Here is a 72089-nt window from a genome sequence, read left to right as displayed (position 1 = left end):
TGTTGCTTTAATTTGGTCATTACTTCTAAAGTTTCCAGGGAAAAAGCCCAAAGGGTAGTTTTCCCCTTACATATAATGTGTTTCATTCTTTTAAACATTTATTACTACTAGCCCTGGAATCTGGCTTCTCTATTATTTGGGGGATGTTGGCTGTTTCCCAAGAAGGCAGTTTGATGACTCCAGGACACCAAGTACCCAAAATGGTTCTACTGGGTAATTCAGTAAGTGCCAGGCATTCTCCCTGAAGACTATTAAATATGAACCTTGCATTCTAATATAAATGGACAGAAGCTATTTTAATAGTAGGCATTTAATAGTGAAAACTGCAGCCACACAAATGGAAGAGACTGACAATCCAATAACCAATTACATTTAGTTTTGAAACAAGTTATATATTCATTTCAAGTAAATTGGCCTCTCTGATTATGATTGCTTGGGAATTGGGGCCATAGAGGGGCAGAAAGTAAAAGATCTCAGGAGGATTCCAGGGAATGAAATCAGATTCCAATCCACTTAATTGTGCTGTTAGGAGAAGGGAGCACAAATGCAGTAACATTACATTCCCAGATATTTCAAGCCTTATGTGAAGGGATGTTCAGCCACTATTTCCAGTACTTTTGCCCACCAACTCACCATGAAAGGTTTCTGCTAAGGAATAATACTGGTTGATTACATTTCACTGCTTTTCCAATTGTCAATCCATCCTACAAAGTGAGGAAGCTACTAAAGAGTGATAAGCCCACCCAAAGAAAGTCAAGACAGCCATGTTGCCTTAATGAAGTTCTGGGACCTTGAAATATCTCATCTGAAAAATTCAGAACTTAGTATACAAACTTCACCACAGCTTCCTTAAGACTCTTGGGTAAATTATCTCAAGCTTCAAGTTAAAATTTAAAAAATGTAAAACGTATTTCATAATGCATATATCCAACTTTCATTTCTACATCAGCTCAAGGTCGTAAAGAAGATTTGTCTTTATAACCAGTTCTATAAGGCAAACAGCACTCATAATTTTATAAATAATGAATATGAATCAACTAAGAGTCAAAGACATTAAATAATTTGTTCAATATCATATGGCTAATTAGGAGCAGTCTGGAATCTGATTCACCACTGGAAGGAGAACCATTACTGTTGACCCTTGAATAACACAGGGGTTTGGGCTACCAATTCCCCATGCAGTCAAAACCTCATGTACAACTTTTGACTCACCAAAAATCTAACTACTTATAGTCCACTGAAGCCTTTAACATAAACAGTCAATTAACACATTTTTATTTAAATGTATTATCTATTATATTTACCCTGCAGTAAGCTAGAGAAAAGAAAATATTATTAACAAAATCATAAGGAAGAGAAAATACATTTATAGTACTGTTTTTATCCAAAAAAAAAAAGGCACCTATAAGTGGACCCGCACAGTTCAAACTTGTGTTGTTCAAGGATTCACTGCATATCCCCAACATTTTAGGGTTCCTTTTGAAAAACAATGGCCAAAGTCAACCACATTTGAGTGCCCCTGACAATAATTAACAATATTTCAATTATTTTTCAGATATTTATTGAGTGCCTGCGACATTTAAGACACTGTTCTACATATGGAGTGTTGTGTAGTACACTCCCTAGACTTTAGAACTTAAAGAAACTGTGAAAATTATAAATATAAACATTACATTTTTACATTAGAATTTTTCATTTTTTTTAATATTCATTTATTTTGAGAGCAAGAGTGTGAGCAGGGGAGGAGCAGAGAGAGAGGAAGAGAGAGAATCCCAAGCAGGCTTCATGCTATCAGCAGAGCCCACCCAATCCAGGACTAGAGTCCACCAATGATGAGATCATGGCTCAAGCTGAAATCAAGAGTCAGGTGCATAACTGAGCCACCCAGGTACCCCTATATTCTTGAGAATTTTTAAAACTCAAGACATTAAATTTCTGGCTTGTAGTCATAAAGCCAGTTAGCTCTCAAATTGAGACTAGAACTCCGGTTCCTGAAATTTAGAACAGTGATTCTTCCATGATACAATTCTGAGAGGTACAAGATAAGTCACTGTATTGAAGGAACTTATAGTCTAACTGGGAAGACAGAATGCAAAAAAACAAAACAAAACAAAAAAAAAAACAGGAAATGATAAATAATGGCACAAAATTCAAATTCCAACAAAGACAGCAAGGCAAGTTGCCACAAGAATACATTATGACTAAACAAAGGTTACAATTCAGGGATGAGAGCTTAGAGCAGCCTGGATAGTCATCCTCAAGATTAACTTGGCCATATGGAAAGTCACTGACAGAAGATACAGGGGGAATTGCTTGGCTGGTGGGAATTAAAGTATAGCAGCAGGATACAATAGGGATCCAAGTAGGGCTTCTATGAGCCTCCTGTCCTTGATAATAACATGTATCACTCTGATTTACCTGTGTTTCGATAAGCTTCATCCATCAATGAACTTTAAATCACTGTAATACCTAGTACATACCAAAAGTTCTACAATATCTCAGGTGAATGACCGAATGAATGAAGCTGTGATCAGAATTAAAGATTTGGAGGCACCTGAGTGGCTCAGTCTGTTAAGCATCTGACTCAAGATTTTGAGCCAAGCTGCTGGGGACTCTCTCTGTCTGCCCCTCTCCCCACCCACCCTGCCCATTCTTTCTCTCTCCAAATAAACAAACATTAAAAAAGAAAAAAAGAATTACAGATTAAATAGGAGCACCTGGGTGGTTCAGTTGGTTGAGTATCCAACTCTTGATTTCAGCTCAGGGTCCAGGGTCATGGGATCAAGCCCCAAGTTGGGCTTCTCACTAAGCATGGAGGCTGCTTCAAATTCTTTCTCTTCCTCTGCCCCTCTCCCCAACTCACACATACACACTCTCTCTAAAATAAAAAAAACCAAATTTTTAAATAAAATAATTATAGATTAACTAGCACCAGAAAAGAATAGTTGCTTCAGGACTAAAAACAACAACATGAGATACTTCACTCATTCTCTGCTCATAACCAAAGTTATCAACAGTCCCAAAAAGGCAGAGCTAAAGCCTGCTATCAGCCAAGTACTAATAACAGCCTACTTATCAGCCTACTGACATTGTCTAGTGATGGTAAATTGCTTCAGATTGTGGAGAGCATTCACCAGCTAAAGGGTCCTTTCCAATTTGAGGGAGGGAAGAGGTGTTTAAGAGAAAAGAAAGAGGAAGCAGTTTGAGGATGTGTGTTAATGAGCAATTTTTCAAACATCCATACACACTTTGTGATAAAATTCTTCTAAGTAAGGGTCATTTCCTATACAGACAATGTAGCTTTTCTTAGACCCATACCAAATTGCTGCCTGGCTGAATATCTAAACTAATCTAAGGCTATGTCCCCTCAGCACATGAGGGACAAGCTGAACACTAGTTAACGCATGATTAACCATTTGGGGGCAGCATGCCAAGGTCATGGTGCTAGTAATGTAGCTCCTTCTCCATACTCAATGCAAATACAATTCATTCATAGGTACTTAATGCTAAACTATGCTGAAAAGGCAGACTTGGTGCTGAGCCATGCTGAAAAGTTTCATATTAAATGGTTACCTTACATGGAAGGACCAAAACAATCACTTTCCTTTTAATAGGGATATGGGATAAGATCAAATTCTTCAGTTCAAATGCTGATGGTTTGAGAAATTTTTACGTCAATGCTAGATCAAGTGGGGATGGGACAAAGACAACCACTCTGAGACTTTTGTTTAATAGACATTAGGGGCAGCAATACCTAGTTATTCCATGGGGAGACACTTATTCAGATGGGGGACCAAAGTGTCTAACAAATCCTGGTACCTCTGACCTGTAGTCCAGCAGTGATGTGGAATGTGTTTCAAAGCATTTCCCGGTGAATACCATCAGTAGCCCAGGGGATCAGAGAGCAAAGTGCAGACACTGACTACAAATGTCGAATACGTCAAGACAATCATAAAGTGGAGAGTGAACCAATCAAAGGTAGTGGGAATAACTGTGCAAGAAGAGAACTGTGATTTTTTTTCCTGGAAGTAAATTTATGGACTCCAGATGGATGAAACAGGCCAAAATAGCGACTCCAAATCTGGCTAAATCCAGCAATGCCCTGGAAATTTAGGAGTATTTGCTGGACACTTTTGAAATTGCTTTCTTAACAAAATTCTTACAAAGATGTGTGGGGAAGAGTAATTTATTTTTAGGAGGGTAATGCCTTTCATCCACATATAAAAAATTTGGTGTTTTTCTCCAATAGTGGCCAGGGATTTTTGTTATATGGATAGAGTTTCTCTAGAGAAATACTGATCAGCCCCTTGAGAGTTCTATGTAGAACCAGCCAGCACATATGAAAAGAAAATACATGTGGCCTTAGTTGCAGAGCACCAGTACAATGGACACACAGATCTGTCCCAACTTACTGACTGCTAGTTCTTTGTTCCAGGAACTTCCTTCTCCTACTATTCCCCAACTTAATTTGCACAGAAATTGCCTGTATCTTCAAACTGGATACAGTCACCAACCCCTAACTCAGGAAACAAATACCTCTTCAGCTACAGAGACCCTCCCTCCTCTCCCATATTCTCAGAAGGCAGAAGAGATTTTTTAAAAATTAAAACTCTTTGTCTCCTCTTTTCAAAATTATTTAACCTGAGTACCTGCTAAGGGTACCTGCTCAGGTTGTGATGTTGCCCTGGTGTCCTCATAGGAGGTCGGATTTTGTGCACAGTCAGGGAAGAGGCATGTCCATAAGGCATTTTAGCAGTCCACAGGCAACAAACCTCTGAATGAGGGCACTTATTAGAATAAACTCTTGTGTACATCATCAGGATACCTTACACGTAATTAACACCAACCATTCCTCTCTTTCTGGGGTGACTTTCTCTGGTATGACACACATCCATAGCCACCATCAGAGGGGCTCTATACCAGCCTCATGCATGGAGCAAAATCCCATAAAGATTTTTTTTAAGTCAACATCAGAAAAGTTTTCAACAAATAGCACTGGTATCTAAGAGATTACTTAAAAGGCTTCCTTTTTTTTTTTTTTTATTTTTTTAAATTTTAAACCCAAAGCAGAGAACCGTTTATCCTCAGTAATTTTTCACAGGTCTTTGACTATCAGAAGTAGTTCCTGGTCATCTAATACATTTCCAGGTTCATAATGGCCTTAACAGTCAGGTAAGAAATGCACTGTTTTTTGGGAGGGAGGGCCCAGTAATATATATTTCTATGCTTTTCTTTTTTTCAATTTTTTATTTAAAATGATTTCAAATTTACAGAAAAACTGCAAAAACAGTACCAAGAAGGTCCATATACCTTTTACTGAGATACAGGATTATTAATACTTTGCTACATTTGTTTTATAATTCTGTCAACACATAAACACAAACAATCTTTTTTTTTTTTCTGAACTGTTTGACAGTAAGTTGCAGGCATCATACACGTTTACCCATAAACACGTCAGTGTTCCTAAGAACAGGGACATGCTCTTACATAACCACCATGTAATTATCAGTTAGGACATTTAACACTGATAACATCATCTAATTCATAACCCATATTCAAATTTTACCAACTAACATAATAATGTCCTATATAGCAATCTCCACCACCCCCCAATACAGAATCAGTTCAGGATTACTTATGGCATTTAGTTGTCACTTCATTTTAATTGCCTTTTAAGACATAAACACAGAGTTCTTCAGTCTTTGTCTACATGATAGCAACATCTTGGATGAGTGGAGGACTGTCATTTTATAGCTTGTCTCTTAGTTTGAGTTGATCTAATATTTCCTAGGGTTAGATCAGCTTATGAAAATTTGGGAAGATCACTACACACAATGTGTTCTTCTCATTAGATCCCATCAAGACATTGCTAATGTTAGTCTATTCCATTGCTAATGATGTCAACTTTGATAACTTAGTTACCATAGTGTCTACTAGGTTTTGCCACTGATAAGTTACTATGTATCCTTTTGTATTAATATGTAAACTCCAGGGAAATCATTTGAGACTATGTAATTATCCTCTTTCTCACCAAATTTTCACTTTTTTAAGCAACCACTGAGGAATTGCATAAAATTGTGATTGTCAAATTCTTTCATTCTGCATAAGAGAAAGCTCTTTCTCACAAAAGAACACCAACTAGCAAATTCACTTTTAAGTGTTAGGGTTGGCAAACAATCTGGCATCAACTTTCGTGGCTAACCTATTACATCAGGATTTTCTGGCTGGCCTCTGTTATTTGTCTACAATCATAAGCGGGCCTTTTGTTGAGGATTTTCCAGGGTACAGCAGATTTCTTTTGTATAGCAGGGTGAGCCAGAATGGTGATACCAATATATTTACCTATTTATTTATTTATTTATTTATTTATTTAAACAACTTTTAATGCAGCATATACTATATGTTGAGCATTCTACTTAAATGCTTTATAAATAATAATGATTTTTTTTTTTATTTTAAGTAGGCTCCCTGCCCAACGTGGGGCTCAAACTCAAAACCCTGAGATCAAGAGTCACATGCTCCACCGATTGAGCTAGCCATGCATCCCCAAAATAGTAGCCATTTTAAGACTATTATAAAAAGGTACTATTATTATTCCAATTTTAGAGAAGAGAAAATGGAGGCAGGGGACTTTGAGTAACGTGCTCAAGTGCAAGCAACTTATAAGATCAGTGTATTGAGGGGCGCCTGGGTGGCTCAGTAAGTTGGGCATCTGACTTTGGCTTTGGTCATGATCTCACAGCCCATGAGTTTGAGCCCACCCCTCAGGCTCTGTGCTGACAGCTCACAGCCTGGAGCCTGCTTTGGATTCTGTGTCTCCCTCTCTGCCCCTCCCCCACTCATATGCTGTCTCTCTCTCTCCTTCAAAAATAAACAAACATTAAAATTTTTTTTTAAAAAGGTCAATGTATTGAACCAAATCACTACCAGAGATGTGTACTCTTAAACCATTATAATATGCTACCTCAGCGCAGATGTACAAATTCTTTCTTCTCTAATTCTAAGATGCTTTAACTTTATATCAGTTTGAGGAAACTACCTATTTTCAACAGCAAACCAGTGGCTTGGCATTTTTTTAATTAAATGATACCAAATGATATTGTTGCTAATGTCCCCTCAAAAGGAAAAGGATCATAAAGACAGAGCTAATCTAGAATATCCAGGTAAGAGGACGAGTTAAGGACTGATAATAGAGCCAGGTCAAGAAGGTGGAAGCAAAGCTGCCCTGGAGATGTGGGGATGAACAGCTTCCACATGGACTTGAGCCCCTGCCTTGATCACTACAGAAGTAGAAGGAGAATTAGAGTTTCTAGAGGAGTTCATTGGTGTGCTAAGGCCTGGGGAAGAGACGATGCCAATTTGGGCAGCTTGTCTTAAGAGATGTTTTCAAGGACATTAAGAACACATAGCAGGGGGGTGCCTGGGTGGCTCAGTCGGTTAAGCGTCTGACTTCACCTCGGGTCACGATCTCACGGTCCGTGAGTTCGAGCCCCGCGTCGGGCTCTGGGCTGATGGCTCAGAGCCTGGAGCCTGCTTCCGATTCTGTGTCTCCCTCTCTCTCTGCCCCTCCCCTGTTCATGCTCTGTCTCTCTCTGTCTCAAAAATAAATAAAAACGTTAAAAAAAAAAAAAAGAACACATAGTAGGGAAAGGTGGCAATGGATGGGGTGAGGTGGGACCTGAAGAATGTCAGCAAGAGTACCGGTATGCTGTCTGGGTCACTGGTAAGCTGGTCAGCCACAAGTGACTGCCAGAGGCAGCTGAGATTCCAACAATTTTGCTAATAGGGACTCAAGGAGAAATTAAACCTCTCCTAGCCTATAGGGAGGGATGCATATGTACACCCTCCCATTGCCTTTCTCCAAGCAACTGTTGTAAAAGCTATTATAACCAAATCAGACAGCATATATTCATTCAGAAAAAGTGGTTTAAAATGTTTTAGGTCACAGGTTTGCAAAATGTGCTCTGTGATCCCACCAGGCATTGTCATTTTGGAGGTTTAGGAGGGCAAGGAACCATCCCCACTTGACCACTCCAGCTCAACGTTTGATTGCTTTATATTCTGGGCTTCTGTAGAGATTTTTATTTGAAAAAATAAAAAGTGGGGGGTGTAGTGGACTTAAAAAAAAATACTGTTAAGCAACTAAAATATCACCATGATTATTGCATTGGTACCTATTTAAGAAAGAGTAAAGCACAATGTGCAAAGAAGAACTTGAGAACATTTTCTGTTCCAGTTATTAGTGGCCTCTCTCAAGGTGAAAGATGACAGATAAATGGAAAACTCCCTCTGGGATTCTACCATATGCAGCCATATCTCCAAGATGTAAATGTTTGGTGTCATAGATACAGTAATATTCACCAAATTGTCCATATGCTCACTAATATTCTCCAGTCCCCTTGCAGTGGAGAAAGGCCATGTGACTAGATCCCATCATGGTCTACAGATGTAAGAGAGCTGTATCTCTTCTGGCCAAAGCATATAAGACCTGGTGTGAGTTCTGTGTTTTCTTACTATGTCTCCACAATCATAGAGGCCTGGTGTTGTGATAATGGAACCCAAATCAAGCATCCTGTGCCATTCAATCACCACATGGAGGACAGGTGCCTTGGAACAATAAAAATTTGTTCCATTAAGCTTATGACATGTGGAATTTGTTAATGCAACCCTGCCTATCCTATCCTAATACAACTGAAAAATACATTGATTTGAAGCAGAGAAAATCATTCCATTCAAATTACCATATACATATGCCTAAAGTAGTACTCAACCAGGGGGTATATTTATCTCCCTCCTGCCCTCACCTCCAAAGGGACATTTGCCAATGTCTGGAGACATTTTTGGTTGTCACAACTAGGGAGATGTGCCACTACAATGTACAAGACAGCATAGCATCCACAACAAAAATTATCTGCCCCAAAATGTCAACAGTGTCTAATTTGAGAAATCCTAGCCTAAAGAAAAGGGCTGCCATCTTCATTTTATGCAGGAAATTATTTATTTGCTATACAAAATCCACCAGAAAAAAAGACACACTTATGTCTATTATGTTTTAAAGGTTAGCCAAGTATCAGATACTTCATATAATTAAAATTTTTTTCCAGTTAAAAGTTTCCATTTGTTTAAATAATTCATTATACTGACTTTTTTCTCCATTTTCAAAAAACAATGAAACACAAAATGGCAGTTTAAATAGATCTATACTGTATATTTAGCATATTTTCACTTCTTTCTTTTCATAGGTTCAGAAGTTCAAGGAAGATTTCTTCATCTAATCCCTTTTTTTTAGGAAAATGTAATGTTAAAAAACGTCTATACCAGAACTAGAAACTACATTTCTCAGTTCTAATCTCACTGTTCTTTCCACTACATCACACTGTTCTCCTTCATTAAAAAAATGCTAAATAGAGGTCTGAGGAAGGTAAACAGCTGTTCCAACTATAGGTAAGATTGGAAGGGTGGTGAAGCATCATGTTCAAGGACGATGCATAGTTTCCAGGTGAGAGTGTTTGGTTTCGACGGGAAGGGCAGAATAGAAAAGGCAGAAAGAAAACCTCCATGATGAGCTCACCGACACAGCATGTCCCCATTCAACCACTGCTCCACAGACCCATTTGGCCACGTCTGTCTGCATTATCTTGTCTCCCAGGTAAGCATAGAAGTGTGTAAGGCAGAACTGAACCACAGCTTGGCAAGAGCTGTGAGAAATTTCACAAAGTAATTGAATGAAAGCTGGATTCACAGTTGGGATATCTAATGCCAGATCTGGTTCTAGCTAATTAACTATGTGCCCTTTATCAAGGCACCATGGGCCTGAATTTCCTTACCTTGAAATGGTAATAATTGTGATAATAACAATTACATTATCAATAATTAAAAAAAAAATAACAGCTACTATTGTTGAGTGCTTCTATAAACCAGGAACTATACCAAATGCATTTCATTACATTCTCAAGACCAATCTGGGCATTATTACCCCCCATTACAGATGAAAAAACTGGTACTCAAGAAGTGAAGCAACATGATGAACACAGTTAATAACCAGGAATTGAACCAAAATCTACCTTAGTACAAAACAAGCATCCTTAATGATCATACTAGCTGTCCCTGTCTCCCCAGTTCTCCAAACCTGCATCTCCAGAATACTTTCCTAAACGATTCAAGTTTCTCTGAATGAATTGTGGGGTCTCAATCAATTGGAAGCATAAGTCAGGGTCCTTCAGTTGGGATTAACCAGCTCAGACATTTTTATTACTCATTCATAAACCCCACAGGTGAAAAAAGTTGTTCATAAACCTCACTGGGTTTGGTTCTCAAGCTACCTAAGAAACAACATGCAAATAAAAGCTTTAGAAGCCAGAAGCCCACAAGATTCAAACCTAAACTGAAGTTTTGCAGAATATCCAGAGAGATGGAAATACATAGGGTAATTGAATTGCCAAAAATAGTTCTATTAGATTCTATTAGATTCAAAGTTCTATTAGAACTTTGTTTGCAGACATAGCAAATAGGTTTATTTGCTGTTGTGCTATATGTGTGCTATATGTATCTTTAAAAATGAAGAAAGTGATGGTTCAGCACAAAAATAAAGCAGATATCACCTCCCAGACATCCTCTAACTTTCCCAGACAGAAGTCACCCTGTAGCACACTTAAAAAGGATGTCCAAACTCAAATTCCTTTACCCCCATCTTCCATATATTTGGGGAGTCCTCTATGGGGGTGCAATGGGGAGAAAGTGATGCAGGTTATTTTTCTCCTAATAATCTTTTGTTCCAATGTTCATTCTTAAACTCTCTTATCTCATAGCCCCTGGCTGGCATTCATTTCCCTCCATTCCATGTTAACTCAAATGTTAATCTACTTAATCAGTTTTCTCAATATGTCATTTATGTTAGGCAGATTTATATAGAATTGTATTACAGAGTGAGGATAATGATAGGAGAGAAGGAAACACTAAACAGAAAACATCTTAACATTAGTATAAGCCAGCAGTGTTCTCAAAAACACATAAACCACACTAATATCCTAGAATTGGCCACTGTTTGTCCTTGGGCTCCAATCCCCTCTAATTACCTTACCTTTCCCTCATTTCATAAACCCTTCCTCCCTTCCCTATTGGGCTACCTGTGAAAACTATAAACATTCCTTTTATTTTATTATATGGTGCAATTTTGTTCTTTCAGTCTCAATCTAGCCCTTCTTAAGGAAGTTTGAGGTTGTGAACTTTGTTTAGAAGGTTCAAGGTTGTGAAATAGGTCACCAGACCAGGTTGGCACACCCCAGAGAATCACCTTCCCTGGAAAAAGTTGGGCTTCTTGACTGAGGGATGTTTGTGGTTAAAGTGACAGATGTTATTACAAAGCCTTCCAGAGATAAGTGTGACAGAGGGACTATGTGGGAAACCAGGCAGCCTCTCACTGCTTTGGAAATTCTCTGTTTTCATCTAATGCTTTCAGCACTTCCCTGGTGTTCAAATACCATAAAGTATCTCTCAGTATTAGATTCTTGTGGGAGAGATTCAAGTTCAGCAAGTAAGAGAAATCCAGTAATAGGAATATACAAGATCTATACCAAAGATTGGCTCACTTTCATCATTTAGTAGAGACTGTACAATTTGGCTTTTACTCACTGAACCATAAATATAATTTGAAGTAAATGAGAAGAAAAGCAATGTAATGAGACAAAGCAATCATTGGAATTATTTTATTCTGAATTAAGGTAAACTAAAAAGTAAATACACAGACATGCATATACAAAGATGCAATTTGCGCCCAAGTCAGGCAAGTTTCAGCCAAAAACTGTTTGGCTGGGAAAAATGATCATGTGCACCACACCCTTTCATCCATTCTACTTCTGATGTTTTCCAACCTTTGTCATCTTACTGTCTGAGCAAAAATAGGGGAGAAAGAAACTAGATTTCTGGTGAGAGGCCAAATTTTTTAGAGGCATGGAAAAGAGGCCCTGAGAGACATTAGATCACCTGGTGCCATTCTCCTTTAGGGACGTTCTCTGCAACTCTCTTCATCTACTCCTCCCACCCCACACCCCAACACTTTCAGCCAGTTTCTGACATACAAGCTTACTGATAAACAGAGGGGAAGCCAGCCAATTTTCTTTTTAACCAAGCCTAGTGACCATGAGCCACTCATCATTTACAGCAGTTCTCTTGAGACCTGAGAGCTGACCTCATGCTTGTAATCAGTTGGGAGGCTCCTGACGTCACCTTGTTCTCATTCCAGCATGGTATCCCCCAAGATAACTAGCAGTGGCGAGATAACTCTTTTCTTCTATAACTGATAAAGTCTGAGTTGTAAAGTCAATGGCTTCCCCTTCTCTATCTTCTCTCCTCAACCCCAAACTATCCAGCTTCTCTTAGTTAGGGGTCCCAACCAGGCACTAGTGTAAACAGCCCTCATGGCCCATTTGGAGATCACTTGCATAAGGTGTTTTGGGAACCAAGAGCAAGAATGACCCACATTCTCCTTTTGTTCTGGTTCCAAGCAAACACACAGTCCAGTGTGTGTCAAGGGTCCTCTAATGGGGCTTGGATTCCAGATCAGACTCTGACATTTATTTGCTGTGTAGCTGTGACCTGGTCACTTAACTTCTCTAGACTTTAGATTCTTAATTTTAAAAACAACAAGAGTAGAAAACTCAGAAAGGACTGACCAGGGCCATAAGTATATATAATAAGAGCATCTGTACCTATTACTTAACTACTTTCACAGTGACTCAGTTTCATGCCTTATCATGGGCAGTGAAAAGTGCCTAGACAGTCTCAAGTCTAAATTAGAATAAACTATGACTTATCAGAAAAATCCACTAAACCCTTCAAAGCCTTTATCCATCCACAACTGGAAAGACTGCTGGACTGCTGATATGAAATGCAATGATTTATGGATTCTCTGTGACCTTACTCGCACTGTGATTCACTGAGCCATGCTTTACTTGGGCTGGGGAGTTTGGCAAAGAATGGCAGGGCAAGGAAGGATGTTTTTTCCTCTGTGCCTCAGGATTCTGAATCATCAGGTGTCTTTCCAGGCCTTTTTGTTTCCTGGGAATGACTGTGCTCTCTGATGTATGAAGCCCTGTTGTTTGGAGTATGTTAATAAAATTAGTCTTTCAGGGACCAATTATTGGACCCATCTGAAAAGTTCAGGATGAGCTAAGTTATGCTGCAGTAACAAAAACAAAGAAAATTCAGTGGCCTAAAACATCAAAGGCTTCATTTATTGTTCAGGCTACATGGCCATCATGGGTCATCTGGGGGCTATGTTCAGCACTGTCCTCATGCTGGGAACTAGGCTGACAAAAGAGCCTCTATTTGAATATTTCTGGTCCCTATAACAAATGAAAGAGTATGGTGAATTATGTACTGACTCTTAAAGCTTTCCCTAAGTAGTAATATGCAATCACTTCTGCTTCTATCATTGGCTAAAAAGAATCGCAGAACTATACCTGACATCAAGACCTAGAAAGAAAACAAGGAATATTTAGAAATAGTACCAATGATGACCTCAGGAACTTTTTCTGTTTCATCATACGCAGGATCCTTGATCTCATGGTGACAAGCCTATGTTGACAGTATCCACATAAGTCCATATTACCCAGGTAAAAAATCCAAGAGATCTTCCATATCCCTGCTTATTCCTCCAAGCCCTCAGTAGGCCTAAAGACCATGTCTCCTGACAAATGAGGAAAAAAAGCTAAGAGATCATTCTTGCATTCCTAAAAAGGTATACCTGGAAACAGACCAGGGAAAATGAAGCTGAAAAAATTGCTTTAACAAAAAGGCACATCACAAATCCCGATAAAATTCTCCACTGCCTTTGAAAATCAAGTTTCTAGAAGCCTATACTCAAAGAGGCAGATTTCACCTATTAAAAATACATCAGAAACTAACTGGCTCTATTTTTATTATTTAGCAGTGTGCAGATTTGTGGGGGGGGGGTTACTTACTAAACCATAAATATAACTGGAAGTATGTGGGAAGAATGTAATAAATAAAAATTGGAATTATTCTATTCTGAATCAAAGCAAATTTAAAAGTGCATACACATGCACAAAGGAAAACTAACAAGGCATTTGTAACAGAAATTTATGAGAGTTCCAACAGCTTCACATCGTTAGCACCACTTGATGTTATCATTGTTTTATATTTTGGTCATTTTAATTTTTACTTGCATTTCCCTGGTGGCTGAAAAAGTTCAGTAATCTTGTTGAATGAACTAAAGAATACAGCAGGAGATTCCTGAAGGATGAAAGGGTCAGCAAAATCTTCTTAAAGATGGGATATGACATTTCAAATTTGACTCTCAAGAGTTGCCTTCAGATTTGACTTTAGAGCAAGGCAATTCTTTCTGATACTTGTGCTAAGGCTTTTCCTAATCCAGAAGGAGGAGGAGAGCAGTGGGGAGTGTATAACTGTCCCAAGTACCATATATAGATTCGTAGGAATCTATTTCCTGACACCATCAGGAAAGCATAGGAAGCTTGATAAGAAGTAAAGGCAATGTCATTAGCTGAAAAAAGAGCCAATGGTACCAGCATCTTCCTCTTTAGCCTCTCACCCCTGGTCTACCTTTCTACCTGGTCTTTGCTGAAGCAGGCTGGTCCAAACAGAGGACCAAAATTTATTTAAGAAGCATGGGGTATAAAAAGATGATGATTTTCAAATATGACCAATATTTTGAAGTCAAAGGAGCTTTCATAAAACAATAGCAGAGGATCTTCTGTTTTCAGAGTAATGATTCCTCCTGGCAAAGAGAGTTGGGGCAAGTTCACTAACAAAATTGACACTCAATTTTTCTAAGTAATAGGTATGGAATTTTAAAACAAATACTGAAATATATGTAGATATTTTATTACCATGAATATTTGGAGCATAGCAAATTAAATGTGATTCAAAGAAAACTATAGATATCTAGATATCTTTTATTTCTGGTTTTAAAAAATATTTTTGAGATATAATTGATATATAACATTATATTAGTTTTAGGTGTACAACAATGATTCTATTTATGTACATATTACACACTGTAGATGTCATCTTATAGATGTTCTAATGGTTGCCTGTTCACTTCCACTGTGAGAACTCTCAAAATTTGTAGAATTCAGGCAACTTAAAGAAAGAATTGCCTTGTTATGCAAATATCAAAGATCCCTCTGAAGAAGTTCTTCTTTTGTAATTTTGAGTGACAAGGCTAACATAAAAAAGTAGCCACATCTCTGTAAACTTAACTTAGGGAAAAGTTACCCCTTTCATCTTGAAACAAATGCAAAGTTGTCATTCCTGTGAGGTTAGGCTTTGGGGAAATTTTTTAGAGTGTTTTTGCTGTCTACAGTAAGCTAGAACAGCTTTAAACATTTCCAAAAGTCAAGGCTAGCTCATCCTGCAGTTGACTGCTAAAGAATTCTCCAAGATAGATCTAAACCACTCACCTAAAATATCAACTATTCAAAAAAAGGAGATTGTATTATAGGACTAATAAATTAACACGTATTTCCATTTTTAAAAACTAATCTAAAGCAAATCTAGACAGACATAACTATGGCTATGGTTACAAATGTACTACTGCTTCATTAAAACATAAGAAAATACCAACTGAGTAAACTATCTATTAAATGAAGATGCACTACATTTAAGAAATTAGAAAACTGTCCAATAACAAGATATATTAAGGGATGCCTGGGTGGTTCAGTCGATTAAGCATCCGATTCTTGATTTTGGCTCTAGTCATGATCTTATGGTCGTGAGAACACCCCCACACTGGGCTCCGCACTGAGCATGGAGCCTGCTTAAGATTTTCTCTCTCCCTTTCCTTCTGCCCCTCCTCTGCTCATGAACTCTCATAAATAAATAAACCTTTAAAAATATTTAATGTAAAAGCTACTACTAAATGAGACTTACTTCAGTTAAGAGCTTTTTAATTCAAATTGATAAATAATTTTTTGAATGTTATAAAAAAGTAATCATAAACAAAAATTATAATTAGGTCAAATTTATATATCATGCCCCCCATTCACTCTTGCCTGTGGTTAAGTTCCAAAATATTTTATGAGTTTCATGTTTTTCAATGTTGCTTACTGTATTAATAATTATTGGTGGACCAGATGTCCCATTATTTCATGATCCACAAATGTAAAAGGTAGTAAGACAAATACTAAGGTCAACTAAAACCAAAATGGATAATAATGGTGAAAGAAGGCAGAGGGTAGAAGAGGACAATGGGCCGTTGAGAAGGTCAGGCGCCTCTGCCCATATCCAAGAGCACCTCCCAGAGGGCAGAGAAAGGCCAAGTGGTCCTTCAAACACTCTTTAAAGTGCCATTTTCTAGGCTGACCCATCCATCCAAAGGGCAAGGCACTGCTGAGCATTATCTGCTCTGATGCCCTCCTCAATGAGCTGTGTGTCAGAAAACATCATCAGACAGTTTCTAAACTAGTACATAATCATTATTCCCGTGAACTCTGAGGCCCAAGCAATCTAAATAATTGAACAATGTTAAGCATCACCATAAAATACTGAGCAAACACAACAATGCCTTTTGAGACATCCCAACTCATCTTGCGTCAGTGAGTAGCTTCTGGAATTGGGACTTTGTAGGCAAGGGCTAGTGGTGAATTAATTCTCTTGGCTTGGACCCTGATGGCTGGAAAAAGATGTTTTAACATTTGGGAAACTTTAGGATACAGAGATTCAGGTTTCAGAGATGATTTATCACTAGAAGTAAGGGATGGAGCAGAGGCAAAGGCAAGGAAACAGGATGAAATGGGGTCTCAGGTGAGCAAAGTGAGGGTTCAAGCTATAAACACTTAGAGAAGTGAGTAAATCCAACTTTTTTTCACCATTCTGTAGAGTATGGAAAAATAAAGAGCAGGTGTTCTTGGTGAGAAGCAAGAGACTGTGGGAACAATAAAACCTATCTTCCTAACAACTGGCTTAGCATCACATAATAAGGCGATGATTGGTTACACTTATGCTATCTTCAATTATTTTAAATGTTCTACAGTACCAGGGAATTTCTGGAGCTGATATCCATAATGGAGAAGTAAAGATGCAGAAGGACATAATGACAGGTCTGGCCAAAGTTCTTTCTGAGATCAAAAGTTTTATGTGTGTATATACAGGGATCCAGACGAGAGGCTGAAAACAATCACCTCAAGGAATGAAAGTTTGAGGTACAAGTAGATGAAGGGGATCTTGAGCATACGGCTCAAGTGAAATGCATTATAAAACTGTTAAGAGTCTCTTCTAGGGACTTAACTAAATATTCTGTGTTACTGGAGTTATATTAAGCTTTAAACACATTTGGAACTCTATCTTTGTCACTTAACAATATTACCTTGGGTAAGTCTCCTGGCCTTTGTAAGCCTCCATTTCATTACCTGTAAGTTAAGAGTAATAATAGAGTCAACTCCATGAGGTTTTTCTGAGGATTATATGTGAGAATATATTAATATCTGTGGTTCTTTAAATTATTTCTAATTCTTCACCCCTTTCTGTATCTGCATCTACTTGCATGTGAGTTGGCAAATCTTCCCACTAAAATCAGACTTTATTTCCATACCATTGAAACTGGGGTTGACCATGTTTTTTTTTTTTTTTTTTTTTTTTGAGCAATGTAATGTGGGTGGAAGTTTCCAACATACACCATCAGAGGAATCCCATATAAGAGCTTCCAACCTTTATCATGAGAAGACTATGCCCCCAGCAGCTGCTGCCACTTTGGTCTGGGTCTCAAAATGAATATGCATGGAGCATTTCTGAGCCAAACATGCATAACTTTGAGTGTCTGAATAAATGTTCATCGTGTGCTATTGAGTTTTTTGGTTGTTTTGTTATATAGCAATAGGTGACAGATACAACACAGTCCTAGAATACGGTCTGGGAATCCACATTTCCCAGATAACACACAAGAATAAAACTTGTGTATCACCGCAACGTGTGCTCACTGTTCCAAAGCCATGCCACTTTAAAGGGAACAACCTGAAATGAGAAAATTATCCTTTCTTTGAAATTCTTGAATTTCCTCTCCTATGCTTTTACTCAGATGATTCTACCCCCACTTTCTCCACAGGCCTCTTCTAAATAGACTTCCCTTCTTTCCCCTCACCTAGATTCCCCTGTATCCCTCAACAGTAGCCATAAACATGACTTCTTCATAAGCCTTACTTGACTACTCCAGCCCACATCAATCACCCCTTTCTCTGCACACTTACTGCTCTTGTCATCAACCCTGCATAGTTAAGACTAACTCAACAATGATTTCATGAGTTTCTTTCCTCCTCTGGGCTAAAATGACAACTCCTCCAGGCAGGGGCTGTCTTCACTCCTGTATCTTCCATAATCTTCAACATAAAAAGGGATATACAGTGAAGGTTTCACATCAAGTCAATAGATATTACTCTACCGACTCCTTGAATTTTTAAAAGCTAGCACCGATGAAACTGAAGTTTCATTTACAAGAGAAGTCAAGATTTCTTCCTTGGGACAGGAGACATGAAATTGCTTCTCAAGAAAACCAGAACAGCACCTTTCCTCTTCCTTTTTTTAAGGTGTTCCAACACCCAGTTTTGTACTCTTCTCATTTGGAGGCAGGATCTATTAGTTTCACAGAAAGATGATACTTACTCCCAAATTGGAGAAAGGCTTCTGTTTCCAAAGTCTCACTTATCCCAAATAAATCTGTTTCACCCTCATTTTCTTTACCTTGAAAGATGCAGAGATACACAATCCTTAGGATTTCAACCTGCAGTTTCTGAGAGTAGTGGTATGTCATGCCTTTGGCCACAGCTTAAAATGCATGGAGATAATTAAGTCAAAATATGTGCCACTGATTCTGATTAATAAACAACTTTTATCTCTTTTGCCATCTTTCTCTGAATCAGATGGACAACTATATGTGAAAAATGGCACTCAGTCATTATCTAATTTGCTAACCACAATTTTTGAGATTGGGAATAAATCGTGACCCAGAGTGGAATTTTTATCTAGTCTAATAGTGTAGCTAATCTAAATGTTTTAAACCTATCATTTCTTATGTCTAGATTGAATTTACATTAATAACTTAAAAGAATATAAACTAATAGGCAATATTTCCTAAAGCTAAACACTGGTGTCCATCCTACAAGTCAGCACTTCTCATCTTCTGGGTATATTCAACAGATGTGATTATATATAAACCTAAAGACTTATATAAGAATTCTCATTGAAGCTCCGAACTGAAAACAATCCAGTATCCAGCAGTAACAGAATGGATAAATTGTAGTATATTTACACAACAAAACATTAAACTATGAAAAAGAATACAACAGCAAGGATGTACCTCATAGACATAAACAGAAGAAACCAGATGCAAAGGAATAAATTCTGTATTACTCTATCTACATGAAGTTGGAGAATAGGCAAAATTTATCTATGGGAATAGAAGTCAGAATAGTTTCCTGGAGTGGAGATGGGTATTGACTGGGAAGTGGTAGATGGAAGCCTTTGAGGCTACTAGAAATGTTCTACATCTTACTCTAGATGGTGGTTACATGACTGTATAGATTATAAAAATTTTCATCAAGCTATAGACTATAGATTCACTATATATATACCTCAATAAAAAAAGAAGATAAAAAAGAAAGTCTCACCTGGAATTGGGGAAAAAATAGATATTTTAAATACCAGTGTTCATAACTTAGCAAGTTTTAGTTGTCAAGCCTTTAGTTTTCAGCATAGCGTGATCTTAAGACAAATATAACTATTTGATGAAGAGTTAAACTGAACATAATGAAACATGGTATCTGGTAAATGTTTTAGTTACTCATACACCTAATTCAGGAGTGTACAAGGGACCAGCCATTTAGTACACTGACTGGCTAAATATCCATCAGTGGTTATGTCCCATGCCAACCTGTCTCCAGATTGACAAGATAGTGTTAATGCTGCAGCAAGGGAAACAGAAACAAAGACAGGTGCTGATGCTGCCTTAACAATGAGGGCCTATTCTCTCCTATGCACCTGAGAACACGAGTGAACTTGGTCATTGTTCAGCAGTAGAAACCTTGTGGTTTCTCTCATCCTTAGCTCTTTTCCATGTGATCACATTATTTCCTTAAGAGGTGATCCTGCCCTGCGTCTCTTGACAACGGAATCCTCCAAACCCATAAACTGTGTCATCATGACTGACCAATCAGAGGTCATCATTCCTCACTCCCCCTTTTATCCCAAACTGTTTGCTCTTATTGTTCATTTAAAAAAAAAGAAAAAGAAAAAAAGAATGAAAGGGTGAAAAAGACAGCAATCCAAGTCCAGTAACAAGCAGCACAAAAGATTCACTTGTGAAGGGCAAAGATTAACAAGATTAGTAGCTCTAGGGGATTGGGGAAAGCCTGTCTGATTCAGAGAACCAACAGGGAAAAGTTGAGTGCAGATAAATTGCTTGCTCCAAAGGGAATACTGTGTAGGAGGATATGGAAATAACTATGTTCTGGGAGCCTGTTTTACTTTCTGTGGTGTTTCACCAACACGAGATGCAAGGACAGCCAGAGTGGCAGAATAATATACCTGTAATAAGAGCAACTGTGTCCTTTCCTCCAGACACTTATAGTTTAGTTTTTGATTCAGAACTATGTATGGTAAAGCCTCAAGTAACCAGACTTTTTGGTTAAGTCTTTGTCAAATTGATGTTCATGTTGTACTTTCATCTGAATGGGAAGGAAAACAAAAACTGTTTTGACAGGTTACACATTTTCTTCAGGTACAATTTGAGTCCAAGCATTTTATGAGAATTTGTTCTCCAAAGGGTGACCTGCAGTCATCCTAAGATCCTCACTAAGGCTTTCTAGATTAATGCTTTGGAGAAATGCTTAATAGCTAGAGTTAAAATAAGGGTTTACTGATTAATGTTTAGTTATTTTAATATTCCCATTGACACAGTCTTCTGGATAATAAAGAGATTATTATTTTTACTCTTATTGTGCTTAAAATACCAAATGAACAGAATTGCATGGAGATAAAAGTAAACAACACATGAAACGAGAATACGATCAAGTGATCTTTTCAAACTAGTTTGTGGGGAGAACTCCTTGCAAAACTAAATCTTTTCATTATAGTCCTCCAGATAAATTATTTTCATAGATAAACATGGCTATACTTCCTGGCATAGTTAAAACAATACATTCAAGGCAGAGGGAATTTTTTTACTTTTGCTGATCCCACTTAGAATTACCATTTGGCCCTCTAGAAAAGTGATTTTCAACTTTGGTGTTAGAATAACTGGAAGTGTTTATGAAATGCATAGACCTCAAGGGCCTCATCTCAGTATTTTGAATCAGCAGCCCTGGGTGGGTCTTGGAAATTGCATGTCTGTGAAACATTCTAGGTGATTCTGATGCAGAAGGCTCACAGACTGCACTGTGAGACTCTACATCGTTCACACATTCCACTGGTGCTGAACTACTAAGTCTCTGTCCTAATGTCACTGATTTTAACAGTCCCAAAGTTAAGATGGAAGTTTGAAAACACATAAACCTTGTCCTACTATTTCTAACACTAAGCTAAAGAATGTTCTAGCGCACAAACAGGAACATGCTCATCTTGTCATCAGACGGCCCCTCCCATAAATCACCCGCCATCCTGACTGCTGCCTGGAGTCAATGCTGACCTCCCCCCAGATCCCCTTTAGTAACTATCTGAGAACAATTAAATAATTTAATTACATAGAGATAGTGAAAGGGTTTGAGAATTGTCAGGAAAAGCTAAGAACCTATTTTCTTCAGTGTACCTTGTCCCAGTGTTAGAAACATCCCACAAAGTCCACACGTTTAACAGAAGAAGCAAAGTGAGAAGGCACCATCATCTTATTTAGAATATTCCATCTTTGCAACAAAGAATGGGTTTCTAGAATTCATCTTTGTTTTGTACCAAACAAGTCCAATTCCATAGTGAGTGCTCTCATGATAGGAATGTGGACCTATGGTCCAGGAAAAAATCCCATTCCAGCAGGAGTCTTATCAGTGGGTTTTTGGGTTTTGTTGTTGTTGTTTGTTGTTTTGTTTTTAACCTCGCTCTCCAACTTGCCCTCTGCAAACTGCTCCAACAGCCTTCCCCAGTGAAAGGACATCAGAAACAGTAGCTGCCTTCAGGGGGAGGAGGAGTGAAGTGTTGATATGCGGACCCATGGGGCACAAAAGCCCACTGACAGATGGGAAGAAAGAAAGGAAAGTGCCAAGAGGATCAAACACAAAAGGACTGTATAAGCAGTAAAGGCAATAACAAGTCCCTCTGTAAAGAGGCCACCCCGAGTTAATAGGTGCCATTTGATCTGTTGGAGGGCACAATCAGACAAGCTGAGGGGTAAACAAAGTGCCCAGAACACATTTGAGTAAACAGCAGAGATGATGCTCATATGAACAGCCAAGTGCATGCAGTGCCAGCACGTCTGTTGGGCCTCTGAAGGTCAGAGTCTGAAAGCCTAAGAGGGTTATGCAGATTTCAACATACACTCTTATCCTGGGGATCTGGAAGGCAATTATAAAGTCATCTTTCATGAGCAGGCTATCCCACAAACATTACTCGGCTGCTATTACTCCTGACAGTTGGGCCAACTTCTGGTTCAAAAATAGCCCATTTGTCAGTTTCCTCTGCTCCCTGCCTATTGTGAAAGAGGTAGAATTAGAAGGCATTGCTGGGACACCAGCTGAATTACTTTGAAATTGTGGTTTTGGTTTGTCAGAGGAAGAAAGGGGGGACTCAAAGCTTCAGGAGCCAGGAAAGGACAGTGGGTTGTACAAAAGAAAATGCCCACTTTGGGAAAGCTGTCTGTGGGATTCCCTGAAATGAGTTGCACATTGGAGCTACATAAATACTTCAGCAATCTTTTAGATTCAAAGCCTGCCTCTTTCTTCCAGGCTCACTCACTTGTCTTACACTCTATTTAAGTAGAGTGATGGGAAACAAATAAGCAAAATAGGAATTCACACAATGGCCCTCAGGAGAAGCACAATAGCCATTGACAGGCACTCAAGGAGTCTTCACATGGCCTGTTATGAGCACACCATGTTCCTTCACTGGTAACTTACTCAACGGCCTCTGAATCACTCCCCATAAAGAAAACTCAAACATACCTTTCTCCTTTTAGACTAGGAGAGCCCAGCCCAAAAATGCACACAGGTAACCAAACATAGATAAACAACTGCCCTTCTAAGAGACAGCAACTCTACAGGTAAGGTATCATGACACCCCCATAGTAGCAACAATTGGAAGGACTTCAAATCCTTAAAGGAATTCCCTGAAAGGTCTGTGTTTCCTCCTCCTAGACATGGAGGTCTAGGTCTAGTCAAGCCCTCACTTCCTTTTTATGTTTTTTATATTGAGAGAGAGAGAGAAAACACAAGTGGGAGAGGGGCAGAAAGAGACAAGAGAGAGAATCCCAAACAGGCTCCACACCCAGAGCAGAGCCGACACGGGGCTCAATCTCATGACCGTGAGCTCATGACCTGAGCTGAAATCAAGAGTCAGATGCTTAACCAACGAACCACGCAGACACCCCTCAAGCCTTCACTTCTAGAACATGTTCACTGTGGACCCTTGAAGACTCATCAGGTCACAACCAAGGCAGCAGGATGTAGTATGATGAACCAAATGATATACCCATGATGGGAAAACACTGCAGTGGTAAAAGGCATCATGCAAAAAACATGGTGGGATAATTATCATAAAGGCCCAGGATAAATGTGCCTAATTAAAAGGTTGAGATTTTCACACACACACACACACACACACACACACACACACACACACACACACTTCTCATTCACAGAATGGCACCAGCTTCCTCTGACATAAATAAGTGTAGAGATGGCTCCTACCTTAAATAGGTTTAATTCTGTGTGTACATATACATTTATAAGATGTAAAAGTATTAAAACATATTTTAATTATGTACAATATAACATGTACATGCCTGTGTTAGTCTGAATCATATGAAATTGCTGTTTTTTGTAGATAAATATTTTAGTTGGTCATTAGCAATTCCATATGGTTTTATTAATGTACACATGTATCATTAAGCCACTATGTTTCATCTCCAACCCCAACAACACTAACTTGGATGCTGGGCTAGGACTATGCAAACTAGATTTCTGGGTTGCTCTCTGCTAGACTAGGCAATAAGGGGCACCACAGAGAAACTCCAAGATGGGAAGAGGGAGAAACACTTTCTGTGTTTGGCTTGCTGTTCCAATGAACATACCCCTAGGCTTGCTTCTTCGCCTGTTACTGGCTTTTGAGGCCAGCCTCCAGGCCTGTGGGTATACATAGTATTTCTGGCTCACACGCCAAAAAACTACTCTCATTGCATTCCCTTAGATTCAGCTTTACAGGGTCTCTCCTCAAGCTTTTCAGAACCCCAGCTTCTTCTGTTTGTTCCTATAGCCTAAGAGGTAGTAACTGCTTACAGTATCAGTTACTTCTTTAGCACATTTTAGTTTTTCAATATCTGTTTAATAAATTCCATATATTAAGACTTCTCTGAAAATTACTGACATGGTTTCTGCTTTGCTAACTGGACCTTGAGTGATACACTGTGTATATATACTTAAAATGCCTACTTTCTGTATGTATGCTTGTTTTATGTATATGAGAAGGAACACAGGGACACAAATAGAAAAGCTTAAATGACAAAGATGCCACACACATTTTAATATACTGAGACAATACTGACTACCAGAATTATGTATTTCCTCAAGGCTTAACCTCCCCAAAGCCCACTAAGAATGCATCTAAGTGGCAAGAAAACCACGTGTAGCCTTTCTACCAACACAGTTTAAAAGCCATTAGGCTTTTAGCCCACCAAACAGAAAGATTTGGATGACAAATGTTGAAAAATGGGGAGTCCATTTTTTGTCTATGGGTAATTTGAAAAAGTGGAGTTGATGGCTATTTTAAATTTTTTTTTCATGTTTATTTATTTTTGAGAGAGAGAGAGAGAGAGAGAGAGAGAGAGAGAGAGAGAGAGAGTGCAAGCAGGGGAGGCGCAGAGAGGGAGACACAGAATCTGAAGCAGGCTCCAGTCTCCAGGCCAGCATAAAGCCTGACACAGGGCTCAAACTCACAAACTGTGAGATCATGACCTGAGCCAGAGTCGGACACTTAACTGACTGAGCCATCCAGGTGCCCCTAATGGCTGTTTCATTCAGATTCTTCTTCTTTTTTTTTTTAAATCCTCAGTTCTGACACAAATGGCTTTTGAAGATGCTCACTCTGAATAATGGGGCTGCCCCCTTAAATATTATGCTCTGCTGCATTGTCTGACCTTCATGCAGGTCATGTGGAAGACAGAAGTTCATTTTAACATGGATGTCTACACCGGCTCTCACTCCTTGTGGCCATTACCGATGGCCTCAAATTTCCACAATGTAGGGAGGCCTTTGGTGTGGTCAACCTTTCTGTTCCTAATTTTAACATGCAGACCACTCAGTTAGAAAGAGGTTTTGTTTTTTGTTTTTTGTTTTTGTTTTTGTTTTTGTTTTTAAAGGCCCAAGAAAAGCACATGGTTTCCATCTAGCTGCTACTGACCTTGGATCCATTTCAAAGAAATATTTCATATTACACACATCATACTGGGTAGAAGGGCAATTTTCTAATCAAGACATTTTGCCACTTCCTTTTAAGTTCACATGTTCACAAATAAGCATGGTGTTTTGTATCATATATGCACTGACATGTACAACTAGTCCTCCTTCAGTAACTAAGACTTATGCATACTCTCAATTATGCAAGCACACAGGCAGTCACACACAACACATACTCCACCCTCCCAAGCATGCAAACAGTTTGAAAGTATTAAATAAGCTCAGGGCTTTTTAAATTAACATACAAAAAACTTTCCAATGCCAAAATCATCTATTAATAATGAAAGTCATCAGCAATGTACACATATTTGGGCAAGTTGGATATCCCACCATCCTTAACTCTGCAGTAAGCAAAGTAGCTCAGCAGTCTGCCTGGCATATCAGAGGCACATTAGGATTAGATTCTATGCCCTGAGGACTTCCAATGACATCTTTAGCAGATGGCTTCAGCCCACCTGGAAGGCACCTGAAGCTGCCACAGCTCTCCTACATGTGATAGCATAAGCACCTCTCTGCCTGATGGGGCAATAAGGAATAAGACTTGGAAGTTACAAATAACTCAACTTCTTTGCCCCTTGGTTGTGCAATTCAGAGGGTCCCCAGCAGGAGTGAACGCCATTGCCCAGTCGAATAATCCATTCATGAACACACCCTTTGTTGGCTTTCCTGTCTTACTCCCCAACTCCCACACCATCCTTCCTGGCATTACCTCCTAAATAATCATTTGGACCCAAATTCTTGTCTCAGAATCTATTTTAGGGAAAGTCAAACTGAGACAGCCACTTAACCTCTGAACACAGTCCCTGGCCCACTCAATGCAGCACCACACACTAAGTACTGGTTCTTCTCAGGGTAGGACCCAGCAAAATCTTGAAGGTGCCCTCCTCTTTCCTGAAAGGACAGCTTCTCAACTTCCCTACAATTGCTTCATCTTTTGTGTGAAGGAAATTAGGGCCCTCGTGTGTTCCTTGTCTATGAGTCCTGGATGTGTAATATACATTGTGATGACTATAGTTAGCAATACTGTATTGTATATTTGAAAGTTGCTAGACCTTAAAAGTTCTCATCAAAAAAATAAAAACTGTAACTGTGTAAAAAAAATAAAAACTAATCTTATCATGGTGTCCATTTTACAGTATCTAAAATCATTATGTTGCACACTTTAAACTTATACAATGTTATACACAAATCGTATCTCAATAAAACTGTGAAAAATGAAAAATTAAAAAATACATAGCCATAACAAAAAATAAATAGGTGGTGATGGTCTGTGTAGGAACATTTGCTTCCCCACTGTACTGAGAATCAAATATAAGGACTGTAGCCCAGCACAAGGAAAATGCCCACATGAAAGATGGCAACTGGATACCATCTTTCTCATGAAATGCACAGAATACCCACAAAAAATTATATGTGGTGTATATGCACCACTCAGACTTGCCCTACCTTCTTTATTTCAACTTGCATTCAGGTAGTATCAGTATGTTTACTTTGTAACGAGTTTCATAAAACTCCTATACAAGGAGTGACAGTAGGTACTCATAATCTCAATCTGGAACAGGCTGAAGGTTTCTATCTCAAGCTGGTATTCAGATATTATTTCCTAGAAGAGCTACCAACTTGAAGTGTCATTTTTTTCATCACCTCCAAATATATCAAAGAGTGTCAGGGTTCTCCTGTTTCCTTGGCAGGTGACAGTTAACATCTGCTTCTCACACGACCAATTTTAAACTTTATCTTCTGGGATCATTCTTATCTGTGTGGCCAAGCTGGTGCTGTGCTCTCAAGAAGGTGTATTTGACAATGTGCTACCCAGTTGTGATAATGAAGCCAAGTCAATGGCATATGCTTTGGGGAGGAGCTTTTCAACCCTGAGCACACAAAAGAAAATCAGTTGCCCAAATTCCACTCACGGCTCAAACTGGAGAATCTCTAGGTGTGGGACTGACCCTGTGATTTTGAGATTTTGAAAACTCTCCATGGGAAATTCTCCATCCATCCCAACTTCTATGTACGGTAGAGAACTATGGGGGAAAAGACCATTTAACTGCATGACAATCTTAACTCCCATAGAAACTACTCAAAGATAAATCTTTGCCTCTCTCCCTCATTCTTTATACCTAAAATGGATATAACACCACCCACCCTACCTACCTCATAGGAAAGGAAGAAAAATCTTACATAACTTTTTTGTCTAAAAAATAGAAAACAAATTATTATTTGGGTACAGAATCCTGTGGTGCATAAATGCCAAATAGCTTAAGTAAAACACTGTGTGGATGAGTACTGGGTGTTATATGTCAGAGATGAACCACTGGATTCTACTCCTGAAATCATTATTGCACTATATGCTAACTAACTTGAATGTAAATTAAAAAAAAATAAATTAAAAACAAGGCTAAAGAAATAAACCAACCAAAAAACAACAACACTGTGAGAGGCCCTTTTCAGAAGAAAAAAACATTTAAGAAAAAAGAAAAAGATAAAGAAAGGAAGGGAGGGAGGGAGAAACACAAGATAGAATAAGAATGATATTGTGAGTGTATTTTGTTTATAAGAGAGGAAAGATTGCACAGGAAGTTTAAAAAAAAATTAGAAACATTTAGAACTTTGAAAAACTCAATGAAATAAAAACAGAATGGATATAATGCTGTAGTGCCTGAAAAATACCACAAACCACATCACATCACACTATAAAACTGATACTGTTTGACATTTGTTGGTGCTTCTATTTAATTCACTCTTCGGAATACTGAAATATTTATGGGAGGATATCAGTGGAATCAGAAATCTCATTTGAGCACACTTATTTCTAATCATGTCTTTATATCGATCTCTAACATTAATCTATTAAAGAGGTAACAACTGAGCACTTAATTTAGTGTAAACTGATGATTCTCTGCAAATTTCTCAGCTGTAGACACGGAACTAGTTTCAAAGTTTGAGCCCCTCCATTAGTGCCTGGGGCAAATACTGGTCTTTAGGGTTTTTGTTTTTGTTTTCAGTCCAAGTGGTTTAGTTCTGCAGTATCATTAGTTTGCTCCTTGGTTTTTACTTGTTCTGCAAGCACCCGCCACTGTTTGAATTCCAGTGGTGCTGGGGTCAGGATCCCAGCCTCAGCTCTCTGTCCAGTCCTCTCCCAGAACTGGAATTGCAAGCTGGAAAGGCATTCCTCACAGCTTGTTCCTCATCACCTAACACCAGGTCTTTCTCGTGAGGACAGGCTTTCTGGTAGCCCCTACTGCTGTCCATGAAATGAGCTTCAGTGGTCTGCTCTCATGCTCACCCCTGCCTCACCCTGCCACTGGATCTACCTGCTGCCCTCCTATCAAGCCACCTGCATGCCAACTGCTGAATTGCTCTGTCACCTTCCTCATCACTGCACATTTATTTGGAATATTTTGCCCAGTTAATTCAGAAGCAGCCTCTCAGTGCTAACTTTGACAACACACTGGGCTTCAAAATAACCAGATTCCAACTAGGAATCTTGTTGGTGAGCCCTTATGTCCTTGATCTAGACACAGCAACACTGAAGCCAAACTTGTGCTCTAGTGTCTTCTAACACTCAGTGACAGAGGATTTTGCCCAGAGCATAGGAGCCAGGTTCCTGGGTGAGATTCATGTAAACCTTTAAGTATAACCATGGGCATGAATCCTCGTGTGAATGTCTTCTGATATATATTCAGTTGAGAACCATTAAACTAGCCAATTGGTAATCCTTAAAATTTAAAGCTGAATAAGAACACACACACAACACACACACACACACACACACACACACACACACACACACACACTTAAAGCTGAACAAGTCCTTAATGACAGACCTTAATGAACAAGAGCTTAATGACAGCTTGAGTTAAGTCCTGAAGCCAAAGCCCTCACGTGATCAAGCCCCACCTCAGCATTTCAATATCCATAAACCTCCAGAAGCACCAGCTTGTACTCAAAGTGCTTGCCTTTTGGGGGCTACCTGGACACTTAAATTTTGAGGCCAGCCCTAGATCATCCAACCAGCCACCATGTGTGATAATCCTATGGTTCCCTTAAAATAATTCAGTGGGCTATTAATAACTAGTTAAACACCAACAACTTTTCTGTGGCCAAAAATCTTTGGGAAACTCAGGTTAAACAAAATTAAACTTCTATTTATTGTAAACTCTCAACACATTTTCAGATGATAATACGACTCTCCATGAGAGAATGCCAACAGAACTTTTTCTCAAGAGAAGTTCACAAGATTAGTCCCTCATAAAACATACTGTATGGAACTCCCTGTGAGTCAACAGTTTGTCTGTTCATCCTTGGACCACTCCACTAGCACAGCTGTAGCCCTGAATTGAAACGAAATAAATTGGAATGGAATGACACAGCACAGGGTGCAGTGGAATCAAATTAATAAAGGTGGAGTAGAATGCCTGAGAACACTGGTATCTTGCCATAAGAATACAACAGGGCCCTAGATGAAATCTAGTTTCAGCTTCTAGGACAAACTGTACATAAAATTGTATCTGTTCCCTGTCCTCACTATCAAAGAAGGCTATGTCCTCTGGCTGAACAGATAAATGTTAGGTAAACATATGCTCTCATGTAGCAAGATACTCAACAGATGCAAGAATGTGTGCTAGATACCCAGCAGGCAGATACTGCTAGAATCAAGGAAGCCTTCAGAGATCTGCTTCCACAGAAACGTGGAGACTTAGCCTTGCTCTGTCCCCAGTTTCTCCAGGTTTTCCTCAGCCTCCCAAGTGTTACAATCCTGTGCCAATCCCCATAATTCTGAAACTTCTCAGGACAACAGATAAGAGCCATTGTGTTCCACTGCCCTGAAAATAGACACACTTTCTAGAATCCAAGAATCAAGGCTGTTGTACAAGAATCCATGACTGGATCTAGCTGCATCCTCCAAGTTCAAGAAGTCTTTTTTAAGCAGTTCCTTCTTGTCTGTAAAAAAACAAAAACAAAAACAAAAACAAACCCGTCCACACACATGCACACAAAACAGTACCTGCCATGTGTCTGGTTACTCAGAAGACAGCTGAAATGCCACTGCCCTGGGATCTAAAAGATGGAATTATATTGAGATTCTGGGGTCCCTAATAGCAATCAGTTCTGGTCACGTGGCTTTATTCCTTTCTGATCAACCACTTCCCATTGTATTCCATAATTCTAGTAAACAGAGCTTTCTCTAGACCCCATATCTGAGTCTCAGAGTTGACTGGTTTCTCCTACCTTTTACCATCCTCCAATATTTCTAGGAACTATAGTTCTACCCACACACTCCATCCAGTCCCTGTGGAAAGCAGTGTAGTCCTACTACATTTCTTTATTTTGAACTCTATCTAACTTCTGAGGCCCCAAACTTTTCCTCTTGCCAAATATCCCTGATCCTCACTGATAATCAATTTTCTTGGACCCACTAGTACTTTCAGGTGCTGGGAAAACCTCCCCCAGACAGTCTCCTGAGGCCTATACTTAAGCCTTGGCCTCTTGCACTTCTAGATTCTAGAATTCTAGATTCTAGAATTCTAGATTCTAGAAAATCCAGCTTATATTCTATATGTGCACAATTTCTAAAGTGATCAATTCTTCAAAGTCAGAGACACACCCATCAACTAGTCAACAGGTTCCAGCTCCAGATTATTTGATTTCACAACAAGAAGGGCTGTTCAGAGGAATGATTCATATTCACATGGCCCAAGCACTCTCCGTTGAGATCTGAATTTCCAGGGTGAAATGTATCTCCTGGCTATTTAGAATTCTCCATGTCTCTAACTGTGCTCCTAGCTTGGAAACTGTTGGGTCCTTGGACCAGCAGAGAATTCTTGATGTGTGATACTTCCATGGGAAGTACTATTTCAATAACAGAAGGCTAACACATCTGATGGGCAGACTGCCCACTGGGCCATCTTGTCTGCCAACACTCCTACATATATTAAGGTTCTTTTGTGAGATAAAGAGGTTGGACACCTGGATCCTTCCAAAAACAAAACAAAATTAAGGCTGTAATTACCTGTCTGTGCTGTTCAAGGCAATCTACCCCGCTGTCCTTTTGGTTTTACTGGTGACAAGCAGATGTCACCCAGAGCAATTTGGAAACCTGAGCAAAGAGAATTCAGATAAGATTCAAAAGTAGAACTTAATCCAAAATACAACCTACTTGCCAGACAGTGAATATAGGAGCTAAAAGAGAGGGAACTTGAAGTAAAGAGGCTCATAATGACCCTGCCAGGCCCCACCTTTCCAGCACTATCTCTCCTCTTACCCGAGACTGACAAGGCTGAGGCTAGTCCTGCCCCAGATTCTGAGGTCTTCATGGGAATTGAAGGTACTCTATAAACTCTTGGAATTAAATTTCAGATAAAATTTGCTGCATCAAATTTAACAGTTAGATCTCCTGTTTTGTTCCTACAGTCAAGCCATCATTTTAGGCCCCTATCTTGAAGCCTATGCTGGATTTTCCTGTTTTGCTAATAACACAGAGACCTGAAGCCAAATTCATTTCTGAGAGTTGCTCTCAAATAAGTACTGCTACCTCTCCTTGATGTGAGCAGATATTTTGCCTGCTTGGAGCCCCATATAATGACCTCTTTGTCAATCCATCTCTTGATGAGATATACCCTGTATCTCTTGAGACCCTGCAAAGTTTAACCCTAAAAAAAATCAGTTATTGACCACTCTGTGGACATTCTGCTGGCCATGGCTAATGGCCCCGTCACCTACATCTGAGTCTGTTCCCAAAGATCCCCCAATTTCTGGTTTCAATCCTCTCTCAGATTGCCCCTTCTATTTTCAGCAACACTAATAGTTTCCATCTTCCTGAGAGAGCTTCAGTACTCCATTCTGCCTTGCATTCCAGTGAGTTGTTTACAAGCCTATCTTGTCTATTTTCTTTTAAGATCCTTGAAGGAAGAGGCCAAATATTATTCCTCATTCAGTCCCACAGTGTTTTTAATGTTTGGGTTTTTCTCTTTTCTTTTTTCTTTTCTTTTCCTTTTTTTCTTTTTTTACATAGTAGATACTTAAAAAGTGTTTGTTGAGTGAATGAAAGAATGAAAAATGAAAGAAAGAAAAAAAAGAAAGAAATGAATCAGAACCTCTCCTATCAAAAAGAGGTGTCCAGTTGTGCCCTTTGGTATGACCCACAAAACTGTCAAGTATGGAATAGATGCAGAAATATAGATACACATACAACTAGGGGGTCATTAACATTAGCTCAAAAAAACCTTGGGATACAGATCATCCACAATGGACTAGAACCCAGGCCAATTTTCTAAAGGATCATAGTAATTTCAAAATTTTTCTGTAAAGAAAGAGAACAATGAATGCTAACTTGTTCAATGAAACCACCGAGCTACAATAGACATTCCTGAACTACTCTTAAAGTCCCTACAGAGGCTCATATGAGGTCCATCAAGGCTGGACTGAAACAAGGAAGGGGAGACGGTGCATGGGAAACGAAGGTTAAGAGTAAAGGGAGGAGAACATGCCTGAAGGCTATGATTCCCCCCACCCCCACCTCAGCCAAAGCTGCTTTAATCGTCTCACTTTTAAAATATTAGCCTTTCTTATAAAATTTCTTTTGAGAACCATGTTCTGATTCTAAAAATGCATAAAACCCACGGAGATAAATGATTATTCAGGCCTCACAATTCAATTTTAACCACTTATAACATTTCACTTTGCTTTTATTTTTGGTCCTAAAAAAGTATTTCATATAATTTTTAAAAATTGAAGTTTCAATCTCCATATTCATAGCAATTTAAATGTGTCCAGAGAGTCAGTCTGACAATATCACAGAGTATATATATTAGGTACATGGTTGATACTGACTGATTAAATAATCTGAAAGCTTTTGGTAGATGGATCCTGCACTGCAAAATGTCAAACATGGGGTTTCAGTTACCCTGACTCTGGGTAAATGGAGTAATGCTCCTTGTTAGGCATCACAATTGTTTATGCATCTTAAGCCTTCAGTTTCCCCCTTTATCTGTATCTGAGCCCTTTCCTAGCCCCTCCCATCTTGAGCCATTGCTAAGAGACTGGTTTTAATCTTGACATTCTTTGGCAGAGTAGTTCATCCACTTAAATTACACTCCAGAAAATAGCATATCCCTAAAGATTAGTGATGTTGTGCATTTTTTCATATACATGTTAGACATGTGTATGTCTTCTTTTGAGAAATATCTATTCAGGTAATTGGCCAATTTTTTAATCAGGTTATTTGTTTCCTTGCTATAGAGTTAAGTTCCTTACATATTTTAGCTGTTATCAGATGTACTGTTTGTAAATATTTTCTCCCATTCTGTGGCTGTCTCTTCATTCTGTTGATTGTTTCTTTGCTATGCTGTAGCTTTTTAGTTTGATGCAATCCTGTTTGCATATTTTTGCTTCTGTTTCCTGTACTTTTTGGGGTCATATCCAAGAAATCATTGCACAGACCAATGACAAGAAGCTTTTTCCTTATGTTTTCTTCTAGTAGGTTTACAGTGTCTGGCTTTAATACATTTTGAGTTGATTTTGTATATAGTGTGAAGAATCCAATTTCATTCTTCTGCATGTGGATGTCCAGTTTTCCCAATACCACTTATTGAAGAGATTATCATTTCCTCATTGTGTGTTCTGACCACCTATGCAGAAGATAAACTGTAAACATGTGGATTTATTTTTGGATCCTCTATTCTGTTTTATTAGACTGATGTCTGTTTTTATGCCAGTACCATATTGTTTTAATTACTGTAACTTTGTAGTATATTTTGAAATCAGGTAGTGTTATGCCTTCAGCTTTCTTCTTGCTCAAGATTGTGTTGGATGAATGAATTTTAGGATTCTTTTACCTCATAAAAATGCAACAGAATCTGTATGTTGATTTGGTATCCTTCAACTTTACTGAATTTGTTTATTAGATGATTTCACTGGTGAATTCTACCAAAACTTTAAGAATTAACACCAGTTCTCAAACTCTTTCTAAAAAATAAAGAGGTAACCCTTCCAAACTCATTTTATGAGGCCAGCATGCCCCTTATGCCAAAGTGACACAAAAACACAGTAAGAAAACTACAAGCCAATATCTTTGATGAACATAGGTGCAAAGATCCTCAATAGAATACTAGCAAAGTGAATTCAACAACACATTAAGAGGGTCATACAACACGATTAAGTGGGCTTTATTTCTGGGATGCAAGGATGGCTTAATATACACAAAACAATAAATGTGATACACCACATTAACTGAATGAAGTATAAAAATCGTATGATAATGTCAACAGATACAGGAAATGTAGCTGACAAAATCCAACAATCTTACATGGTAAACAAACAAACAAAAGAACCCCAAAAACAAAACAAAAAACAAAAGAACCTCAACAACTTATAGAGGGAATGTTGCTCAACATAACAAAGGCTGTCTGTGACAAGCCCACAGCTAACATCATACTCAGTGCTGAAAATCTGAAAGCTTTCCTCTAAGGTCAAAAACAAGACAAGTGTGTCCACTCTCACCACTTCTATTCAACATGGCACTAGAAGTCTCCACAGAAACCAGGCAAGAAAAATAAAAGGTATCCAATCAGAAAGGAAGAAATTATGCTGTTTGCAGATGATATGATCTAGTATACAGAAAAGCCTAACACCACCACTTAAAATCTGTTAGAATAATAAATTCAGTAAAGTTGTAGAACACAAAAATCAACTTTCATGTTTTTAAATAACCAGTAGGAACTACAACTAACAGAATTGATAACATTCTCGAGAGAGAGAGAGCCAAAAGACAAAATAACAAATGATATATCCTGTGCCTGTTTTAGGAGAGAAGAGATGGATTGTAGGCTGCAGACTCTAAGGTGACTAAGGAACATTGGGGAGTGCCAATATACCACAAAAATTAAGCACTGAGACTCTGCAATCATGGGAAAAAACTGCATTCAAATTCTGCTCTCACCACCTAATAGCTGTCTTTGGGCAAGTTACTTAAACTCTCTGATATACACTTACCCAACACCTAGCACATGGCAATCTCTCAACAAAGATCTATGAAATTGACCTTAACCAAAAATAGTTGCCCCTTTCCCCATCTTCCTAACATATATGCCATTAGGTTCTCCCTTAATTGGGAAAGTGGAAGGATTCTATGGAAGTGAAAATATTATTTGACAAGGGTAAAAATTTTTGCCTTTCATTATTAAAATGTAATACTTTATGGTGAATAAAGATGTACCATAAGAATAACAGGCATTTAAGAGGAAGAGAAAGATATAAAAAGTAGAAAGAAGAGGCATAGAAAGTAAACTTCATTCATTTCACAATTTTTCCTAGAAACAGCCAGTTCTCACATAAGGCCCCATCAAACATCCAATAAAAACTGGGTTCAAGGGGCCCCTGGGTGGCTCAGTGGGTTAAGCATCAGACGTCAGATCAGGTCATGATCTCACGGTTTGTGAGTTCAAGCTCTGTGTCAGGCTCTGCACTGAGAGCTCCGAGCTTCCAGCCTGCTTCAGATTCTGTGTCTCCCAGCCCCTCCCCACTTGTACTCACAGTCAGTCTGTCTGTCTGTCTGTCTGTCTGTCTCTCTCTCAAAAATAAACACTAAAAAAAAAAAAAAACCTGATTCAAGACAAAAGAGAAACAGAAGATATGTGTTGCTAAGGTTATAAACAAAAGCCTGATGTACCTCCAGCTTTGGGAGTCATTTATATTTCTAATAGTATTTTAACATTTTCCTTATTAGCCTAAGTTTCTTTTCTCTAGTTCAGGGAAATACAGAATGAAAATAAAATTTAGTGAAACACTGTGCTTAATGAAAAAAGCCAGTCACAAAGGACACATATTGATTGGCTGGGGTTAAGGGATAAGGAAAAGTTGTGGGGTAGGGCAGTATGTGAAAGCTAAGACAGACACAGTTCCTTTTTGGGGTGATGAAAAAAAATTAAATTGATTGTAATAGATGCAGAATTCTAAATATGCTAAAAATCATTAAATGAGTAAATTGTATAGGTGTATTATATCTCAATAAAACAGTTTTAAAAATTCAGTTAGTTTTATTTCACGTACACTCCCTAAAAGTTACAGGAAATGACTCAAGCATATTGTTTCCTATAAAATTTCTTTTATATTGTCCTTCCTTGAGCAGAGAGCTTGGGTAAATGTGGAAGCAAAAGACATATCATTCAATAAATATTAGTCCCTGAGAGCAAGGCGCTTTCAGTGCAGAAGTGTAGACAGATGTTAAGCAAATAAGCATTCAAAAATGTGAGTACAATATTGTGTTGAAGGATCATGACACAAATGAATTATTGGGCATCAGGCCAATGCTGCCTCTTCATTCTGAGTTTCCACTCTATGCCTCTGTGGCCACCTGTGCCATATTTTGGATTTGAGACTGTAAGTATTTTGAGGGTAGAAACTGCCTTATCCATTCCTGGATATAGTTCTCAGAACAGCGAAATGAACATAATAGATTTTTAATATACATTATTGACTAAATAACCCAATTAAAAAATCTATCACTACTCAAAATACATAGACTTTGGCTCAAAATAGTGAAAAGGTCTGCCTTCAACAACTGCATTCTTCAGTTAAAACAGAATATGTTCTTCTTCTCCAATAGGCCACTTTTAAATATTTTTGTTAGCTGTAACTACTGCAGGTGTCTATCATTTCTGGAAAATTCTTTTTCCTCTCCATATAAGTACATTTAAATCACAGCTGCTGCTTTTGGAGCCCGATTTTTTTTCCCCCTCAGAAGGCAAACTCAAGCAATGCTTCTCAAACTTTAACGTGCATATGAATCACGTGTGGATCTTTTTATAAAGCAAGTTCTGATTCAGTGGGTCTGGGTGGGGCCTGGGAATCTGTGTCTCTATGGAGCTCCAAGGCAATGCTGATACAGCTGGCCTGAGACCACCCTTTATATAGCAAGGCCATGGCACATGGAGTCAGCAGAGGATCTCTGATGCTACTTTCATTACAAAGGATTCCTTTCTTTTATTAGAATATCAAAGTAGCTTTGAGTCTCTAAAATAGAGGTTGGAAAATAGTGACCAAATGTGAAATCAAGCTCCAGGATGGAAATTTTTTTCTCCCCTCACAAAGCACTTTTAAAATACTGAGGGGTGCTTGGGTGGCTCAGTTAAGTGACTGACTTCGGCTCAGGTCATGATCTCATGGTTCATGAGTTCGAGCCCTGCATCAGGCTCTGTACTGACAGCTCAGAGCCTGGAGCCTGCTTCAGATTCTGTGTCTCCCTCTCTCTCTCTCTGCCCTTCCCCCGCTTGTACTCTCTCTCTCAAAAATAAATAAACGTTAAAATTTTTTTAAAAATATTGCAACAAGTTAGCCACATTAAATATGGGAAAATTTCATGTGAAAACCCAGATTCTTGATTTCTCCTACAAAGTCAGAAACTTTATTTTCCTGCTCCCATACTCCCACAAGACACCAAAAACATACACTCTTGTTGTCCACTATCCCCCTTATGGGCCACTCGCCTCTGTGGATGTTGGGTTTTTAGCCCCATCTCTAAACATTAAGGACTGAAGAGCCTTACTGAAAAGCCCAGTGCCCTCTCTGTATAACAAGTTAACAAGAGGAGACAAAATGATGGGGATCATTTATATCCTAGGTGTTGATCATGCTAAAGATAAAACACTGGCTAACCTTCCAGAAATTTGGCTCTGCAGTTTAAATCATTGTTCTTAGAAACTCTTTTTGATACATGGCATTCCCTAAGAGAAAATATTTTGAATTTTAAAAAGCAGAGTAAAGGGAAACAGTCTTCTGAGAAACATTAGCAACTTCTGAAAAGAGCAAAATGTATTCAAATTCCTCTGGTTCATACAGTCCTGGTTGGTAATCTAATTCCTCACACTCTGAGGGCTTTGTCCAGCTTTGTTGACTTACCCATGGCTTCACTTTGATAAAAATAAATTCCAGTGCAGTTGGAATCATGGTTAACAAGTTCCTTCTCATATCACTTCCTGTTTTCCCTTTGCTTGGGACCTTGTTAATTGTTTACAGAAGGGCCTGAAATATTCTAATGATGCATTCTATTTCCCTTTCTTGGTGGAACTTCAACCAAAGGCATTCTCCATAACTCCTCCTGGTCAGCAAGAGCTTAGGACTACATAAAAAATATCTTCTAAAAAAGAAAATAAAAAACCCTTCAATTTACTCAAATGCTCAAACTAACAAATATGTAATAAACCCTTACTGTGATCATTATTTAAACACCATATACAACATATGTTACTGTATCTTTTCCCTACAAAGGATAAAATTAAATAAAAAGCATACCTATGGAATTTTTAATGTAGGGGAAAACACTATGACACTATAAATCAAGACAGTAAACTCCCTGTGACCTCCATAAAGTACTATTTGAGTATAAATACTTGAGCATTTATTCATTCAGTCATCATTCATTCAGACAGTCAGGACTGTCTGAGATTGGATTCCTAAAGCAAGGGGATCAAGTGCAAGTAAATTAGGTGGGAGGCAATCTCAGGAAACGTTGCTGGAGGTGGAAAGAAAGGTAGGAAAAGAAGGGAAGAAAATAAAGATGATGTGATACCTTATACCCCTAGTACCTCTGATCGTTAAAGGGGCAGCACACCTGCTCTGCAATCACCTGGGCACACAGAGTTCTAGGACCAACAGGCAATGGGTGGGCCTCCACCCTGACACCTGAACGGCACACTGGAATTCAGTATCCACAGTCTGCAGGGTGCCCACATTTCACAGGCACACAACAATGTCCCAAGACAAAGGCTTAAGGCTCCCTCTCCCTGGATCATGAAACTATATAAGCCAGGAGACATTTTCACAACTCGACCTGGGCACCTTACCCATTGAAAGAAATGATCTTCTCAGTACACAAGGGTCCAAGAGAAAACCTGGCCATTACTCCCAGCACCCAAGCTATACTATCAAGTACACTGGCTACAGCTGGTCCTAAGGCACTTTGGCTACCCATCTGAACACTGTATCCAGGAGGTAGGGCTTAGTCAATTTAGTGCACTTCCTGAAGCATGATTTACAAAAAAAAACAAAACAAAACAAAACAAAAAAATATAAAGAAAGAAAAGAAAAGAAAAGAAAAGAAAAGAAAAGAAAAGAAAAGAAAAGAAAAGAAGAGAAAAGAAAAGAAACAAGCACATGAACACATACACAGACACACTCACACAAAGACCCAGGCACTCACCCACATCCTCTTGGCCAGGTATTCCTCCCAGCAGCAGAGAGGGGTCTTGAATTTGTCCCAGGAGACCATCACTGCCTGTTTCTCCAGCCTTCCCCTAAAGAACAGCCTCAGCCCGCTGCTCTCTCTTGCCAGCACAATGCCAGCACCCTGCGACGGGGAAGCTGGCCCCTTCACCCAAGGCCCTTCGTTCAGGAAATGTTCTCCTCTTTGAACACCAAGAGGAACTGCCAGGCCAAAGCTAGAGCCTGGTGTCAGGGTGGGGGATATGGTGCATGTGGAGTGTGGGGCTTCCCAGGAAGGCAACCAGGAGCCTACAGGGTGTGGGTGGCTTCAGGTGGGCAGGGGTGTAAGTCGTGGGTCCTTAAGGAGGAGCAGGGAGAGCCTGAGCTGAGACGAGCAGAATAGCTGGGAGACTCAGATAATGGCGGACTAAAGCCCTAGGCACAGCCGTGAGGAAGCCTGATCTCAGGAGATGTATGGGGGCTGGCAGGGAGTCCTGGGATGAGAAACACCTGGGTGTCCAGGTGCTAGAGCCTCTTTGCATTGCTGGACTCCTCCTTCTAGAGTCTGGCTCATACCTCTCCTCAGCCAAACCTTGATTCTCTTGGATGCCTTGCCTCCGACTCAGAGTCACAGAGCACCAGCAGCTCACCAAGGGCCCAGCCAGATGTAAGCCAAAGGCTTGCACCAAAAACTGCAGGGCCTAGACCGTTGAGGCCAGAATGGGAGAGTGACCTGCGCATGTGTAGGCTGCAAATCTAGAGCCTCTCAGATGCTTAAGGCCCTGAGGCAGCAATGGGAGTTGCTGGCCCAGAGCTCTGGGACCCCAGTCTGACATCTGCCAAAGTGCAAGGCTGCTACCACCCAAACACATCTTCTTGTTCTGAAATCAGAAAATAATGTGTCTGGCCAGCAGAGGACCTGAATGGGAGCCTGACTCATAATACCCAGTGCTGTCCATGCTTGTCCACAGCCTCCTCCTCTTCCTGCAGACCTGAGGAGGGGGCCCTGCAGACAACACTCTGCCCTGTGCTCACATCTCCAGGTGAAGTGGACGTCCATCATGGCTTCAGTCGTTTATTCTAGTTCATCGTTGGCTATTGTGTGAAAATAGTCTATGTTCCTCCAAAACCAGAGCCTGAGATCCCCTAAACAGAGGCACCTGGGTGGCTCAGTAGGCGAAGTGTCAGACTTCCGTTCAGGTCATGATCTCTGGTTTGGTTCCGGAGTTCGAGCCCCTCATCGGGCTCTGCTGTCAGCAGGGTGCCCACTTCAGATTCAATGTCCCCCTCTGTCTTGTGCCTCCCTTGCTTGCACTCTCTCTCTCAAAACTAGATAAGCATTTTTTAAAATCCTGTAAACAGGAGTGAGGAAATCAGGAGAGTGAAACAGGAAAGAAGGACACATGGATGTAAGGGGCATCATTAAGGTCACCTCTATGGGCAATGGAGGCTTGATTTTGACACTCAGCGTAGATGCTTAGTAAACATATGTTTAGTGAATGAATGGGCCCACAGAATTGGCAGTGGGGATAGAAGTTCTTTGAGCTTTCTAACCCAGCCCTTTGTTTAAGTTCAGATGTCACATGATGACAAGAAAAGCGAACAGAAGGGAATGAGAACCAAATAGAATGCATATTAGGGTGTTTTTATGGAACGGGAAATGCAAGTGTGAGTGGTTTTTGGTGAGCAAGGCTTCTGTCATCTGAGACACATGTTAGCAGGTTCCAGCTTACAGGGATTTATGTCAATGAATGTCAAGGTGATGGAAAGTAACAGCTACCACAGCTGTTGTTTGTTGAACCTCCTGCTTAAAAAAGCATCTCCCTTAGGATGTTTTTCAAACATTTTAAATTTATATCCAAAACCAAACCCCTAACTTCTACCCCACACTTCAAGTACTCTTCCCTCAGTCTTTCCCATCTTAGCTATAGAAGACTGGCTTGATTTCCCTCCCACACATCAGTAAATCCTACCTTCTCTTTCCTCAGACTATAGCTGAAGTAAAACCACTTCTCCCCCCTGAGACCCTCAGTTCTCCATTTCAAGACACCATCATCACTAGCCTAGATTTTTGCAATAGCTTTCTGCTATTCTCATCATAATAATTATATCCCACCAAGATCACTTTCCTGGAGACCTTCTCTGACATGTAGCTTTATGACAATATCAAAGGTCCTGATTCCACCTGGCTGCTCTCAAAAAGCACAAACTATTTATAGCGTCACTTGGGCCCTCCCTCACTTTACTCTCAGCTCTGTTCCCGGATTTTTTGGCTTCCACTTTGCTCTGAGTTTCACCTACTAATTCTAGATTTGCACATGCCTTTTGGATGTGTTGACAGAGGCTGGTTTGCCGGGGTGGAGTTCTGCCATTTTGGACTATTAAATTTAGCTCACACTGATTTTCCTGGACCACCATTCCTTAAATCCCTGAGAGTAAACTAGTCCATCTTTACTTCTGTTCTCTGTATATGAACCAGATGCCATCCAGTATAATCTAGTCACAACTCATGATTTTCATTAGTATTTCCCTGGTTAATTAAAAGGCTTTCTTTTGGATTACCTCTTTTGTGAAGTGTTTAATCAAGTCTTATGCCCACTTTTCTAATAATTTATATTTTTTATTAATTTTTCAGTGTTCTTACTATATTCTGGGTATGTTATTTATATGGTACATAACTTTCCCCAATACTGTATAGTCTTTTGTTCTCTTTATCATTTGGTCATTTTTATATAGGCATATAATATATTGTATGATAAATATGGACTGGTTGTCCATCTCTCTATCCTTCCTGGGAGCAGACCTGGACCACAATTTCCCAGAATCCCTTGCCATTAGGTGAGTCATGTGACTAAGTTCTCTCCTGTATGATATAAATGGAAGTGATGTGTGCCTTTCTCAGGCCTGACCCATAGAAACCTGCTATATCGATCCACTGTGCTCTTTTTCTTTCCTTCTTGTGACCACATCCAAAGTATCCTTAGAAAGCTACCTGTTGAAGATAGAAGTATGACTTCCAGTTTATTCCATAAATGAGTGTGTAATGGAAAGCTCTCTTGCTGAAAAGAAATAAATTCACTTATCTGTTAACAGATAAAATTTACATATTTGTTACCATAAAATCCCACTTAATTAATATAATTAATGTAATTTTTATCTCATTTTTTAAAACTCTTCCTTAACCAGTAGTAATGAAAATATTCTCCACTTATCAACTAAAAAACATTATGGCGTAGCATTTCATATTCAGATGTTTAATCCACCCAACTGGAATTTGTTTGTTTATGTTTTTAGAGAGAGAGAACCCAAGCATGGGAGAGGGGCAGAGGAAGAGGGAGAGAGAATCCCAAGCAGGCTCCACACTGAGAGTGATGTGGGGCTCAATCCCACGACCCTGGGCTCATAACCTGAGCCAAAATCAAAAGTCAGACACTCAACCGAGTCACCCAGGCACCCCAACTGGAATTTATTTTTGTGGATGGTACAAAGTTGGAATACTTTTGTTCTTTTTGCCAATATGGATATCTGGTTTTCCTATTACAATTTATTGAAAAACCTATCATTTCACCACTGACATGTGATACTGTCTCTGCCACATTTCAAATATCATATGAGTGTGCGTCTGTTAGAGGGCTCTCTGTCCTTGGTCTATTTAGTATGCCAGGTATATTTGTCTATTGTTGCACCAAATCACACTTCCTTAATTTCCATTACTTTGAGTCTTGATGCCTTATTGTTTCCCTCAAGAGAATTTTATATATTCGTGGATTTTTGCCTTTTGAATAAATTTTATATACTTTTTTAATGTTTATTTATTTTAGAGACAGAGAGACAGAGCACAAGCAGGGTCAGGGCAGAGCGAGAGGGAGACAGAATCTGAAACAGGCTCCAGGCTCTGAGCTGTCAGCGCAGAGCCCAACACGGGGCTTGAACTCATGAACCGTGAGATCATGACCTGAGCCGAAGCCAGACGCTCAACCGACTGAGCCACCCAGGCGCCCCCAATAAATTTTAGAATCATCTTATAAAATTCCACAATTTTAAATGTGACTAAAATGATTTTTAAGACTTTATTTTTTAGAGCAGTTTTAGGTTCACAGCAAAATTAAAAGGAAAGTACAGATTTCTCATATATCTCCCTGCCCCCCACCCCCATCCCACACACATACACAGGAGCTGCATACTCTACTTAACGAAAACTTAATTAGAAATTAATGGAGGGGCACCTGGGTGGCTCAGTTGGTTAAGTGTCTGACTCTTGATCTCTGCTCAGGTCATGATCTCATGGTTCGTGAGATTGAGCCCTGCAACAGGCTTGCACTGACAGCACGGAGCCTGCTTGGGATTCTATCTCTTGAAAGAAAGAAAGAAAGGGGAGAAAGAAAGAAAGAAAGAAAGAAAGAAAGAAAAGAAAGAAAGAAAGAAAGAAAGAAAGAAAGAAAGAAAGAAAGAAAGAAAGAAAGAAAGAAAGAAAGAAAGAAAGAAAGAAAGAGAGAAAGAGAGAAAGAGAGAAAGAGAGAGAAAGAGAGAGAAAGAGAGAAAGAGAGAGAAGAAGGAAAGAGAGAAAGAAGGAAAGAGAGAAAGAGAAAGAAAGAAAGAAAGAGAAAGAGAGAAAGAAGGAAAGAAAGAGAGAAAGAAGGAAAGAAAGAGAGAAGGAAAGAAAGAAAGAAAGAAAGAAAGAAAGAGAGAAAGAAAGAGAGAAAGAGAGAAAGAAAGGAAGGAAAGAAAGAAAGAAGAAAGAGAAAAGAAAGAAAGAAAGAAAGAAAGAAAGAAAGAAAGAAAGAAAGAAAGAAAGAAAGAAAGAAAGAAGGGAAGGGAGAAAAAAATTAATGGAGACTGCTAGCCTTCATGTAATTCACAATTCTCAAACTTTAGTAGGCATCAAAATCGCTTAAAGGGATTGTTAAAACATGATTGCTGCCCGCCCCCCCCCCCCCCTGCATTTCTGATTCAGTAGATCTGGGGTGGGAATTTGCAGTTCTAACAAGTCCCAGGTGAGACTGATGTTCTTGCTCTTCTGAAGACCACATTTTGAAAACCATTGGGGTCAACTACCAGCTGAATAGGGATCCCCATTAAACTGAATCAAAGGGAGCATTCACCACCAGGATAAACAAGAGTGGCATGTTTTGCTGCTCAGGGCTTGGTTTCATCCTCACCTGTTAGGACCAGTTCCTGCCACAGGGACAAGTGCTCAGTGAGCAGGAAAGAGATACACTTTACACTCTTCTGTTTCCTGGAAGTGGGCAAACTTTAGCAGAATAACGCCATGCTGGCTTGACCAAAGGATGTACAGACAGGAAAAAAATATCCAGGGTACACAAGTCAGCAAGAAACCAATCTCAGGACAGGTTCAGTTTCTAATCTGAAGGCAGTGGATCCAGAGAAATATCAGAGGTGAACTTCCAACCCCAAAATTTGAGCCCAACAAGGTCCTAAGAGATGAGAGAAAAAGTTTGGCATAACACAGGAGTTTTCTTACCTGGGCTGCTTTCACAGGCTGTCCACACACCTGGCAAGAGAAGTTCCTTATCTGTTCTAATTGGGCATACCAGAGAAGACGTCATGGAGAATATTGGGCTCCAGACAGCACCTGAAGAATCAAGAGGATTTTCTTCATCAGAGAGCTCTGGGTGGGACAGAATAGGAATATATGGCTGCCAAACAATTCATGCTCAGAAAAACCAAGGGGCATTTTGTCTGGGAAATAGTATTTGGGAACTTCATAGAAGATAAAGCAAGAGGATAGGTTGATCTGGTATTTTGGATAGACTTAAATGCTAAAGACCAAGGAGTTTTGAAATTATCCTACATTTTGTTGCTCACGTCGGCAGCACATGCACTGAAATTATCCCACATTTTGGCAGCACCAAAAGTTTTTGAATAATGAGTAAAACAACCAAAGGGTAAAATTTGAAGACCACTCTGGCAGAATTGTGTAGACCATTGAAAGGGAAAAGCCTGTTAGGAAGCTACTGAAATAGCCTAGCTATAATAGATAATAAGGACTTGAATTCAATTTCATTTATTTCATCAAGCATTTATCAATGGAATAAACATTGACAACGGACATGGGCATTTTCTGGATAATGTCGCCAATGGATAGAATCTCAGGAGGTGAAACAGGCAAGACACTATGTCCTAGACACTGAACTGAATACAAAAGAAACATTTAAGGAATAGCAGCTTTGTGGAATCTTTGGTTTTTTTTTCCCCTGGCAAGATTAATATTAACGAAGGAGGTCTGATTTATTTCAGAAGGTGCTCTCTTTTAAGAACCCTTTAGATTTTTTGCTTCTTGATAGCAAAAACTATCTCCTCTGATAGTTCTCTGTAATCCCTGATGGTGGTTATGCAGAATACATTCTTTTTTATAAATACTCAAGTCCTCCTTCCCAGAAATATCCTGGTCAGAGTGGGGAATATATGAGTTGACTCACAAAGACCCATGAAGAGCAGAGAAAAGAAGACATAAGAGCTATAAGTCAATGTAAGGTCTCCTATTAAAATGACACATGGTATTTGTGAGTGGCATAGAGGCTCCTAGGTACATTAGGAGAATTAGAACCAGCAACTCTGTTTCAGTGATTAAGTTACAGTATCTTGGCAGGACAAATGCAGACTGAGGGGCTGCCAGATGGGAGCATTCTGAGCTTCAGCTAACAATCTGTAGGCCAATGAACTTATCCCCATGTCCTGGGTTCTTAACAAGGTCTCCCATTGTATACTGACTCTATTACTCCCAGGTTTGGGCCAATCAAATGTTAGACTGTAGCACAGGCCAAAAGGCAGGCATATGGATGGTTAGTCGACCTGAACTCCAGAACATTTTAATAAACTGTGTTACCCAAAGGCTTAGGCAGGGAATGAACCACTTAACAGGAGATTAAATGGGTTCTTCTTACCTCCTGGTTTCCTGAAAAAGCCAAACCTAATCAAATTCCAGTGGCACAAACAGGGCCACATGGATAATTTGGGGGTAAAGAATGCTTTTATATTAAACACAGTGTTTGACTCTAGCATTCTATTACCTACAAACCAACATGGTTTCAATTTAAGCTTCTGTTAATCCTGACCATTTCTTTCAAGTGTTTCTTATTTAAAATAGAAATTCCACGTTGAACATTTTTAATAACATTAACTGTCAAAGGCAGCTGTGATCGGTTTTCCTTTCAATCCTCTGCCAGATGTAAATATTTGTGATCATTGATGCCCTCTGTTTCCCTCCCTTTCCCTTATTAAATATATCATTAGTAAAATATAAGTCCAAGGGAAATCGCCTTTCACTGAGACTCTGCTAAGAAGGAGTGAGGAAACAATACACAGAGAAGCTGAAGGATCACTGCCATCACCATCATCCATGGAGATGAATGCCAAGAGGATTACATTATTGCGCTAGTAACTTAACAAGGAGTTACCACTACTATTTTATGATTTTTTTTCCATTGTCAGAACAGAGGCTACAAAAGACAGTACAAGAAAACTGAATGTCAGGATTACATTATTACGCTAGTAACTTAACAAGGAGTTACCACTACTATTTTATGATTTTTTTTTCCATTGTCAGAGCAGAGGCTACAAAAGACAGTACAAGAAAACTGAATGTCAGCTTACTCCATAAAAATAAACCATATACTTAAATGGATGCTTAAAGGGTATTAAAATATGTGAACTTCAAAGTGTCCCCAAAGAAAAGCCAATAGCCAGGTGGGCCATGTTAGAAGCACAATGAAGAAACCATATTCAACAAGAAATGAGCATGTCTCCCAAAAGAAATCTTAAGACCATCTTAATATAAAGAAAAAAAAACCAGATATTTTCCAAACAGTATGCTAGGAGGTACAACAGCTTGCAAAATTCATATTTGTGATGGATGCTTAATGCAAATGAAACTGATGAAGACAAGTATGGAGGTAGCCGGTATGCAGGAGCCTTCAGCCTCTTCACTTATAAACATGGGAAGATTAATATGGAGAGCAATTACTCCAGTTAAGGACCCTGGCTCCAACATCAGCATCACACAAGGTGCACTGACCTACATTTCTGATCTCATTGTTGACACTATACACTTCCTGGAAGTTCATCTCTATACCATCACCCAATGTGACCCAGTCATTTCTGCCTCAGCAACCTGGACTTCATAACCCTCTCAAGTGTATGCTCCCCTTCCTGCCCTCACCCAACTCTAGGCAACCTTCCAGGCCTGCCTGGCTCAAATTCCATCACTTCTTTTTTCTTTTAATTTTTTTTTAATGTTTATTTTTGAGACAGAGAAACAGAGCATGAGTGGAGGAGGGGCAGAGAGAGAGGGAGACACAGAACCCGAAGCAGGCTCTAGGCTCTGAACTATCAGCACAGAGCCCAACACAGAGCTCGAACCCATGAACTGTGAGATCGTGACCTGAGCTGAAGTTAGATGCTTAACTGACTGAGCCACCCGGGCACCCCAAATTCCACCACTTCTGTGAAGATCTCAAAAATCACTGGGCTTGTAGATCACATTATTGACTGAGCTTTTCACATGACATATAAAACAGGGTATTATCTATTTTTTCATATATGTATTTTGAAATATTGTTGTGACTTTCATATTGGTCTCAAGTATAGACATTGAAACCCAGTGTATCATGTGGACACAGCATGTATCTACATGGAGGCATGGTTTCCAAGCTAGTAAATGACTTACCAATTGACTGGCAATATAATGTTATTCTCTGATCTTCTGTAGCCAAGACTAGTTATCTATCAATCCATGATATAAATATCATTGTTCCAACTAATACTAGTAGTACAACAGATTGGTTACAAGAAAAAAACATGCCAACAAGCTAGAATGTTGGATCAAATTTAAGAAAATGAAATATAATCTCAACAACGTTTAGTTCTGCAACTAGTCCAAAAAAGCAAATGTAAATTACACGTGTTAATAGTAGCATGGTTGAAAAAGACTTAGAGATCATAGATTACTGTAAACTTATAAGTCAAGCAATGGTGTGACTGCCAAAGTCTTTGAATCATGGATTACATTAAAAGAGTGTGTCCAGAGGTGCCTGGGTAGTTCAGTCAGTTAAGTGACTCTTGATTTCAGCTCAGGTCATGATCTCATGGTTCGTGAGTTCAAGCTCCCCATTGGGTTCTGTGCTGATTCTCTCTCTATCCGTCCCTCTCTCTGTTCCTCCCCTGCTTGTGTCCTCTCTCTCTCTCTCTCTCTCTCTCTCTCCCTCTCAAAATAAACAAACAAACTTTAAAAAAAAAGTTTTTTTAAAAAGAGTGTGCCCAAAACCAAAGAGATATCACATTCTCTTGGGCCCTATCCCATCCCATGCTGTTCATATGTTGAGTATGGAGTTTGGTTCTTTAAAAAGAAACAGAAGCCTGTCCATTGTCACCATATAAGTAATGAAGAACAGTGAGGGGAGCTTTGAGATTTTAGTCAAATGAAAAGAGACCATGGGACAAAACTATCTTCAAATACTTATAGTCATGGGAGTGAAAGATTAGACTTGTTTCAACTGGTTTCCTAGGAAAGAATCACAAATAATTGTAGGAGACATGATAAGACATACCTAGACTCAAAATAAAAACTTTTGTAACTATTAAACCATCCCCAAACTGCCTAAGTTATATGAAGCTCCTCATTGCATGCAGTCAAGACAAAGGCACATAGACATAAGATAGGGATATCATAGAGACCATACAGATGGGAGAGCTCGTTAAACCTTGAAATTCTCCTTCATGACTAATGATGGGAGAAAGCTGTATAAGAAATTGCTATGTTCTGAATGTGTCCCCTCCTCTCCAAAATTCATATGTTGAAATGCAAATCCCCAAAGATAATAGTATTAGGATGTGGGGCTTTTGGGAGGTACTTAAGCCAGGAGGGTAGAGCCTTCATGAATGGAATCAGTGCCTTATAAAAAAAAGTCTCCAAAGAAGAGTTCTCTAGTCCCTTCTGCGATGTTAGGACATAGTCAAAAGGCATCAGCTATGAACCAAGGAGAGAAACCTCACCAAACATGACCATGCTGGTGTCTTGCTCTTGGACATCCCAACCTCCAGAAGTGTGAGCAATAAATTTCTGTTGTTTATAAGGCACCTAGTCTGTGGTTATTTGTTTTAGCAGCCCAAATGAATGAAGACAAAAATGAAGTTCCTTTCTTCTGACCCAGTTTCTCACAGAAGCCAAGCTTCTGGGTTCCACATTCATCAAATCACACACTTCATCCTAGAATGAGCCTCATCTCAGAACTGAATAGCTACTCAACAAAAATGATGTTTACCCTAAAAATGATGTTCATGGGAACACTGTCACCACAATTAAACAATTCTGTCCCCCAAATATTTGTTTTAACAAAATTAGCTTATGAATCTCAAAACTTTGTCCACAATTGCTAATGAGAAATTTACTCTCAGTGCCCTACCCAGGGGCTCTACCAGTGACCTAAACTATGAGTCGTAGTTGTAGGAAAGAAACATCATTACCAAATTTAATAATTGAGATAGTCCACGTTGATTAAGGTCATACATGCCTACAAGCTATAAGCATTAAAGTTCACATCAACACTACGAGGGAGGTACTATTGTTACCATCTTGTGCAGGAGGGAAACTAAAACACAGAGATCATGCAATTAAAAATTGGGATCTGAATCCAGATGGTTGCTGCAAGACTGGCACAGTTAACCACATTGTCAAATCCTCCATGGGAGACACTTCCAGAGTAAGACACTAAAGATTAATGTAAAATATTCCTCATAATGGAGTATAATCTCAGCCCTTGTCGATATAACTGTTTATTATTTTTTCTAAAGGGCAATTAAGTCCTTAGTCTATCATATACGTGTCATTCCCCACAAAGGTATACCTATCCAAGTATCTGTAGTATGAGGAATTTTTATCCAGATGTGAGAGTTGGCAAATTAGTGATTGTTCTTAATTTTAAAAAAAATCCCTAGAGAGACTAAGGGCTTATAGGAATATAAGATAACTAACATAATGGACACACTGGAAAGGGAGAAAAGTGAAGACCATTGCACAGGTTACCAGTAACACTTATTGTTAAAAACTCTAAAAACTATTATTCTTGAGACCACACAAATGGATTTTTATCTCTTACAGAGATAGGCCTAGTGTTGGGCACAAAAGAAAGCATCTCTGGACAGCAATAAAAGTAGAAAATCATCCTAGAAAAGAAGTTGAAGAAAGCATCTGTCCAATATATTCTAAATGAACTAAAATACCTTGCCTTTTGATCATCCCTGTAACTTGTGGCCTCCTGCTTAACTTCCCTATTCCCTCATCCTCCATTCTTCATTAGCTGGGCTGATTTCTACACCACAAGCTTCAGTCCTCAGATGAACTCAAAGATGGGGGGTAGCAAGTAAATTCAATATCTCCTTCCAATGGAGTTCAGAATCAAGTTATCCACCATGCAGGATGACTTAGAACACATTATCCTAGTGATGTATCCCATTGATTGGCTCCCCTACCTGGACATTTCACAGCAATATTGTTCTGATGAGAAGTTATCATGTCCTGCTTTCCAGAGTTCATTGAAAAAGATTCATCCCCTATTTTGAGCTCATGTGCTAGCAACTCACACAGCCATTTTGTGTCTGACCACACTAGTTTCTCTCCTAAGTACTGGAGCCCTGCATATTGCTCAAAATTGACCTTTTTATTTCTGTGATCCTGTCCTCCTCAGGGATATCCTCTATGCTATAGACCTGTTGGAATCCATTTGTCCATTGGAGGCCATTGATCTGTACCAGCACGAGACCCTAGACACAATGGGTAATAGATGCTATTAGTATTGCACCCAGAACTCTGTTAACCCATTACTGTGAGTACTGGGCTGCTAGTGATTCACAGATTGTCCCTTTTCCAGAACAGCCCTTAGCCAAGAAAGAAGTCTCTCTGGGAAGCCTGGGCAGTTATGACCTCCCATCCCCAGAGATGGCCTATAGCCAAGGACTGACTAATGTAGGAATATGAGTGCCCAATCCCCTTGCTCCAACGCAGGAAAACTATGAGGTGCCATTCATGTTCTAGAGCTCTCCGTAGGTTCAGGTTGACAGGAGGCTTTAGTTGAACTCACATTTTTCTTTGGCTCCTTCTCCTGCACTGTCCTTTCATTACTTCTCTTCAGATTTCTCCTCTGAGCTTTCCCTCAATAAATCACTTATATAAGAATCCCCACCTGAAGAGGTACGTGGGTGGCTCAGTCAGTTAAGCATCTGACTACAGCACAGGTCACGATCTTGCGGTCTGTGAGTTCGAGCCCTGCATCGGGCTCTGTACTGACAGCTTGGAGCCTGGAGCCTGCTTCTGACTCTGTGTCTCCCTCTCTCTCTCTCTCTCTCTGCCTCTGTCTCTGTCTCTCTCTCTCTCTCCCTCTCTCTCTCAAAAATAAATAAATATTAAAAAAAAAAAAAAAAGAATTCCCAACTCAAGCTCTAGAGAACCTGATCCAAAGTGCAATGTTTGGCTGTCTGGATGCCTTCCTTTCTGCCAGGCTCATTCTTTTGCATCTTTCCTGTCTCTAAAGATCCCATTCCCAACCAATGTAGCTACATCAACATTACAGCCCCATGTTTCTTGGAAAAATAATATTGGAGGACAATTACAAACACTCTCATTCTGCAGAATACTGTGTTATTAAAGATACTTAATTAAATTGTTTATCATAGATGTGAGCACCAACAATGAAAATTAATAATCTTACTTCACAGAGGGAGAAACTAAATATCATAAAGTGAGAAGAAGCGTGTTATCAGAAGGTGACACAATATTTCAATGACCACTCAAAAGCTGGTTGGGTTTTCTTAGTCCACTTCCCTTTCCTCTTTAATCCCTGAGACTTCTAATAGCACTTTGAGAACAGTAGTCTGAACACACCTAGGACAAAATTTGTAATGAAATTTTTAAAGAACACAATCTATTAAGAAATGAGAGCTCAGAATGTAAGCCTATAGTGGTGGTTACTATCTTTGTGTAACTTCCTTTTTTATGATGAACAAAACCACACAAACACATGTTGGCTTGTTTTATTATAAAAGCTAAATAGGCTGAGTGCTTACCTCCAATGGTTTTAATGGTTCCCACATAAAAGGTATTTCTTTCAGCACAAGGCTGAGAAAAATAATTGGGGTTACCTGACAGGGAGATGCCATTAGTGTATATCACCAATTATTAGAGCCACCTTGGCAATTTCAGGAGGAAGGATGACACAGACTTCTGCTCTACAGCTTAGAGAATCAAACAGAGAGGACTTGATTGCAGAGTGCTGGTCAAGGTTAAGTGAAGAATCCCAAATGCCCATCCACCCAAAGTGGCAGGTGATTTTGTGGGGAGGAGAAGGGAGACAGCAATACTGTAATCTGGCAGAAAGTATAATTATGGTTAATATATATACCAAACTGTCATCAAAACAATGAAAAACACTGAAGTTCAAAGTTCTAATTCCAACATTGCAAATATAGCCAGGGAAGCAAGTGAATTATGCTCACAGTTTTAAAGAGAAAGATTATGAGTTAAGCCCATGACAGTCATATGTTGTGGGGTTTTTTTTGTTTTTTGTTGTTTTTTGTTTTGTTTTGTTTTTGTCAAGATAAAGAAGGATAGCTTTGTTACATCTTGGCAAAAGGAGATATGGTTATGAGGGATGTAACCTATAATGACAGAATAATAACTAATAGCTACTGATCACTTATGAGTTTGATGTAGCACTAAACTTTTCATGTGAGGTATTTTCTCAATCCTTCCAATGTCCCTAAAAGGTAGAAACTATCACATTATAGTGTAGCGCAGGAGGTTTTTAAACTTGAGGATATAACAGAATCATCTATAGAACTTCAGGAAAACTGATTTTAGGGAGTTTCTAAACTCCCTGAGCGTTTACTTCTCTAACTAGTTCCTAGGTGATACTGCTAAAATGTGTACAATAATAGGATCTACCTTGCAGAGGCTTAAGGAAACTCTTATAAGCTAGACCATGTAATGCATGGCATATAGTAGGTCCTAAGCAGTTTACCAAATTATTTTACAGATGAGAAAAACTGAAGAACCTAGAGACTAAGTTATCCATGTTTCACAACTAGTAACTGTAGGGTCTGTACTTGAACCTAAGTCTACCTTCAAGGTGGTTTTTGTGTTTTGTTTTGTTTTCATAGTAAACTATCTCTCAAATAATATATTTAAAATATCTTTTCTGAATACCTTAAGAAAAATATCTGGTATGCTAGGGAGCATTTAAGAACTATGCCCAAACACTCCAGATCAGTTACATCAGCATTTCCAGGAGTGGGATCCATGCATCACTAATTTAAACTTCCAGGCAATTCCTGGGGCACCTGGGTGGCTCAGTCTATTAAGTATTCAACTCCTGGTTTTGGCTCAGGTCATGATCTCATGGTTCCCTGACTTCAAGCCCTGCATCAAGCTCTGTACTGTCAGTGCTTGGGATTCTCTACCTTTCCCCCTACCCTCCCCATGACCCCAGCTTGGGATTCTCTCCCTCTCCTGCCCCAGCACCTTCTCTCAAATAAATAAATGAACTTAAAAAAAATCTCAGGCAATTCCATTATGAGCGGTGATTCTTTTTTTTTCTTTTTTTCTTTTTTTTTTTTTAGCACTGATTCTTTAGCTTTAACTCACAACTAGGTTCTTTGATGCATCAGGCATGGCTGGGAGCAGGAGTGTAGGGCAATCTTAAAATCTCCCCAGGTGATTCTAATGTGCAATAAGAATTAATACTATTCTAGAGACATACACTTGCTTCTCGCTTCTTAAAAGGAGGTTTCAACATGGTGAAAATAGAAGTACCTAGTTTGAAGCTATTTCAGTCTGATATTAAAGCAACAATGAATTTCAATTCAATTTTGGATTGCTTTAATGAGAGAAATGCTCCTGTAAATATATATGTACATGAGTACAACAAAATGAAATTAGTACAAATCATCAAAGGCATCTTTACCTTTGCCTAATATATATATATATATATATATATATATATATATATATATATTTTTTTTTTTTTTTTTTTTGAGAGAGAGAGAGGGAGAGAGAGCATAAGTGGGGGAGGGGCAGAGAGACAGGGGGAACAGAGGGTTCAAAGCGGGGTTCCGGACTGACAGCAGTGAGCCCATTTTGGGGCCTGAACTCATGAATTGTGAGATCATGACTTGAGCCGAAATCGGATGCTCAGCCGACTGAGTCACTCAGGGACCCCCATCCTGATATATATTTGTACCTATATTATTACTCCAAGCTTCTAGTTCAAGGACATCACTGCTTATAAACTTCTGTTACTGTTTATGTTATGCTTCTACCATAATTTATGTCATTCAACATTTGTAAATGTTTGGTATTCTTCACAGTATCTTCTAGTCCTGGACTTAGTTTGCTTTTGCCATTAATGTTTCCTTTTCTATTACTGAATTACCAGAAGCAAATTATGGCAATGAGATGCAGACTGACTTTTAGCCCAAGTCCAGTTATTAAAAATTCAGTTTCATTAAATTGAAAGAATAATTACCCTTTGAAATGACCTAAAACCAAAGCCCTTTGGTTTGGACTGTTGGAATTAAGAAGATGGACTAAAGATAAAGTTACCTTGTGGACATTTTGCTGTATAGTCCAGTCTTCCTAATGTCAAAGTATGTATGTTAGTTTAAAAGGTACTTACACAAAGCCAAAGCAATCCATGTTACCATCCCTACAGGCTCCGCATCTAAAATTTTCTCTTAAGAATAGATTTGATCTTTTGGCTTCAACAAAGAAGACCAAAACTACATTGCAATTTTCCTCACACCTCAAAAAGGAAGACAGGAAAAAGTACGCGTGCATGAACACATACACACACACACAATCATGCTCAAAACAAGAAGTGTATAAAATAAATAAAAGTAAAGTATATATTTTTAAATGGAGGTGATTCAACAATTAATAGGAAAAAAAGTAGATCTGCATATGCTGATTTGAAATGAAGTCTGAAAGATAGAAAGTATAAATATAAATTGATGGAAAAAGATAATATGAAAATATAATATGTGTTCAAAATAAACCCTTTGTGCCATATATTTGTAAAAACATAAAGGGACTTATAAACCACAAATATAAAAAGGGATATATACCAAACTATCAGTACTGGCTACCTGGGTTTGTGCAAAAATGGTGATGGGAGTGGTAGAATCCTTGGAGCGATGAGGTCTTTTTAATTTACATACTTCTGAGTCATTTGAATTTCCCAAACAGGCATATATTGCACATTATTTAAAATAACATGAAGCACTATTTTTTTTTAATTTGGGATAATAAAGAGCTATCCACATGAAAATTTGGGAAGTATGGTAGAAAGAAAGATCACTGAAACTGAAAGCAAAAGACTTAAAACTCCAGTCTATGACCATCCCTTTTTTAGTTAAGCAGCACTGGGTGGGTCCCTTACCTTCTTCAGGCCAGTCTACACATGTGTGACCATTTATATGATCCACACAGGATTGCTGTCAGAAAGAAAGGACAGCATGGTTTTACTATTTGAAAGCTGCAAAGTATGCAGCAAATGTTAGACACTACCATCATTACTGAATTTGGGATATCTTTTTCCACTCCACAGAAACAAAGTATTTTTTTCTGTGCAGTAAGAGACACAGAAATCACAATTAATAACTAAGGCAAAACAGAGTTACAAGTTTCTACAAAAGATACAAAGAGGGGCACCTAGATGGCTTAGTTAGTAGAGCATGTGACTCTTGATCTCAGGGTCATGAGTTCAAGCCCCAGATTGGGCAAGGAGTCTACTTAGAAAAAAAAAGAAAGAAAAGAAAGATGCAGATAAAGTGCCAAGTAAGCCCCTGTAGAAATTCTCAAATTGGTTCGTTAGCAGAAATTTTAGCTTTTCTGAGATGACATTATCTACATAATTTGCAGTGGACAGTGGGCATATGCTGGGCTTCCTCAAAGTGGGTTTATGAGCTTTGAGCATAGGGTTCCCACAGAGAATTTACGTGCATCAGCTGCACGCTAGCACATCTGAATGTGTTTTAAGCATTTTTGAATCCCTACCATACTCCACCAAGCCTACCCATGATAGGTACTTAGTACATATTTGTTGAAAGGATGGAGACTAGAATCCAACAGGGAAGAAAGACTAGGAATCATTAGATGCAATATGACAAATGTCATAATAAGGTGCCTTGGAACATTTTTCAAGTGGATAAAATTGTTGGTGTTTAATAAAATATATTTGCTGAAAGTTCTAATTAACTTTGTTTCTAAATTATCATCTTTTTCTTCTCCTGTCTCTCTTATTTTCAACCTATAGATTTTCTTGCATTACAGAGTCATCCAAAAGAATGATAGAAAGCAAAACAGAACTAGTATTGATAACTATTTGCTGCATCTGTTTTATCACAGACTAGAAAATAGGAAAGATGTTTACTATAATCCCTATAGCCTTCATTACCAACCTTATTTACTAAATATTAACTTAATTTTTATTGATTTATCACAAGAAAAAAAGTTCAAGTTAATAATACTGCGTAAACCTGCAAATGTAATTCAGGAATAAAGGATGAATAGTGGAATATTCTAAGGAGTATGAGTTAAGGAAGGAAATGGGGTGAATATTTACTTAGAGACATCACCAAACAACCATGCACCAAACCTTGGGTGGCTGCTGAACAGAACAATCATTTAAAATTCATAAGTGTTCTGTTAACCATTTTTAATCTTTATTTTACAGATGAGAAGACTGAGGCTTAAAGAAGTTCACTAACATGCGCAAAGGAAAATATTTAGCCCCAAGTTATGTTAACTTCCAAGTCCATTCTCTTTTTAGGCTGTTTTTCATTTTCCAGTTGTCTATACAACATCACTGCATGTAATTCCTCTGGAGGTAGATTTACTTTATGCAGAGGTAGGGATACCCATGTCTCCAGGTCCTAAATTAACAGCTGAAATGCACATACACAAGGTTACAACATTCTCTATTCCTCTATAACTAAATTCTACTCACTCGTGAGCCCTCATTACCAGTTGTAAGCAGTCCAAAATTCATGTCTACATGGAACCTCCTAAACTGACCTTATTTGGAAATAGGATATTTGCAGATGTAGTCAAATTAATTTGAGTGCATACTGGATTAGAATGAAACCCAATTCAATGGCTGGTGTGCTTTAAGAAGAGAAAACAGAAACAACACACAGGGAGAGCACCACATGACTATGGAGGCAGAGATTGGAGTGATGCATCTACCAGCTAAGGAATGCCAAAGATTGCTGGCAACCACCAGAAGCTTTGAAAATGCAAGGAATGATGTCGGCCTAGAGCCTTTGGAGAGAGAGCCTGGACCTACTGACACCTTGATTTCAGACTTCTATCCTCCAGGACTGTGAGAGAATAAAATTCTGTTGTTTGAAGCCACCCAGTTTGTAGCAGTTTATTATAGCAGCCCTAGGAAACAGGTCAAGGTGGAAAATTTTTAATTGTGCGAAGGAAGGAAGCTTGGTAACTTCCAGTTTAATAATTGGTCCCTTTGGAAAAACTGAGAGCTTTCCCTCTAAGGTCAGGAACACAACAAGGATGTTCAGTCTCACCACTGTTATTCAACATAGTGTTGGAAGTCCCAGCCTCAGCAATCAGACAACACAAAGAAGTAAAAGGCATCCAGATCTTCAAGGAGGAAGTCAAACATTCACTCTTTGCAGATAACATGATACTCTATGTGGAAAACCCAAAGACTCCACCCAAAAGCTGCTAGAACTGATGCATGAATTCAGCAAAGTCACAGGATATAAAATCAATGTACAGAAATCAGTTGTATTTCCATACACCAATAATGAAACTGCAGAAAGAGAAATCAAGGAATCACTCCCATTTACAATTGCACCAAAACCCATAAAATACCTAGGAATAAATCTAACCAAAGAGGTGAAAAATCTATACACTGAAAACTATAGAAAGCTTATGAAAGAAACTGAAGAAGACACAAAAATGGAAAAACATTCCATGCTCATGGATTGAAAGAACAAATATTGTTAAAATGTCAATACTACCCAAAGCAATCTACATATTCAATGCAATCTCTATCAAAATAACACCAGCATTCTTCACAGAGCTAGAACAAACAATCCTAAAATTTGTATGGAACCAGAAAACACCCCTAATAGCCAACGCAATCCTGAAAAAACAAACAAACAAACAAACAAACAAAGCTGGAGGCATCACAATTCTGGACTTCAAGCTGTATTACAAAGCTGTAATCATCAAGACAGTGTGGTACTGGCACAAAAACAGACACATAGACCAATGGAACAGAATAGAGAACCCAGAAATGGACCCACAAATGTATGGCCAACTAATCTTTGACAAAGCAGGAAAGAATATCCAATGAAAAAAAAAAAACAGTGTCTCCAGCAAATGGTGTTGGGAAAACTGGACAGCAACATGCAGAAGAATGAACCTGGACCACTTTCTTACACTACACACAAATAAATTCAAAATGGATGAAAACCCCCAACTTAAAACAGGAAGCCATAAAAATCCCAGAGGAAACAAGAGGAAACAACCTCTCTGACCTCTGCCTCAGTAACTTCTTATTTGACATGTCTCCAGAGGTAAGGAAATCAAAAGCAAAAATGAACTATTGGGATCTCATCAAAATAAAAACCTTCCACAAAGCAAAGGAAAAAATCAGCAAAACTAAAAGGCAACTGACGGAATGGGAGAAGATATTTGCAAATGACATATCAGATAAAGGGTTAGTATCCAAAATCTATAAATCTGACTCGACAGCCAAGAAAAAAAATCCAGTAAAGAAATGGGAAAAAGACATGAATAGACACTTTTCCAAAGAAGACCTCCAGATGGCCAACCGACACATGAAAAGATGCTCAACATCACTCATCATCAGGGAAATACAAATTAAAATCACATTGAGATACCACCTCACACCTGACAGAATGGCTAAAATTAACAATTTAGGCAACAACAGATGTTGGCGAGGATGCGGAGAAAGAGGACCTCTTTTGCACTACTGGTGGGAATGCAAACTGGTGCAGCCACTCTGGAAAACAGTATGAAGGTTCCTCAAAAAATTAAAAATAGAACTACCCTATGACCGAGCAATCGCACTATTAGATATTTATCCAAAGGATACCAGAGTGCTGATTAGAAGGGGCACATGCACCCCAATGTTTATAGCAGCACTATTGGCAATAGCCAAATTATGGAAAGAGCCCAAATGTCCATCAACTGATGAATGGATAAAGAAGATGTGGCATGTATACACACACACACACACACACACACACACAGGAATATTATTCAGTGATCAAAAAAGACTGAAATCTTGGAGAGGAGTCAACATGGCAAAGTAGGGGGACCCGAAGTTCCCTTGTCCCTCAAACACAGTAGTATTGAGGCCAGAAGACTTGGGATTCCAGGAATCCAGGCTACAGAGTGACAGAAACATCTCCAGAGTCCCACAGGGACAACTTGGAAGGCCATAGGTGCATGATTGCAAATTGGAAGAGATAAAATGGGTGGCACAGGCATGAAGGAGAGAGATTCCCTTCTGTGGAGAGACAAAAGGAAGAGAAAGAGAAGCTGTGGAAGTATAAGATTATATTTGAACAAGGGAAAAACCACACACTGGGGAATGGAAAAAAACAGAGAAAGAACCAAATTCTAACACTGTCCAGGGTTGTGGAGCTTTCCCTGGACTGGGGCCTGCCACACTGTACACGCACCTGGTGGGGAGGGGGAGCCAGCCCCAGGCTCTGTAGTGAGCTCAGAGGTGCAGTCAGAGACAGCAGTTCTCTCCCTTGAGTGCTGTCAGAAGAAGGTATATAGCTGCTCCAAGAACAAAAGACCCTGCAGGCGCCCGCCAGCTAGAGGCCCTTTGTCAGCCAGGCAGAGTGGCACCACCCCATAACCAGGGGCACAGAGTGGGATCCTACGGGAGACCGTGGAGTGGGACAAACTGGCCCGCTCATGCCCACACAGCCCTGTGAGGATGGCCAGAACAGAGTGGTTTGGGACACCCAGTTGGGGAGGAGAGACTGGGGTGTTGCCATTTTTCTTCCCATCACCAACAAGGTGAGGCTTCAGGGAACACAACAGCAGGCCCACAGTAGAGGTAGGACCCACCTACACCAATCCATGCGCCTCTGTGCCTAGTAACTGTGCATCTACTGGAGTAAGATGAACACTGACCTAACCAGATGGCCCATCCTCCACATCAGCACAGTCACTGGTTCCAAGGCACCATCAGATATCAGTCCAGTAATATCTGCATCTTCTGAGTTGATTCTTGGTCAGTTTATATATATATATATTTTTCTTTTCTTTTCTTCCTTTTCTTCCTTCCCTTCTCTATTCTGGTTGTTGGTTTGTTTAAGCAGACATTTTTAATCTATTCTTTTTACACCTTTTCTGTATCTCCTTCTTTATTTTCCTATCTCTCTCTCTCCCTGGATTCAGCTGTATAGCTTCTTTGATTCCCTGCCTGGTCAATTTTTTTTCTTTTCTTTTTCCCCACCCCTGTCATTTCTCTCTTTGTATGGGATAAGGCTTCTTCCAACAACGCCCCTTTTTAAATTTTCTCCAGGGTTACTTCAATTAACACATCAAAGCACATCTGGTAGAAGATCCAAACCACCACTACGAGTAGGGAGATAAAACAACCAGAGCCACAACAACAGAGAACGAGCAACACACTCCAAAAACACCTCCTGAAGGGCCAGGCCCTGGACAGTGTATGACCACTCTTTAATATAGTACTGCTCACAGGAGCAGGACACATAACAAGCTAGTAAAACATGTAAAGGACTGAAAAGTAGCCAAAATGATGAAAAGGAAAAATTCTCCTCAAAAGAAATTCCAGGAAGAAATGACAGGTAGATAAGTGCTCAAAACAGATATAAACAATATATCTGATCAAGAATTTGGAATAATAGTCATAAGATTAATACCTGGGCTTGAAAAAGGCATAGAAGACAGCAGAAAATCTATTGCTGCAGAGATCAAGGAACTAAGAAATAGTCATGACGAAATAAGAAATTCCATAAATGATGTGCAAAATAAACTAGATGCATGACAGCAATGATGGAGGAGGCAGAGGAGAGAATAAATGAAATAGAAAATAAAATTATGGAAAATGACAAAGCCAAGAAAAAGAGAGATAAGAAAATACTAGACCACGAGGGCAGAACTAGAAACTAAGTGATTTAGTGAAACATAATAATATCCATATCATAGGAGTTCCAGAAGAATAAGAGAGAGGAAAAAGGGCAGAAGGTTTACTTGAACAAATTATAGCTGAGAACTTCCCTAATCTGGGGAAGGAAGCAGACATCCAAATCCAGGAGGCACAGAGAACTCCCTTCAGATTCAACAAGAATAGGTCTTCACCACAGCATATCATAGTGAAACTGGCAAAATACAAAGATAAAAAGAGAATTCTGAAAGCAGCTAGGGACAAATGGGCCTTAACCTACAAGGGTAGATACATAAGGGTAGTAGCGGACCTGTCCACTGAACCTTGGCATGCCAGAAGGGAGTGGCAGAAAATATTCAATGTGATGAATAGGAAAACTATGCAGCCAAGGTTACTTTATCCAGCAAGGCTGTGATTCAGAATAGAAGGAGAGATAAAGGCTTTCCCAGACAAACAAAAACTAAAGAAGTTCATGACCACTAAACCAGCCCTGCAAGAGATCCTAAGGGAGACTCTGTGAGTGGAATGCTGCAAAGACCACAAAGGCCCAGAGATGTCACCACAAGCATGAAACCTACAGATAACACAATGACACTAAATCCATATCTTTCAGTAATAACTCTGAATGTAAATGGACTAAATGCCCCAATCAAAAGACATAGGGTATCAGAATGGATTAAAAAAAGAAAACAAGATCCATCTATATGCTGTCTATAAGAGACTTATTTTAGACCTGAGGACACCTTCAGATTGAAAGTGAGGGGATGGAGAACCATCTATCATGCTACTGTAAGTCAAAAGATAGTTGATGCTTATATCAGACAAACTAGATTTTAAACTAAAGACTGTAACAAGAGATTAAGAAGGGCATTATATCATAATTACAGGGTCTATCCATCAAGAAAAGCTAACCATTGTAAATGCTTATGCCCCAATTTTGAAACTCCCAAATATATAAATTAATCACAAACATAAGAAATCTTATTAATAAGAATACGGTAATTGCAAGGGACTTTAATACTCCACTTACAACAATGGACAGAGCATCTAGGCAGAAAATCAATAAAGAAACAATGGACTTGAATGATACACTGGGCCAGATGGACTTGACAGATATATTCAGAACTTTTCATCCAAAAGCAGCAGAGTACACATTCTTCTCTAATGCACATGGAACATTCTCCAAGATAGATCACATACTGAGGCATAAAACAGCCCTTAATAAATATAAAAGAATTGAGATCATACCGTGCATATTTTCAGATCACAATGCTATGAAACTTGAAATCAACCACAAGAAAACATTTGGAAAGTCTCCAAATGCATGGAGGTTAAAGAACATCCTACTAAAGAATGAATGGGTCAACCAGGCAATTAAAGAAGAAATTTAAAAATATATGGAAGGAAATTAAAGTGTAAACATGACAATCCAAACCCTCTGGGATACAGCAAAGACAGTCATAAGAGGAAACTACATTGCAATTCAGGCCTACCTCAAGAAACAAGAAAAATGCCAAATACAAAACCTAACTGCACACCTAAAGTAATTAGAAGCAGAACAGCAAGGAAACCCCAAAGCCAGTGGAAGAAGAAAAATAATAAAGATTAGAGCAGAAATAAACAATATAGAATCCAAAAAGCAGTAGAACAGATCAATTAATCTAAGAGCTGGTTTTTTGAAAAAATAAACAAAATTGATAAACCCCTAGCCAGACTTCTCAAAAAGAAAAGAGAACCCAAATTGATAAAATCACAAATGAAAGAAGAGAGATCACAACCAACACCACAGAAATGCAAACAGTTATTAGAGAATACTATGAAAAATCACATGCCAACAAACTGGACAACCTGGAAGAAATAGATAAATTCCTAGATATATACACACACACTACCAAAACCCAAACAGGAAGAAATAGAAAATTTGAACAGACCCATAACCAGTGAAGAAATTGAATCAATTATCAAAAATCTCCCAACAAATAAGAGTCCTGGGCCAGCTGGCTTCCCAGGGGAATTGTACCACACATTTAAAGCAGAGTTAATATCTATCCTTCTCAAGCTGTTCCAAAAAATAGAAACAGAAGGAAAGCTTCCAGACTTATTCTATGAAGCCAGCATTACCTTGATTCCCAAAGTAGAGACCCCACTAAAAAGGAGATTTAAAGGCCAATATCCCTGATGCACATGGATGCAAAAATTCTCAACAAGATACTGGCAAATCGAATTCAACAGTATATTAAAAGAATTATTCACCATGATCAAGTGGGATTCATTCCTGGGCTATAGGCTGGTTCAATATTTGCAAATCAATCAATGTGATACATCACAATAATAGAAGAAAGGATAAGAGCCATATGATCCTGTCAATATATGCAGAAAAAGCATTTGACAAAATACAGTACTCTTAAATACAGACTCTTAAATACAGAGAACAAAATGAGGGGTGTGGAGGAGAAGGGAAAATGGGTGATGGGCATTGAAGAGGGCACTTGTTGGGATGAGCACTGGGTGTTATATGTAAGTGAAGAATCATGGAAATCTACTCCTGAAGCCAAGAGCACACTCTATACACCGTATGCTAGTTAACTTGACAATAAACTATATTTAAAAATCAATTAATTTAAAATTTTTTTTAATTTAAAAATTTTTTTAAAAGAATGAAATCTTGCCATTTGCAACAACATGGATGGAACTAGAGTATATTATGCTAAGCGAAATAAGTCAGAGAAAGACAAATATGATTTCACTCATATGTGGAATTTAAGATACAAAACAGATGAACACAAGGGAAGGGAAACAAAAATAATATAAAATAGATAGGGAGATAAACCATAAGACACTCTTAAATACAGAAAACAAAGTGAGGGTTGCTAGAGGGGTTTGGGGGGAGGGGATGGGCTAAATGGGTGATAGGCATTAAGGAGGGCACTTGTTGGGATGAGCACTGGGTGTTAAACGTAAGTGATGAATCACTAGATTCTATTCCTGAAATCATTATTACGCTATATGTTAACTAATTTGGATTTAAAATTTAAAAATAATAATAAAATAAAATCAGTTGGTCCCTTTGGAGTAAATATCCACTCGGGCTTTTGGTTTCTTCCCTCCTCTCTCCCTCCCTTCTACGGGAATGTGATCTAAGTTGCCTATTGGGTGTCTAGCCTTCATATTTTTTCTGGCCTTAGCTGAGGGCTCCCCTTTCCTTGGCTTCTCAGTTCAACCTTTGCCCTGCTGCTTCTACTGCTTTTTCTTAGCCTATGGAATTTTCTTAGCCTATGGAATATGAATTTTCTTAGCCTATGGAATATGAAGGCCTTTCACAAAGATGCAGGGGCATTCCCTCATCTGCCCTACATTGATGATAACTCGGGACCAGATAGCAGAGATCAAACCAGCCAATGATAAAAATCAGAAAGCCTAGGAAAAATGTGTTCAGTTCTCAGAGCACTGTAGATATCCTCAATGCAGGTAAGTATCACTTGCAAATCTTACTCCACATCCATAGCAGAGGAGAGAGCCAAAGGGAGCCCTTCTTGTACAAGCTCAAACTTTCAGCACCATGCTGGATACAGAAAAAAACTCCACTCTTATTAAATTGTTGAATCCAGCCCTCAGTGGGTTAAGATGAGAATGGCAAAAATTATGGGAGTCTGCACTCTGTCTTGAGATCAGCAATCACTACTCATGTAAGGACTCCTAGTGTTTCTTCCTCTTTATCACAGTGCATGTGTGTGCATTAATGCACACATTGACACTCAAACATACTCAACATCACAAAATTATTTTCTAGGTCTCAACTACCTCTACTATTATAGTAGCAAAACTTACATTTTTTGTTAGCAAGCAAAGAATAATGAAAACTTGCATTGTCTTGACTTAAACTTGTCAAGCCATTTGGGGATGTTAGATCTTCAGTCAAACCTACTTTCATTGTTTGAGTAGCCAAGTCTCCCATCATGGTGTAAAGGGTTGTGTGTCAAATGTGTATTTAATCTCATATACACAGCCAGCAAAAAGAACTTTTCAAAGACAAAACCAAGGAACAGTTTCTTCCTTGGTTGAAACTTCAAACTCACCAAGATATTCCATAAAAAAAATATCCAAGATAATGCCAAATTATCATAAAATAAGTACCCTGTATTCAGTTCTAAAATAGCAAGCAAAGTAGAAGAGAGCAAGCAGGGGAGGGGATGGAAGAGTGTGCAAGAGGAGGAAGAGAGGGAGAAAGGGAGAATTACAATTCAACATTCCATTCTTTAGATATATTGTATGAAACCAGTATTTGAGGCAAGCATATTTTTGACATGATCCAGCCTTCATCCTAGATTTCCTATCCTCAGGACATTGATAGAATAAGGCAATTATTTAGTTACAATCAATTATTTCCTTCAAGATGCTTGTTCCTAGACACCACCAGCAGCAATGTGAAACAGCTTTGGTATATTTGCCAGGTGGTGCAATTGAAATACTGTATTGTATATGCAATTTCTGATTTTTGCACTTACTGGTCAAAGTAAAAATGAAACAAAATCTTTGAAATGACACTGCAAAGCCCATTTTTCAATCAGGGACTATCCCCAAATGGAAACAAGCTGGCTATACCACTTAACTACAATTTCATTCTGGATTTATATCTAGCCTGCCTTAAAGTTTGAAATCTTTTATGGCACAAGTTTGAAATGAGGGAAGAAGGAACTGATTGGTTCAATAAACAATAATAAGTATCTAACCCTCAAAGAAATTAGCTTCTTTTAAAATGACCAGTTTTTCTGTCAGATTTCATCTTCTTAAGTCTCCCAGGAGACAATTTGAGCTAAATAAGTCTCAAGGCCACCTTTCATTATAGAAGTTCACCCATGTGCCCAAGGAACATGCTGTCACAGTGGAAAACCTTGCAAACTTTTAAAGGAAATGCAACTTTCCACTACATATCTGAAAATAAACTCTCAGCTAATAATTTCAGGGTTAGAGACCAGAGACTGCCCTAGATCTCTCTTTTCTAGGGTGGGAGATGCCAATATGAACATTACTGGGTTTTTGTTAAATTCATGAAGTCTTATGTGCCTTAATCTCATTAGGGTGAGCCACTGCTCCCTCAGGCTTCTCAGTGGGGCCAACCCTTAGGGAACAGGGTTCCCTATTAAGACCTGTAGACCTCACTGGCCCAGAAGCCAAATATCAGGTTTATGTTTCCAACTAGATTCATGGACCCAGAATCACCTTATACGATTCATTGTCTTTTGACTTTATATGTGTAGGAAAAGTGACAAATGATTTAAAGAGAAAAAGAGCTGTCTGATATCCAAAGACAAAGTCTAGGATATGCTCACTAAGAAATGTTCATCTTACTTACACAAGCTTTAAGTAAAATCAGAAAAATGCAAAAGTGTGGTGAAAAGAACACAAACTTTGAGTTTAGATAGAAATGAGTAAAATACCAATCCCAGTGGATTTTTCATTTTTCCAACTGGGGATTATAATACCTTGAGTACATGATGAGAACAGTTAGCATTTTATGTAATGTCTGGTATAAACATGGTCTTTAATAAATGATAACTATTATCATTGTTACTACAATTATTAACATGTAAATTTGAATATTTTCTCTGAACCTAACTTATCCTTTAAAAGAAACGTAGGCTTCTTCCTCTTATAAACTTATGTCAAAATAAGCTGCTAGTTACATATATTTAACACTGAGTCTTAACTCATATTTTATGTAGAAATGCATACAAATTGCTACTTTAAGAGGTTTCACACATATGATTTTTATGATACAGATAGTTTAGGGCTCATTATGTCTGTTCTACCATATCCCATTACTGTCCTTCATGACAACTTGTGTGAAAACTTTCCTGTAGCATGACTTGACATGACAGTGTCTGCCCTTCTCTTGGCATCAATATATTATACACAAATTAAGTCATATCTGCATTTTTTTTTCTTGAGGATGGAACAATTATAATAGTACTAACTTTCCTTTAGCCCAATTGTGAACTTAAACTGGAAAAAGTTATTTAGCAGATGTTGTCACCCAAAATTGTAAATTGTGCCCCTCAAAAACATGTAGTCCTAACCCTCAGCAGCCATGAATGTGACTATATTTGGAAATAGGGTCTTTTCAGATGATCAAGTTAAGATAAGGTCATTAGAATGAACTCTAATTTGATATGACTGGTGTCCTTATAAAAAGGAGAATTTGGAAACAGAAACAGACACATGAATAAGGAGAATGCCATGTGAAGATGGTTGCAGAGATCATTGGCATCTGTAGGCAAAAAAAAAAAAAAAAAAAAGCCAAAGATTGCCAGCAAACCACCAGAAGCTTGGAAAGAGGCATGAAACAAATTCTCTCTCATCCTTCAGAAGGCACCAACCCTGCCAGCACATTCACCTTGGACTCCAGCCTCCATAACTGGGAGACAATAAGTTTCTGTTGCTTACACCACCCAGTTTGTGGGACTTTGTACAGCAATGCTAGAAAACTAGTACAGAAGGTGACCACTTATACGGATCTTTAATATCGTTATGCTAATTTTTCTTATACCATCCTTAAAATTTGAAAAAAAAAAACATATAATCAAGAACTGGTAGGGGCGCCTGGGTGGCTCAGTTGGTTAAGTGTCTAACTTCAGCTCAGGCCATGATCTCACAGACCATGGGTTCGAGCCCCACATCAGGCTCTGTGCTGACAGCTCAGAGCCTGGAGCCTGCTTTGGATTCTGTGTCTCCCTCTCTCTCTGCCCCTCCCCCACTCATGCTCTGGCTCTCTCGCTCTCAAAAATAAACATAAAAAAAAAAGAACTGGTATATCTCTGAAAATATGTCCACAGGCCACAAGGATCTACAGTTTCCAGTTTGAGAAACAATGTAAAACAGAACTTAATAATATTAATACCATATGTTACATATGCACCTCCCCATCTCATTGGCAACATAAGCCAAAGGCAAAAGACTTGCATTAGAAGCTCTTTGGCATTATGCCACATCCATGCACAAAATATTCTGAAGGGTAAAGTTCAGAGAAAAAAATTCTAATGATGTGCTTTTTCAAGGCGGTCACATCCATTATACTGTAGCCCTTCCCCATGGTCCGGCAAGACCACACTGGTTGCCATTTACCAATATAGCAATGAGTTATTGTTCCATTGGAGGCTGACTTTGGTTTTACAGTCTTAAAGAAAAAAATGTTTTAAAAAACCACCAAAAGATTTGAGAATAAAATCTGATATACATCAGTTTGTTTCCTGCATCTAGTAGAAACCTGTTTATTTGTTTAGTTCTGGGCAAGAGATATTATTTCCTGGGAATTTTTTTTTAATATTCCAAATGCTTCAGTCTGAAGCCTTCAGGCTCTACTGCATTCTGTTTAGCCTATATTTAGAACAAAGCAAACACATGTGATTCTTTAGAGCTAAGCACTTCTGCCAGTGGGCCCTGGAAAATTGCTAACCCCAAAATAAAACAATACCGCTTTCTTTAAATACTTCTGCTTACACTTACAGTGAGGAGATATTGACAGCAAGCGTCAGTTTGAGTGACTGAAAATAAACAGAAGTGAAGAAAACAGGGATTTTTGGTATTAAAGCCAGATTTATTTAGAGGAAATAAATGACAAGTATCATTATTTTCTCAAATAGCAATCTCAGGATATCTCACCCATGAAGAAAAGTTCTTATGTCATTTCCATGACCTCTAAAGAATTATTAACAGCTCTCACTGATCTGATCATACTCACATTGATTCTAAATTGAGGCCAACATAGAAAGGCAAGGAAGATAGCTTAGTTTACCCAGAAAGACAATCTACAATAACAGGAAAAGACACCATAAGTTAAAGTGACCCTATCTTGGTGAAGGTCTAACTTTACCTTAGACAAGTAGCAATATCTCAAATATTGGACATTCCCACAATGGAGCAGCCTGTGCAAAAACAGCAGAATATTCCACTGAGTGACCTTCATGTACTTCCTAAAACCCTGGACTTACCACAAATTCAAAGTTAAGAACATGGGCAGGGAGTGAGATGTGTATTCTCACTTTGATCTCATTGATGTGTGAACTTTGAAAACTCACAACCCTTCTGGGCCTCAGTTTCCCCATCTATAAAATGACTGCATTGGATTAAAGATTCTAAAGTGCATTCTAGTGTTACAATTTGGAAGGGAAATAAAATTATCCAACTCATGGATGCCAATTAAATTTTCTTTTTCTCTTTTTTTCTTTTTTTTTTTTTGACAATTAAATTTTCTAAGACAACTCTATTGAGTTCACACTTCCCATTCTTTCAAAGTTCAAGTTCAACCATAATTTGTATTTAATTAAAACTATGATGCATAAAATCATATAATTCATAATGATTTCCTAAAGACACCAAATAAAATGAAAGCTTCCCCATCACTTCATGGAGACAAAATTTTCTTCACATTTAAATCTGCTTTAAAATAGAAAAAAAAAACTTGAAATATATACACTACATGCTAAGAATGGTTATCCTGGGTAAGAAGAGTATGGTAATTTTTATGGCCTTGATTGTACATATCTTAGTGTTCTAAAACTTTCACACTGAACATGTTTTGCATTTGGAATCAACAAAAAATAAGTAGGGGTACCTGTGTGGCTCAGTCAGTTAAGCATCTGACTCTTGGTTTCAGCTCAGGTCATGATCTCATGGTTTGTAGGTTCAAACCCCACATCAGGCTCTGCACTGACAGTGTGGAGCCTGTTTGGGATTCTCTCTCTCTTCCTCTCTCTCTTCCTGTTCCCCACTCACGCATGTGCACATGCGTGCTCTCTAAAAATAAACCTTAAAAAGATAAAATAAGTAGCATGTTTTAAAAGTCTGTTTTAAGAGTGTCACAAATAAATCTTTAAAAAAACAAATAAACAAACAAAAAGCAGACTCACTCCCATAAATACAGAAAACAAACTGATGATTGCCAGAGAGGATGGGGGTGGGGGATGGTCAAAATGGGCGAAGGGGAGTGGGAGATACATGCTTCCAATTATGGAATAACTCAAGAGAATAAGTGCCAGAGTATAAGGAATATAGTCAATAATATTTTAATAGCATTGCATGGTGACAGATGGTAGTTACACTTGGGGAGAGCATAGCATAATGTATAAATAAATAACTATGTTGTACACCTGAAACTAATGTAACATTGTATGTCAACTATACTCAAAAAAAAAAATTATTGAAAAAAAAGAATGCCACAAATCTCACCATTACTCAAATTCTGTCTTCTTAGAGCATTTGGTATTTTGTATTTATCCATACTACTGTTAATATGAGTTAGCACTACAAAAGTATTATGTGCAGTTATTTTTTTACCTTAAATATATTTGTTTTTAATTTTATTGAGAAATATTTTATATATTATAAAATTCATCCATTTCAAGTGTACAATGTAATGATTTTTTGTTACTTTACTGAATGGTACAACGTTTACCATAAGTCAGTTTTGGAACATTTCATCTCCCCAGTAAGACCCTCATGCCCATTTACAATTAATACCTGTTCCCTAAACACATCACAGCCTCAAGCAGCCATTAATCTACTTATTGTCCCTATCAATTTGACTTTTCTGGACATTTTATATAAATGGAATTATATAGTATGACGACTGTTTCTGGTTTCTTTCATTAAACTTGTTTTTGTTGATTTTGAAGGGAGTTCTCTGTGCCTGTTAGACTTGAATGCCTATTTCCTTCCCCAGACTGGGGAAGTTCCCAGCTATAATTTGTTCCAATAAACCTTCTGCCCCTTCTTCCCACTTTTCCTCTGAGATGCCTATGATATGGATATTGTTTCATTTCATGGAATCACTTAGTTCTCTAAGTCTCCCCTCGTGATCTAGTAATTTCCTTTCTGTCTTCATTTCAGCTTCATTATTCTCCATAATTTTATCTTCTATTTCACATATTCTCTCCTCTGCTTCTTCAGTCCTGATTGTCACTTTATCCAGTTTGTTTTGCATCTCAGCTAGGGCATTTTTTCTTTCATCCTGACTAGTTCTTGGGTCTTTGATCTCTGCAGCAAGGTTTTC

At 38.7% G+C, this 72089-nt stretch overlaps 1 long non-coding RNA gene across 1 annotated transcript; it reads right to left on the bottom strand.

Annotated features, from left to right (window-relative positions):
* Positions 1–44055: 44055 nt before the first annotated feature.
* LOC128773417 (uncharacterized) lies at positions 44056–70836 on the bottom strand. The gene is made up of 3 exons (XR_008417643.1): positions 70653–70836; positions 45307–45417; positions 44056–44171 (listed from the first exon to the last, which is right to left on the bottom strand). It is a non-coding gene; the product is annotated as an uncharacterized LOC128773417 (long non-coding RNA).
* Between the last annotated feature and the right edge of the window lie 1253 nt (positions 70837–72089).

Source organism: Panthera pardus, unplaced genomic scaffold (genome assembly GCF_024362965.1).
Source record: "Panthera pardus isolate Hobbes unplaced genomic scaffold, ASM2436296v1 HiC_scaffold_25, whole genome shotgun sequence".
Taxonomy (NCBI): domain Eukaryota; kingdom Metazoa; phylum Chordata; class Mammalia; order Carnivora; family Felidae; genus Panthera; species Panthera pardus.
The sequence above is the reverse complement of the archived record's forward strand: the minus strand, read 5'-3'. Positions and strand labels throughout refer to the sequence as shown.